This window comes from Metopolophium dirhodum, chromosome 1 (genome assembly GCF_019925205.1).
Source record: "Metopolophium dirhodum isolate CAU chromosome 1, ASM1992520v1, whole genome shotgun sequence".
NCBI classification, from domain to species: Eukaryota; Metazoa; Arthropoda; class Insecta; order Hemiptera; family Aphididae; genus Metopolophium; species Metopolophium dirhodum.
Genome location: NC_083560.1, coordinates 125,646,309 through 125,718,397, shown reverse-complemented (window position 1 = coordinate 125,718,397; position 72,089 = coordinate 125,646,309). Strand labels below are relative to the sequence as shown.

Here is a 72,089-nt window from a genome sequence, read left to right as displayed (position 1 = left end):
TCACAGACAGAACTTTTTGGACTTGTTTAATCTAAAAAATTAATTATTTCTTTTTCTATAGGTTTATATCATATATTTATTTACCTGACTACCAGGGGCGGAGTGGCCGGTCTGGAAATGGGAATTTTCCAGATGGCCTGGACCATACTATGGCCTGGTGGCCTGGCCATTTTGTTAGATTTTTTTTTTTTAATTTAATTTAATTTACAAAATATTAGTTAATGCTAAATGCTAAATGTGTCAAAAATATGTGTCTATTAAACTATTGTATTACAAATATTATTAATGTAATAATAGAACATTGTAATAGCCTCGTACAATCGTATACTCGTATGAGAAAGCTTTGGATATAAAATTACAAAATATTTGGTACATAAATATAGACATTAAATAAAATTAAAGCAATATTATATTGATATAGGCTGGTTATTTTTATAACATGACACCCAGATTCGACGTATTTCCACCTGTTGAACCGACAAGTTGTTTATCTGTATCCTTTATCTATAGACTGTAGTAGGACTGCAGAGTGGCGACGAATATAGCAATGCGCCAATGCCTAATGGCTAATAATAACTAATAATACTAATAATGTCTAAAATATTAGTATTTATAATAATATAATCAATATTAATGATAATACATATTAATTTTGTATTATTGGTCCCTTTACTTTGGTCATTGTTATTTTTTTAAATAATATCTATAATAAGCCCAAACAAATTAGTCATTAGTGTTTGATATTTGTACACTGTTCACTTGTTGTTGAGCGTGTCGACAGTGTCGTTTATCCACGTTTTTCCTTTTATTAATCCAGCTGTTGTTAACATGTTGATTTGTTTGCTCTCTAATGAAAATTTAAGTTTTATATTATTGATCGTACGATATTATATTGTAATTATGAATAAAAAAAGGAAAGGGGTGGCAGGAAGAGATCGCGAAAAAAACAAAAAATTACTTGCAAAATGTGCTGAAAAATGTAATCAATTAGATTCATTTTTTCTAAAAGGTACACCTACCTAAGAACTGTGTAATATGTTGTTATAATGTTTTAATTAAATATAATTTATTTGCAAATGCTTACCCGACATTAACTATAGCATATCAATATATTTTAACCCTCCCTGTTACGCAAGTTTCTGGTCATTCTCAACATTGAAATATTTAAAAAACCGGCTGAGAAATTCAATGACCAATGAACATCTTGAGTCTTTTATGCTAATGGCCATTGAAAATAAAATTCTCATGGAAATTGATAATAATATTATCATAAATGCAGTTGGTGAGAAATCTAAACTATTATTTAAATTATTATTATAAATGTATAAACCATTTTTAATTTTTATTATATTGTTTATAATTTATATATTTATTTATTACTTATTACCTTATACCTACTATACCTAAACCATGAAAACACAATATATAATTATTAATTATTAATATTTCGTTGGTTTCAACTATTAAACTATGCCTACAAATTTTATTTTTCAGACATTCAGGTATTAGTAGTATATTAATAAAAGGTGGGCAATTTAATGAAAATAATTAAGTCTGGCTAGTTAAGTTAATTAAATTAAATTGCTTTCAGGTTCAGTTAAATTTAAAAGTTAACAAAAAAAAAAAAAATTAACTTAACTCATTGAAAAAAATTAATTTTTTTTTCAAGTTATAAATTGCACTAGAATTAAATCTACTTATATAATAGTTATGAAATAGGTGAATAGAAAAACAAAATTCGAGCGTAGCGAGAAAAAAATTTTTGGTGGGTGGCCTGGATAAATTTTAAACTCCCGGCCTGGATTTGGTTCCCACTCCGCCCCTGCTGACTACATAGATATAGTTTGTTAAATTTATATTAAAACAACATGTAAAAGCATATACAAATTTTAAATTAAATTTAAAAAAAAATCCCTAAATACAAAAAAAAACCTTAAAATTAGGCGCAAGTGCAGTAATGCAGTGTAACCAAGTATTTACTTATTTGATAAAACAATTAAATGTTCTTAGATGGCATACAATAGTTTCAAGTTTTCAAGTTTGTGGTATCAATGATTGATTAAGCTAGAAACATTTAATTTTATGAATTTATAAAAAAAGATACATTTGTTAATTTAAAATTACATAACAATTGATTAAAATGAATGCTGTAAGATTAAGTTTATCGAACTATCTACGTATAATTCATAAATAATTTTTACATTTCTTACTTATCTGAAAGAAAACATGCCACAAACTATACTTTGTCACATATCTGATAGTAAAACAAAAATTTAAATGGGAAAATTTTTCGCCCTTACCTTGACAAATTCCTGAAGATGCCTTGCCTTTGATTTAACGGTGTACGTAATATTACTTTATAGCAACATGTACGTGATTTGAATACTTTCAATTTGTATACGCAAGATAGATAAAATGAAAAACAGTCGGATTGGGAAGAGATTACCTACCTGGCTGTCCACCTATAACGCTTAGACCTGCAAAAGTGTTATTTTTCCAAAACTGTGTGGTAACCCTAGAAGATGTGACATATATTTGACAGTTAGAAAATTAAGGTTTTTCCAAATAAATCCCTGTCAACTTACTTATACTCAAGTTTCCATGAAAGTTATAATATAATATTAATGATATTTTTACTTTCATTGGCTATAAAATGCTTTTTGTAATATACATTATGCATAATATTATTTTAGATTCTGAGCGGAGCGAGGAAGCTAGTAGTGGTGTAACAATGGTGTTTATTTATTTATTTATTTTTTTTTATATCCCGTTTACAAAATTTCTACCTGATGGAGTGCTTCGATTTCAACATATAGTACCTTATCTTTTAGAAAATTGGATCAAGATGATACTTTAGACATTTCATTTTTCGATTTTATCAATAGTTATTCAATGCCACGGGAAAAACAACCGAAAAATTACGAAAAACCGCTAAAAATGGGATTTTAATTTCTAACGCTTTGTTTATTCACTATAGAAACGAATAAAAAATTATAATATTATAATATTAATTCAACTTACATGATATAATAAATAATAACAGTATAAAATATCCATACTGATAAACCGTCTCCGCTCAAAATCGTTTTTCTTATACAATGATATTATAGCATTGAATTCAAGTTTAATACAATCCATTATACATTGACCCACTTGTAACCTACTGTACAGCAGAACGATATCCACTTACCCGCTTTTCATTTATTGTTAATTCAGGTCAGCGCATTTCGGTGGTGGATGTTTGTCCTTCGGGCCTCGGACAGGTTAGGTTAGGGTAGTGTAATTTTACTGTATTCGATTTGAATGCAATGATTGCATTCGATAAAAAACGATTCTGAGCGGACGAGGGAATCTTTTTTATTTAATTCGTTTCTATGGTGATAAACAAAGCGTTTTAAGAACAGCTTAAGAACGATTTATATAAATAGGTAATTTATATAATTATAATTATAATTTATAATTAGGAAATATCATAAAAATGAAAAAATATATAAAATAAAAGAAAAAGCTCATAAGTCACTCTAATGTTTTGAAAATTTGTCCAAAGAACTATGTCTAGGTAATATAAGTAAACAACCCAAATTTCAAGTTTATACGAATGTTTTTAACCGAATTACAACAAAAATACTCCCAATATTAAAATGTCAATAAATAGCTCAAAAATGGCTAAAATGTTCGGAACTGTAAACCGTAAGGAACATAATTCAAAATATAACAAAAAATATCTATTGTCATTTTTTATTTGAAGCAATATTTCTGGTAGAAAACGTCCGTAATTATTTAATATTATAAAATCGTGAAATGGTACGTTTTTTCTCCTTTAACCGCTTTTATTTCGAGTAGCGTTTCGAAAATCGAAAAATGACCTCTCTAAAGTTCCAGTTCAAGAACATCGCCTTTCAGAAAAGATGCTATACTTGATACTTTTGAGCAAGTTTAGAGGGAGAAAAAGTGTTTACAGAATAAAAAAGAAAAAGAAATAAACATGATTTTAAAACCATTACCTCAGAATCTAAAAAAAGGTAGGAAAATGGATGTTGCTCTGCTGTTCAGTAGGTTACAAGTGGGTCACTGTAATGGATGGTGTTAAATTTGAATTCAATGATATAATATCATTGTATAAGAAAAACGATTCTGAGCGAAGACGGTCAGTCAACCTATGATATTACAAATTATATTTGATGATATTATTGTGAATAAAGTAATTTATATGTAACCTATTTACGCGGAACCTTGTTTTAAATTTTCAATCCTTAGATATAAAAGTGAAACATTTTATACATTTTTAACTACAAAATAATTATTAAATTTTGTCAAAATTTTAACTTAAAATACTAATAAAAAAAAATGGTGCCTATGTATTTTTTAATATTTTTACACAGCTATTGTAACAATACATCAGGAGTCTTCTATTAAATTGTCACGCTTTTTACCCAACAAATAATTTTATTGATAATTGTAGAAAAAAAAACCATACAAATTGAAAACTTACTATGCCCATTGCCCATAACAGCTCAAAAATGTTATGGTATATAAAAAATTAAAAATATCTAAACATTCAGTCAAATTTTTATGCATCTACAGTGGATCGTTTTTGATTTACAACAAAATAAGAAAATCGCTACCTACATGAGAAATCGGGTAAATATCAAATGTTGTAAAAATATGAATTTCAAACTCTCATAAAAATTTTAATTAGACATTTTTTTTTTATAAAGTTAGACAAACTTATGAGTAATATTGTATTTCATTTCCAAATCTTAGATTTAAAAAAAAAAATTTTATGAATTTCTAACTCAAAATGATTTGCTAATTTTCGTGTTTTTTCCGTATTTTGTCAAGATTTGAACTTTAAATGCTTATAAAAAAAAACTGTGACTAAGGATTTTTAATATATTTTTAATGTGATTGTAACAATATAGTAGGAGCTTTGTATTTAATTTCAAGCTTTTTTACCCAACAAATAAAGTAGGTATTATTGACAGTCATAGAAAAAAACCTAACAAAGTTGGAAACTGAGTACCTATATCCGTAATCAGCTCAAAACAAGTAAAAATATTTTGAAAATTATGTATAGGAAAGTCTAATATAAACATTCAGTGAAAATGTTATGTACTTACGATCATTTGTTTTAGAGTTTGATACACCAAAAGCCAAAATCGATTTCGAAACTGATTTTGCGTAAAAATGTCCGTTTTTCCTTAATTTGTATTTTGTTTTTCGGGTGCTTTTGAAAACTATTGGGAATTTTGACCTCCCAAAAGTACCAACTAGATTCACTTTCGTCTTGGGTATAACATATATGCACATGCTATTATTATAGGTACCTACATCCATTGATCCATTAACCTAGCTTTGTTGTTTTCTACACTTATGATTATTTCATATTAATTTTATTGTAATATCTACATAGTAAATGGCTTAGTCACGACATACAATACGCAATAGGTAATACTACATTAGATTAATTCTAAGCCATAATTCAGGGTAATTCACCAAGCATGCACTACTCCATTTTCCTCTTTAATAATGAATTTATTGAAATTCTGATTTTTGAAACTTTTAAATAATATATTCAAAGATAATATTTTCAAATTCTTGAATTTTTTCTGCTTCTTAAGGAGTGTTTAAACTTCTGTTTTTTCAAACGAGAACCCATTTTTTACTGTAAATTATTTAGTCGATATATTTTTTTAAATTTTGATGTATTTAATTCAAAATTTGAATGAGTAGTTTCTTAGTTATTAAAATATTTGTACTAGTATTTATTATTTTTGGGCCATTTTTACAAATTATTCATGTTGAATATTAATGACTAAAATTTTAAAATCACCATTATTATCATTATTTTTACATGAAGTATAAAACATAATATTTTATATCATAAAATAGCATTAACATAAATGTAAACATAAGCCTTTTACATTTTGTTATTATTAAAATAAACAATTTACAAATATTTAGCCGATTGATAGTCGATAGCTGGCGGAATCAATATGTTAAAAAGTTCGGCGGCGGCGCCATCGATAGATTTTTTACAGGTAAAAAGATAATTTATATACGTCGTTGTATCTACCTATATTGGTTTCGTACATTTATTTTATTCCCTTTGTACCGAAATTTCTTGAAACGTTGTTTTAAGTATCTATATAATTAAATCTTGAACATATTTCTTATTCTGTTAGTTTGCCCTTACATTGGTTAGTCATCGTGTTAATTTCTTCATATAATTGATCGTGTCTTTTGTCGTAGTTTTGTAATGGGACATAGGTAACCATTTGCCTGTTTGTTTATCTATTTAGTTGAAGGTTTTATTGCTTGTGACTATTAGGTATAGGTACGTGTTTTTTTTTTTTTATCCTGACTCGTCTAGTTCCTGTATTTTGTTGGCACATTGCCATAAACATATTTTTGTGACGCCTGTACTGAAAGTTTAGTTTTTGATGACGATTGAAGCGTTGGAAAGCTATCTTTTTCCGTCCTGCATATTATGCATTTATAATTATTATAATTTATAAATTATAACAATTTGGTGACTTTAACATCAATTTTAATGATAAGAAATAAGAAACTTTTAAAACGTTCGTTATGGACACATCCAATTTACATATGATAAACAATCTAGCAGAATGTACGACGATAGATGACACCACTATCGATGCAGTATTTTCAAAATATTTGGAAAAAGTTACATCACAACGTACCTATCATATTTTAGTTATCACAGGCCTGTAATTTCGATTATTGAATATGATTATTGATTAATATAATAGTAATTAAATAGTAATAATAATAATTTTCATTTATATTTCACATTTACTTATTGATATTTACTTTTATTTTGAATGGTTCCACTAAAATGTATTTGTAATCTATAATATTTGTTGGAAAAGAAACTTCGTTTCTACCGGGTTTCCCATGACAGCACTCACTTTTTTTTTTACTTCTAAAATGTTCAACAATTTTTTTTACCTACTTAATATTTTTGTTGCATATTTTAGTATTTTTAATGCTTGTTTAAGCGTTTATAATATGAATGTTTATAAGAGAATATTATTCCGCGTATAATAACCATTTTTATAGCTATAAGTTATGAGCCCTGCTAATAATCACACTCATAAGCTCAGCTTATTCCCAATAATTTAACCAAAATTCAGCTTATGGCCCATACCAACATGCATCTAGCCACGTAGATAACACTTCGCGTATAGGGTTTAGTTATAGTATCAAATATAATATTATAATTTTGAAGTTCTTTTTTATGAAGTACTTACCTGGTACCTTATTGATTATATTGATCGATTGGATGATTTTATTGCATTCACTACGAACGCATATAACTACATGTCCGTTTTAAGGGGTTAGGTATAGGCAACTTTAATGATATTTTCGTGTAAAATTTTAATTTAAGGGGACTTCGTAGGTCTTATAAGGGGCAATATTTAGGCAATATGTAATTACATTTCGACCGCTCATATTGTGTTAGTCATAAATAATAATTAGTGTGATTGTGGTTGCATACCTACGTGTGGTACAACTGGGCTATCTACGTAAATATAAGTAAATATGTCTGAGGACAAAATGTCTAAAATAAAAAAATGTTTCTCGTAAAATTGTCCAAAATAAACTGTCTTTGGCAAAATTGTTTAGTATCAAAAATAGAATAAACAAACAGATGAAATAGATTATTTTATAAATATTAATAACTAAAAGTGTATTTAAAACATTGATTTATGTTTTAAAAAATAAACAATAAATACTTATTTTTTTAGAAATTGTCTTTATTATTGGGTACATTTAGAATAAAATCTATGGTTTTTATAAAAAAGGGGGAGTAAGCGGATATCATTCTGATGTACAGTAGGTTACAAGTGGGTCACTGTAAAGAATGGTGTTTAATTTGTATTCAATGATATAAAATCATTGTACCTATACGAAAAACGATTCTGAGCGAAGACGGTCTGTCAGCCTATACCTAATATTACTAAGTAGGAATATTTTATGATATAATTGTGATTAAATTAATTAATTTTAGTATTCATCATTAGAAGGCATTAGTATCTACTACAGTAGGTTAAATTCATTTTTGCCAAAAAATTACATCTGAAAATGTCATTGTGTGTATAAAATATGATAATATACTCACAAAGTTTCATATATTATCCATGAACCCATGAATAATATTATTTAAATTACAACAAAATAACTAAAATCATTATTTTTGGTTTGAATATGAAATTTGGTCCAAATTTGTATTTTAAATGTCTGTAAAAAATAACAGTGCTTATATTATATTATTTATCTTTTTTGGTGACACTATGAACTCTTTACGAGAATCTTTGTTTTAAATTTTCAATCGTTGGCATAAAAATTGAACATTTTATAATTTTTAATTACAATAATTGATCATTTTTGAGATTTTGTCATAATTAGAACTTTAAATTCTTATAAAGAAAAATTAGTCCTATACATTTTTAATATTTTTTAACTACCATTGTAACAATATGTTAGGAGCCTTGTATACATTTTAAAGCTTTTTGACCCAACAAATTCAATTTTAAATTTTGACCTCCCGAATGCACCAACTTGATTCACTTTCCCATCGAATAAGAGTACAAGACACTGACGTTGAAAATCGAAACATTATTTCGATCAAAACTTTTAAGCCCCCTCTAATTAGAAAATTTACTTTGTCTCTCCGTTAAACGTGATACCCTAAAATGTATATTTTTTCACTTATTGCACTTATGCTTCCCCTAGTTTATAGAACACTTTAATTTTAGCATTTATTACCTACTAATAAAAAAGTTGACTTTTATAAATAAATAATACTGTAATGATATGCTCACATACCATTATAATAAATAAAATAAAATCTTACAGAGTAATAAATAGCGACCAGACTGTCGCTTGTAGAAATCGGACTTCCCTAATAAACCGTTGTCATAGGCATGATATCTATTATGCGATCACGAATTAAGAAATCGGCACGTACCGGCGACCCGTGGGGCGCAGGACGTGCGGAATTCTTATAAGTCGCCAGAGAAAACTTATGGTAAAAAAAGGTCCTTGCCGCCGAAGAGAAATCTAGCTCGGGGAAGTACAAAAAACCTTTGATAAAAACCGCCTACCTCTCTCTGGTCGGCATATCCGTGCCGTCCCTTAAACCAGTGCATGAGCACCAACCACCAAAGTAACAACCTCTCAAGTACCAAAGAAACCGATTTCAACGAGCGACAACTGGACTTCTTATGCAAGCAATAATCAGTGCGTTCGTTAATTCAATTTGTGTATTTGAAGTAGTACTTTATTTTATCTAAAACCTAAAACTCCTACAATATTGTCTACGAACAACTGCGAATCAGGTAAGGCATTTAATATAATATTTTATATTTATTGCGTTGATACACTATATGTGCTTTTTACATAAAATTACATTGTACGGTGTATTTGATCTAATTCTCGAATACACGATCTCGAGAGCCCTCCGAACACCTGGAGGAAGGTAATAGCTTAATTTACTATTTTAACATCTATTTTAATATAACTATCGACAGGAGTCGTATTAATATTCGTATTTTTATTTTATCTAATTTTACGTTATTACAATACAAATTATAATTTTTAAAGTTTATCCTTTTTTTTCTAAATTGTACAAATGACAATATTGAATATAATAAAATACATTAAATACATTATATATATTATATATAATGTATTTTATTATATTCAATATTGTCATTTGTACAATTTAGATTTTTCTATACATATATTATATATTATATATATATGTATAGAAATGTAAAAGATATAATAATAAAAGATACAGGTTATCAATAATATAATTTCTCAATAAATTCAATGAAATAAAAAAGTCGCCCCTTAAATACACCACTGTACATACTAAGGAAAATATTATGATTTTTTAGTTATGGGCATATAGATAGTGTAGAACTGCAGACTGCAGTAGGTATTCTCATACTAGTGTTTGTGCTGATTCAATTTTGATCACGAAGTTAATATCTTATTATTATAATTATAATTGATTAAACTGGATAGTACCTACTATAAAAATAAAATAAAAATAGAAAATAATATAACTTTGACGGATTTACAATTTGGTCGGTCAACCATAAAAAATTTTAATAATAAAAAATGAAAAAATAAACATTTGGCGAACATTTTAAGTATCTATACTGTAACTATTATAATTTATTTGTTTTTGAATTACAACAAAATAAGAAAATCGTTCGATGAGAATTCTTTAAAATTCGGCTGAAAAACCAATGTCAAAAGAATTAAAATTCAAACACTTAAAAAGTTGATTTGACTTTCGGGTAAACTTTTTTTTTAATGTTAGGAAAAATTCTGAGTTAAATTTACAATTTTTAGATATAAATAGAAAATGTTGTATGAATTTCTAACACAAAATAGTTTGCGTATTTTTATGATTTTGTTCTAATTCTTCAGACGCTTATAAAAAATTATTGTGGAATAACGCTCAACTTTTTTTTTTAAATTTCCATTAACAACAACTTATGAGGAATCCATTACATTTTTAAGTATTTTGACCAAGCAAAAAATGTTAATTAGAGTAAATAAGTAAAAAAAAAACTAAAAAAATTCAAACATTTTTCATATCTATAAATAGCTCAAATAGAATGAAAATACCTATTTTGAAAATTTTATCATTTAAATTTTAAGGAAAATTATCATATAGAATTTTTATACAATCATCTTTTCTGGTGGGAAAGTGAATCTAGTTGGAATTTGGGCGAAGTGCGGTCAAAAGTAAAAAATTCCTAGTTTTTTTTTAACTTTTAACAAAAGAATAGTTTACCAAAAAGTCAAATTAATTTTTATGAGCGTTTGAAGTTCAAATTTGTTAGACGATTTCTCGTGGGTCGATTTTAATTTTTTGTTGTAATTCAAAAATGAATAACCAAAGGTACTTGCAATTTTCACCAAATGTTTATCTATAAACTGTTATTTTTTTTATACCTACAATTTTTTTCTATAAATATTGATTTAAAAAATGCTGTGTCAGCTAGCTTAAAAATGTATTACAAGGTTCCTCATAACTTGATATAATAGTAGTTAAAAAATATTAAAGATACGTGGACACAATTTTTTTTTATAAGCATTCTAAAGTTCAAATGTTGACAAATTTTATCAAACCACGAATATCTACAAATTATTTTGTAGTTAAAAATGTATAAAATGTTAATTTTGTATAGCTAAGGATTGAAAATGTAAAAGAAGATTTATCATCCTGTACATCCAATACAGTGACCCCTCTACCGGGCTCTACAGGCGCCCACTAGCCCACCTTTTTAAAATTATTAATTATACCTATATTTGTGATAAATCATCTTATAACAACAAAAAACGTGTTTGATTATTTTCTTTTAAATGGGAGCTCAGATTTTTTTTTTTAGTTCTTATACCGGAGTAGATAAATGTTTGTTAGGATTGTTAGGGGGGAGGGGAGGGAATCTGATTAGAGCAGGATATACTATATTTTATGTGTTTAATATCGTCGGGCCTATATACCCGACGTCCTTACTTAGAGGAGAAAACTGCTAGCTTGACATGATAAAATCCGGTCGATCGGTAGTTGTAATATTTCGAAAAATTTACATAAAAAGAAAAAGTAACCGATTCCCATAACAACGGCGATATGGCCTATCCAATACCCGTTCAACTAATGTGATATATATGAAGTTCAAGGACGAATTAATAAATTAGTTTGACTAGACTCAGATAATACCTACACGATAAGTTTATAATTATTTGGATGTATTGCGCCTACAGTCTAACGGTATCTATGTATAATACTATGATGTATACATATATGTTATACGTACCTATGCGCTGTCGTTTCGGAATTTCAAACAATTTTCTTCCTGTTATACGGTTGGTTCGTATTATAAAAGAAAGTTGAATACATTATATACACATTACGTTTATTATATATGTATAATTACATTCAAAACGTGCTATCTATTCGTAATTTTTTGTTGGCGTAGGTTTTAACTTTTAAGCTAGATACCTAGATTTTTTAGATACCTATATACCAGTTCTTTATACGGCTCGTTCCAGCGGAAAACCCGACGCATGTGTGGTGCGTATGATGAAACGATTCAAAATTATGTGTATGGCTATTACTTACAATATATATATTATACACCTATGATACAAATATTACACACTATGATAATTAATATAATAATATTATAAATAAACAATAAATAATAAATAATTATAATTTAAAGTCACGATATAAGATTCAAAACTGTCAAGAATAGTTTTTATTTATCTTTATTGTTCAATTTTTAATAAAAAAGTTTTAGATTTTGTTTTAAATTCTGTTCGATAGATCAGGATGTCTGTGGAAATTTTTTTTTTTTGAGGGGGGGCAATACGAAGACCATATAATATTATATTATGTTATCGTGATGAGTGATTTATTCTACTTTAGGTCGACATTAATTCAAGAATAATTCGGCAGGTACAACATTTCACCAAGAAATAGAAAATAAATAGCTAATAATCTATCTACTTTACAGTACCTACCTACATAATATTACTATTATTATTACCGTATAATTGCATTTTACGATAGACGATATATTAATTTATCATGGTTATAGTAATAATAGCTAGTAATATATTACTAATAAGAAATAGATTAAGATAAGTACCTATATAATTTTAACATGTATTATATCCATAGGACTATGGACAAATTTGAAGTGACGGATAAGTGAAATGTGGACACTCTAATTATCTGTGCATAGGTGTGTCTACGGTGGTAGCCTAGGGTGCCTGGGCTGCCCCTGCAATTTTTGAAAAGTGCCGGTCAACCGAGTTTTAAGTCTTGAAGGGTTACAACATTTATTTTTTTTAAAACCTTATTTTTTTGTGGGTATCGTTATAATTACCATTTACTTACAAATATTGATTTCCTGACTTCCGAAATCGGAAAAACCTACTATAAAGACCTTAGACAGACGACGACGGTACGGTATACGCATCTAAGTATTAATGATATTATTGTTGTATTATTTTTGATTTGTAGCTAGGTGCTTAGGTGGTATAATCCAAGGCGTAATCCAAGGCTGTAGATGAATAATATTTCTGAAGTTACTGTAGATTATTATTGTAAATAGATAATTTAGATATTTTTTTAAATTGTATAAATATTTCATTGTCGAAGGGGGGCTTAAAAAATACAGCTTTGGGTGTATAGGGCTTTTTTTAGTTTACTAATAAGGTAGCGCCGGTTATTAACTAAGCTGCCCCTGCCGATGAAGTCTATAGTCACGCCTATGTATCTGTGGTGTCTATACACACACATGTGATCACTGATCAATATACCTTATAACTTATACGAATTAAGAATATATTATAAAATTCCTTGTATGATGTTGGACCCAGAAGTTCATGCATTTGCATGTTTTTTTCACTGAATGGACCAACAAATTGCTAGATTAGTTACAAATTTGATGTATCTACAAATGCAATGGCGTCCTCAGGGGTGAGGGGCTAACGGGCTGAAGCCCCCCCCCCCCAATTGCCCGTATTAATATTACTTTAAAAAAAATATATTTACCAAGTTTGAACTGTCAACTACAGTAAGCAAGACGTACATTTCATATACGTCTTACCAGAATGAATTCATTTTTCAAAAAACATTGTATATTTGCATACCAATTTTCCTAAAATTATCTGTAATTTTTCGGTAAAAGTATAAACTACTTCTATGACAGACCTTGTATTAAATTGTCTAGTCTTAGCTATACACATTTAATATTTTATAAGTTTTAAATTACAAATTAACTGTGGTTTTGACGAAATTTGAACTTTCAATGCCTTTTCAATTAACCTTGATGCCTATGTATCGTTAATATGTAAGCTATAATAAAAACTTACGTATTACATTTTTAAGCTTTTTGACCGGATAAATAATTTTTTATTGACATTTATAGAAAAACAAATTTATTTGATCAAATATAATCCAAGTGAGGACGGAATAACCAAGCTGGTTACCAAACAATTTTAATAAATTTTCATTTTTGTTTCTGCAATTATTTTAAAAAGCACTGACCATTTTCAATTTTGACCTCCTAAAAGTACAAACTAGATACAATTTGCTTCCAAAAACATACATCGGGCATTGAAGTTTATGATCAGAGCATTTTTTCTACCAGAAAAGTTGAGAACTTACAAACATTTTAAAACACCTAAATAAACATCTGAAATTATTAGACTGGACAAAATAAAAATAAAATTGTAACTAATTTTCAATATATATATATATATACAATATATTTGAAAAATTATCAAAACCTTTGAATGCAAATTGTAATGTCTGAGAATCAAATGTATGCCTTTATATTAGTTTATAATTTTTTATTTAACATTTAAATTTAATTTTTAAATGTACAAAAAAATAATATTTTTAATTACAAGTCAACTAAATTGAAAAAATAATTGTAGTATTAAAATGCTTTTTGTACTCATATAGATATGAGTATGATATATATAATATGTATAAACATATTTTGACAAAATTTGATACTTATTAGATATTAAAATGATATTTAACCGAATACTATTTTTAAAACTTATTATAGTTGTGTACCATTTACTAAAATATTTCATCGAATAGATAATTCTAATACTTAATACATTTTTCAACTTCGAAACTTTTGTTTATCGGTAAACTAATATACATTTTAATGTTTTTAACAGGAAGTAAACTTCCTTGTTCATAATCTTGTCAGGCAATTTCACTGAAAAAATATTTGTTTCACATTAAGTACATAAATTAATTGATAAATGTTTTTAAAATTATTTGTTGGTATACCTAATAAATTAATACAGTTAGGTATCAAATAAACAATCTAATGACTAATTGAATACATTTTTGTTTACAATTTTTATTTCATATCATAACTATGGCATATTTTGATACTATTTTGCATGAAAATCTGTAATCTATATTGTATAATATAACACATAATTTATATAAATATAATATAGCTTTGGCCGCGGACAGTCTGACGACTGACTTCCGATAGAGTGAAATTGCGTTATATCGTAACGATTCGTAATTTGGATTTTAAAATCTTTATTGCTATAAATATAAAATATAATATATTAAACATAACATATTTTCACGTCAGTCAAACATTGAACAAGTCAGCTGCACACCACGGATACTTTACTGTGAAATGTATTAATTCAATGGATATACATTATGATATTGTTGTCAAGTTGTATATTATGCGTATGATTAAAACCTACACGGCTATACACGTGCGCCAGCTGTAATAATGATAATAATATATTATATTATAATGACATGCTGAGAGATGCGATCGGCAATTATTGGCAGGACACTAAAAAGTAAAAGCCACCGATATCGTGTAATACGAACAAATTTCATTTTTACGCTCTGATGATGAATATAATATTATCTTAATAACATAATATAGTAGATACGGTCTACCTATATGATATTATGGTAATAGTATATCAGAACCTATAATTTCATATTGCTTTGATATTTTGATTTAGTAGTTATACCTACTTATAGGTAACTGAAAAGTTGTTTATGTTATTTTGTTACTATAATATATATATACAAGGCATTTAATTAAACGATGTTTCTATATATTTTTTATACATTTCGTCAAATTTAGTACCGATTTATTAGTGTCGTATTATTGTACTTCACACCACAAAAAAAAAAAAAACAAATCATATACACAATAATTTAAACTATAAATTATAATATTCAGTAGACTCAATAGCAACGTGTAGTAGAACTTAAAATTTTTACTTTCTTGATTTTTAATCAAGTAAGTATCGTATAGTTCAAATGAAAAAAGTCTAAATTTTGAAAACTTCAAGAATTTGTGTTAAATAGGATAATAATAAAAAATATGTAACTCAGTAATGATAAGTAGGTGAGTAATTTAGCTAGCTTTAATATAAAATATTAATGAGAGAGATTTGATATCCCATCCAAGCGGTACAACGACTTGAAACCAAAAAAATGTCGTTATTAAGAGGACGTCGTGCCTGCATGCGTTGTCTCCGTCTTACTAACGCATAGTTTGCCAAAATCTACGTGATAATATTAAACTTAAAAATAAAAATATCGTAAAAAACCAACGAGAAAATACAGATACTTAATATAATATGTTCTTACATTTAAGTTTGATATTAGGTCAATTCACTCTAATATTTAAAACAAAAATACAAAATTGGAACTGCTGGATTTTAATATATTATGCGTTAGTAAGACGGAGGCAACACACGCGGGTACGCGTCCTCCTAAAAGTCATTAAGTTAATTGAATTATTAGGACTTATTAAATATATTCAAACATAAAAAAAAGTCAAGTAATATAATAAATAATACTGCTTAAAATAACTTCTTTACTAAAAATATTATTTTTTTTATCATCTTTTCTTAAGTATAACTTTAATTTTATAAGTACTTAAATAGTTACCTACTTACCTATATAATATATTATATATTAGGTAATATATGAATACTCAGAAGTCAGAATATATTTATTTTAGTACAATATATCGATTTTATTTGAAAAGCGATTGAATGTATCCTTATTATTTACTTTTTGGCGATTTGGCCAAATATTTCTGAATATTTAACAGCAAGATAATTAAATATATTTTGAAGCCTATAATAGGCTATAATAATAGTAGTCGCATCCTTGTTTTTATTCTGTGCATAGCAGAAAAATAGTACTCAAAAGTTGGCATGTTCAAGTGTTTGGTAAGTTCCTTATAAAAAGGAATTATTTCCGTTTCTAGTTTTTTTTAAAAAAAAAAGGAATTTGTTCCGTTCCTTGTTCTTTGTTCCTCAAAAAAAGAATTTATTCCTTTGTCGTTCCTTTTTTAATTACAAATAAAATAAAAATTCTTGTTTAATCATTAATGTTTTTTTTTCATACGCATACTTCTTTAATTTGTAATTATAATAGTATATACCTAGGTACATATTTTATAATTTTATTTTGAGATTTTCTTCAAAATTAAGTTGTTGGCTGATTGTCTTATCGTTTATATTGATATAAATATATATATTTTATATAAGTACCTACTCATTTCTATATAAATTATAACTTATAACTTATGAGAAATATTAATAAAGTAACTAATGACTAATAAGTAACGATTAAACGTTGATACTCGATAACGATCACTAATTGCCAATATACATTATATATATTGAAAAAAATATATCTTAATTTAAATTATTTACATATCTCATATCTGAGTGTATAGTAACAGAATTAGAAAGAGACAAAACATTTTGTTATTTTTTCTTAAAAAAAAAATTTGTTCATTTTCTCGTTTTTTTTTTCATAAAAAAGAATTCGCTCAAACGTTTTCTCTAATAAGGAATTCGTTCCAGGAATATGTTTCTTTTGGAACTTGTTCCTTCCAAACACTGGCCGCCATGCTCTGTAGCCGAACTTTTCGGTAATTTTCATTTTTAAACCGTTAAGAACTTAAGGAATAAGGATACCTGTAGAAGTTTATAAATATTTGTATAAACCGTAAACATGCATTCACGGAAATCTGAGTTTTAAAATCCTCCAAGAAAATATATTTTTTCTAGTTGTTCATGTTTTATAGCTTTTAACAAGTAATTTCAGATTTTAAATTATTACAATTACTACAATAATAAACTCTAAAAAAAGGATCTACTATTATAAAGTCATAAATCATAATGTACCTATTATTATTAATACTACCTGTAAATCATAATTAATCATTAAAAGGTGATTTCGGAATTTTCAAAAATATAATATCATTACATTTATAATATACCTAGTAGCACAGAATAAAACTATGCTAGTAGTATATACATTTTATGACTTGCTTTTTTCAAAGTTCAGTTGAAAAAAATTATCTTTAATTAATTTAAAATAGTTAATTATTACGTATTTTCATTGAAACCGGAACAGCGTGATGTGGAGGACAGCAATGCTGCAAGCAAACGCATGACCGACTGACCAAAGTTATCTGATGACAAGTAGGTAGGTTTACGAATTTAATTTTAAGCACAAAATATCTTGTTGTAATGCATTTTAATAAATTTAAAAGTTATTAAAAAAATACAATTATGACAATTATTAGGCATTTAGGCACCTTATATTTGCGAGGGCCAGATGGCTTTGATATCTACTCCAAACTTTTGAGGGGGGGGGCTAAATCCCCCCTGGTTTTTTATTGATTATTTCAACAGGGGGGTCCTTGTTATAATGTCATCAGCTCACGTCCGCATATTGTTAAACGTAGTTGCTGCGTGACAATGATTATTACCTAGTATATTATTATCTATCAATTCTAAAACGATTATCGAGCTGTAATATAATTAATATATCATACGAATCCACAGTATTATAATATACCTATATATACGTAAAAACCAAAAGGTAGTTTGGGTGCATCCGAAAGGAATCGGTTTTATAGGCCACAGTGTCACGGAACCGGTTCCGAATCGAACGTCCGGCATCATGCTTGACCCAGATAAATGTGCTCGTGTGTGTATATAATATTACATTATATACCTAAAATATCCGTAAAATAATAATAATCATAATAGTAATATAGTAGGTAGGTGCCTACAATATTATAATATTATGTGTATCTATACTCACACGTAATTTTGTCGCGGCGGCGTCATATAGCGTAGTACCAACACGCGCCGGTTTCGTTTGAATGGTTTTAATGCGCGCACACACACACACACACACACACACACATATAATATTTGTTTGTATATATATATATATGTATTATGATAATATACGATGTAGTCGATCTACCAGACGAGCGTCTTCAGTCGACCGGTGAACGTTCGAAAGAGAGTTAGATAGGTAGCTGTATCGTCGTGCACCCACACTTGTAATAATCACACTTCGCTCGCGTACATAGTACCTTCCTGCGATGCTTTTGGCGTCTGGACACATCACACGGCACAAGTCTTGAAGGATTCCTTGGTTTGGCATCGCGAACATTATCAGCGGCGGTCGTGTTTCGTGTATTTACTACAAAAAAATTATATTTTTAAATTCGGTTTTTTATCTTCCGAGACAAAACAAACTTTTTTCCTCAAGGGATTTTTCATTATTTTTTTTTTTTTTATTCATGCGATTGCGAACAAAATGACAAAAATGTGAGTATATAACATCTTCAATATTATGATAATATATATTAATATGCAAAAATATATGATATAAATACATCGGTGCTTATTTACTCATAATTTGATATCTTTAATAATATAAGCAGTAGCTAGGTCAGCATTTTGTTTTAATGGTACAGGAGGGATGAATTTTTGAAAATGTTCCTCATTAGTATTCAGTTTTAAATTATCGAAAATACATATCCACAACTTTTTTTATACGCTTTTGTATTTCAAAATTTGAAAAATCTTGAAAATTTGTAAATAGTGTTGTAGTTAAAAATTCATAAAATTTTCAATTTTCATACATAATAATAAGACTTAAATATTTAATACAAACTTCTCAGTGAATGGTTATTAGTTATTACAAACATTTAATATTGTAATTAGATTTTTTACCTTGGTCGTGAACAAGTTTAAAATTTCCAAAATCCCAATCATTAAAGTATATAAAAACAAAAATACAGAAAAAACGTATACACATTATTTTTTTAAAGTAAGTCAATATATAAAATATACAATATACATTTTAAGTACAACTGTGCCGTCCATGTTTTTAAATGTAAAAATGAGTATAACAAGTATACATTGTTTTCATGCTTTTAACTGCTTAATAAAATGCTTGAGTTCGTATCAATAGTTATTTTGGACTTTTGTTTTAAATGCTAAATTAAAAATAATAATTTTTTGATTTTTTAACTGTAGGCACTATTTACAATAATAATTATTTATTAATTTAACTCAAAGTCTCAAACGATCGTTTGCTTGTTATAGGTACAATTTTGACAATATTATCATATTACGCGTCTGCGCGTCTCTCGTATATAATGAGAATATAATTTAATTTTTATCACATATTATTTTAATTGAAAATTTATAAACTATAAACACCTCCACAACATGGATTACTTGTAAAAAATTTTCATTTTCACGAGAGTATATTATCAGCTATAAATGAGTAGGTAGTATAATTTTAAATTAGATATTAAAGAGAAATGATCGAAAAACAATTATTTTTATAAGATTTTTACGATCCGAATAATTTTTATAGGGTGGTATAATAAAAGTCGTATTTATATAGCCAAATGATTGGAAATTGGATGTATATCGATTATAGACCATGCTTGGCTTAAAACCATTTATTTTTAAATGTATTTATTTGTTTTATTATTACTGTCGATGAGAATTAATATTTAATAATCTAAATAATTACTTATATCTTTTAGATATTTTTTCAAAGTACATATAAAATGCATGTATAATAATTAAATTATATTAAACATTTATACTTATATGACTGCAAATTATGTATATACCTAATAGTTCTGTATCAAAGAACACTCATTATTTCAAAGTTATATAAGACTTAAAGGTTTAAATGATCTGAGTAATGAACCAAGATCTTGCGGTATACTTACCCCTGTGCCACTCATTTTGCTCATCAAAACTTTCAACACTTAGGTATAAGGTAAAACACAAAAAATACTCTTCCAAAATTTAATTTTTATATATCACAGTAAGTCCAAAAAACATTCTGATTTGGTATACACCTAATAGGAATTAAAAAATATAATTTATTATAAAAATCTTCTTTTGTAATGACTACTGACTTACAATAATGTTATGTAAAAGTTTATATTTAAATTAAATCTTTAATAGTTTTGAAATAAGTAACTACTAACTAATTAGTGTTCTTTGATAAAGGAATCACCTGGTATATTTAGGTACCATTGTTAAGTATTTAACCATAATTTTGTTATATTCAAACAATGACTAAAATTATAATATGTACCTATGTTATAATATATAAAAGGTTATTACAATATTACATTATCACAAAGTTAAACTTTTTAAGTTCTTAATTGTATGGTGACACAGTGTGCACCCACTGCACCCACACACGTTCAGCATTCTTCTGTTTATGGATTTATCGTTTTTATTGAAACGGTTCATCATTAGTTTATATGTTTAAGTGATTATTATAGTAGTTCATTAATTCGACATAATAATGTCATCACGTTTTTATATTATACATAATACATAAAAAGTACATCTAATATATTATATTATTATTTATTATTATTATTGATATCTACTTTTCGATGTATTGATAAGTTATCATCATTATATTATTTAAGTAAGCTATAATCTAAATTCACATGTTCCAAAAAATGGTAAAATGTGTTATCAACATTGTCTTATAGAACTTTTGACGAGGAATTAGAACTTATATTAGTTGGTCTCAATATTCACATGACCCCATGTAAATATCACTAGAAAACTAATAGTATCAAAAGTAACACGTTCTATTGAACCATGTGAATTTTGAAACTAATAATAACATTTAAAAAAACAATTATTGTCGTAACTTACATATTAAATTTGCCATTATAGTTATAACCAAAATTCACAAGTAGGATGTTCCATATTATATTGATATCCAAGCCTGGGTATACACGAATTAAAAAGTGAAAGTTAAGTTAATTTTAACTTTTTTAAATTTAATTCCCATTAACTTAATTTTTAACTTAACTTATTTTAATTGATATAAACGTAATAAATAACGAGTTTCTTTTAATCAAATTCAAGTTAAGTTAATTTATAAATAATTAAATAATAAATATAATAAAAATAAAAATTATTACTGATGATACATACTACATAACCATTTACTAGAATAGGAAATTAGAAATATAGTTAAATTTATTTATTGTTCCATTAATCAGAATGCTTCAAAAAAAATAACTTAATTATACATATAGAAATAGTTATTAAAAATAACTAGTTCTTCTAACTAGAGTCAGGTGAATTCTCCAAACCCTTGAACTCCTAGAAATGTCAAGAGTTTGAAGTGTTTGAAGTTCGAGATAATTGAGCCATTGAGGTACAAAATCTAACTTGATCTTCAAGAAGTAAGAACAGTATCTACTATCTACGAATAGTTCAAACATACTGTTTAAGCATAACAGCATTAACATTAATTTAATTATATTATTTGTTAATTGTAAGTACAAAAGTACCCTGTTGTACCTTTTTGTTCATTATAGATTCTGAGCGGAGCAATGCAAGCATTGATTTTACAATGATATGTTTTGTTTTTTACTAATTTTTGTGTCTGTCGTCACTTTTTGAAGTAATAAAAATGTTCAACTTGGACTTCAATATCTTTTCTGATAGTAAAGTGAATATAGTTGGTACTTTGGATGGGAGGAGGAGGGAGGTTTGGTTTAACATAACCAGTGTTTAACAAAATCAATTTTCTTATTTTGTTGTAATTCAAAAACAAATAACCATAGATACTGGAAAATTTCATAATTCAAATTTTGATTTTTTGAGCTATTTATAAAGACATTAAATTTACAATTTTTTTAGATTTTTTCCTTTAAATTTTTATAAAACAAATTACGCTCGATCAATGTGATTGAAAATTGAATAAGAATAAGTTGCTTATACTGGAAAAAAGCTTAATTTCATATCAGCGTAAATCATCAAAAATATTAGTTTTTTTTGAAATATAACTTTAAGATTATTAATTTTAGCAAATTTAAAAATAATTTTTTAAATATTTGTACTAATTTTAAGCTATTTGTAGACATTTGAATGTTCGATTTTTTTTTTTTGAAGTTTGGATTAAAATGTTCAGGCTTGGTTAAAAAGTTTGTATGGATTTTATACAAGATCCCACTTAAGTTGTTCTTTTGGCAACTTTAAAATATTAAAAATACACAGGCATAATTTTTTTATGCGCGTGTTAAGTTCAAATTTTTACAAAATTCGTCAAAATCACGAAAAATTGTAAATTATTTTAAAGTTAAAAATGTATTAAAATATATTCAATTTTTATATCTAAGGCTTGAGAATTTAATACATAGATCCTTATAATAATATTTCATACTGAAACCCATAAATCTAAAAAACCTATTGCCTATTTTTTTTTTATAGATATTTTAATGTTAAACATTTGGTATAATGGTATTAAATCAATGAATAACGATTTTAGTTATTTTGTTTTTGTAATTTAAATTATTTGAGGGGACTTGATATTTTTACGTACCTATATGTAATTTTAAACTAATTCCTATTTACAAAGTTTATAGTGTGTTATATTACCTACTTATAGTAAAGTAAATTTATCTAGTAGGTAGCAATTAAAATAAAATAAATAAATAAAATATACTTAGAGTAATATAATAAGTTTCCGTTCAGAATATAGTTGGTTCGTATGATTTATCATTAATTCAAATTTAACTTATTCATTACAGCTAGTGACCTACTCAATGACGAGGTACACTCGACTCCTACTGAACAACGCAAAGTGGATATCTACTTGCCCACTTTTTACTAGTATGTTTATTTTAAAATTTGTCATGGATACATTTTTAAAAGTTCGAAAAAGTTAAAAGGCGTAGTTAGAGTTTAAGTTTGAAAAGTTCGTAAAAAAAATTAAGTTCGAGTAGGTACATGAAAATTGAAGTACAACTCATCCCTAAAATAAGCCATGCGTTTATACGGGGTAGTGATAACATTTATAGAATAGACACACTAATAATGTTAATATTTTTTTTTTATATCTTATCCCACTGTCAACTTAAGTCACCAAAATATCGTCATATTATTCTAATGATTACTTATATAACACGGCTGTATGCAAATACACCTATGGAACACATTATTATTATGTAGAACGTATCCGGGTAGCCAAGCTGGCTCAAATAATAGGCTAGCTGGTTAACAAAGTTTATTTTAAATTGAATTACGAATTACTTACTAACTTCGTCATGTTTGAATTGTAAAGATGATTATAGAATCTAAATCGGGAATTAAAACAATTATAGAAAAAAGTGGAAGTCACTCTGTTGTACAGTAGGTTACAAGTGGGTGACTGTAATGGATGGTGTTAAATTTGAATTCAATGATATAATATCAATTAACGATTTTGAAAAGAGACGGTTTGTCAGCCTAGGATATTTTAGATTATATTTATATTGTTACTTTTATTAAGGTAGCCGGTTAAGTTGAATTATTATTATTTGTTTATCATCATATTTGTATATAATAATATACTTTAAAAGGTCCAAGTACCCACGAATAATATATTTTAAATATAACACAAAACTAAAATCGTTTTTCGTTTAAATAACTAATTTCGTCTAAATTTGAACATAAAATAACTATACAAAAACTGGGTTTTTTATATTTTTTATATTCTTTGGTTACAGAATAACCTACTTACTTGGAGCTTTGTTTTAAGTTTTTAAAGAAGTTGAACATTTTATAAGTTTTTAAATTTTTAAATTTTTTCAAAATTCGAACATTAAATTAAATGCTTCTAAAAAAATTGTATCTAGGTACCTATGTGTTTTTAATATTTTTAAACAGCTATTGTAACAATATATCAGGAGCGTCGTATCAATTTCACGCATTTTGACTCAACAAATAAAATTGTATTGATTGTATTTAATGTATGGATGAAAACTAACTTTTATACTTCAAGTATTTTTTGCAAATAATTATCTTTCAAAGTTGACAGTTCAGTCTTTCTGAAACAGCGATACACTTATGTTAAAAATAAACATTCATCCGATTACTGTGACCATCGCACAAAATACGCACGTACAGGATAGTCAAATTTTAATTACTGTTGAGATAAGCGTTTTACGTTTAAAATTTAAATAACACGTCGTCATCAGCAAGAATTGTATACGCTATATTTATATTATATTAAACTTGTTATAAGTAGTTTGGCTGATCATGACAATATAAACGACGATTAGTTAGATTTCTATTGATTTCTATTGTGCATGCGTGTGACGTATTTTGTTCAAGGCAAATCATGTGTTATATTATTATATTATATACCTACCGACTGCAGCGCCGGTTAAACGATTTATGTATATATATTATATATATTATTTTATAATATGTGCATTATTTATACATACGCGAATAATTAGGTACTTCCGTTTCAGATAGGTCATCTCGAAACATTATATAAAACTGCTGCAAGCTGCACAGCCAAACCACGACTGTGTATTAATTATTTAATAACAATTATTCGGACAGCACAATATATATATTATTATTCTATCGATGTTATAAAAAAAAAATGTGAAATTTAAATTATGAATGACTATTATTATCAAAAGAAATTTATTTAAAATATCACTTTATTTGCGATTGATTATATAGGTACCTAGTTATGAGTAGAACTAATTTTAAAATGATTATCTAATGAATAATATTTAAATAATTTTAATTTAATATTATTATTGTTGTTATATTATATACACACACAGGTACGCTCACCTACAGAAAAATAGATAAATACCTACTGCAAATTGATCGACTAAATCGTCAGTGGACAGTATAATAATTTACGCGTTAATCCTAGTGTCATAAAATCTAGTTTCTGGGACTGCATCAGTTTGAATTCAATATTTAAATATCGTTAATGCAAAACATTCGGACATTCATCTGAAACAATGTAAAGTTGTGCACCCGTATACACGTTTTGTCATTACCATATGGTATTTGGTACGTTCTCTTAGCTAGTACGTGTACGAGATTAGTGGGCCACAATAATAGTAATAATAGTACATATAATATTATAGTAAAATAATGATCGCAGCTGGGTGATAAACTGATATTGTAGGTTGAAATTGGAGTTCGAATGTTAGATATAAGTAGGTTTTTCGGTTGAAACGTAATAATTATAATTTATAATGTTTGATTTATAATTAACATCAAAGTGAATTGTATACCTACGCTATACCTAATAATGCGATATCATCGATACCACGGTGAGTGCGTATGAAATACATCGATGGAATAACGACTTATTGAGAACTGTTTTGTTTTTAAATTAAAATCGAAATTGGTGCTTAATCACATCCTCCACATTACAGAAATCGGCTAATGTAAATACACGCAAAACCGCGCTTAACCGGACAGAAAACTTTTGTGGTAATATCAGTTTTCGAGTTTCGAGTTCGATCGATTCGTATAGTAGTCTGTTTTCCTTTCTATTCGTGTTGGATTGATGCCAAAACGAAAAAATTTGTTGGATTTAGAACAAACAGAATCAAACGGGTTTTGGCGTGCATTTCCTGTGCACGTCATCCAATAAAAGATTTCACTCGCCGGTTGGCCTAATAACATTACGTGCAAAAATAACATAAATATATAGTCACCGAGTCAGATCTAAAATCGAATGGTATAGAAAGAGTAAAAATGAAAACGAAAATATTCGCAGAATTTGCAGCGCGAATACAACACTCTAGAATAACAAAGATGTATTTTTTTCTTCACGTACTTATAACCAATACACCATATCAAACCTAACCTACTCATTGAGAATACATTTTGTTTATTGAATAGGTATTAAAGATACCTATAGTTATGCATCCTAAACTCACATATGATAATATATAAGTATTGCACATTTACACGTCGATCGAAAATGTAAATAATATATACAAATACAATTCTTAAGTACACGACAATTATTTTTTTCCGAATCGTTCGCAAATACTGTAATACAATTTAATTTAAGTACACACGATTCGAAAAATCAATGATTTAAAAATATTTACAATCAATTATGAACGATTGAAAACGCCATATTATCTTTTTATATTTGGTCAATCAAGGTATTGAGGTAACACTTAAAAAGACAAATAACAAAAAAACTATAACTATTAACGCTTAGGTACCTATAAAACGAAAATAATTGAGACTGAATTTACGTGCGAAATTTCCATATCATTTAATTGGGTATCGGACGATTCAGCAGGTTGCATTATTTTAATTTAAACATTTAAGCATGTAATGACAAATAATAGTATATATAATATATAAAATAATGTACCTACATATATAAATAAAATCTGTAGTAAAAATGTTCACAGTTATACCTAGTCATAAATTATAATAATTATAGTCTTATAAAAATTTGGCTATAGTAAAAATATTGCGTTAGGTAATAAATAATAATAGTTAGGTACATGGGTAATATGTCAATTCCTGGATATCGTAGTTCGTAAGGAAACATATTATTCTAAATATTTTAATAAATTAATTAGTAACACTTAGACATTTTGTATAATGTATTATATTATATTTTATTTTAAATGTCTACTATTTTGTATTTTTATTATTTCGGTTATTTTTTATTCCTTACCTTGTTCTATACCGTAGCTCATAGCCTCGTTAACTCTAAAAACGCATCTTTGACTCTTTGTGGCTTAAAAATTGTAGACCAAAAAACAACTTAAACGACTTTTCCTTGGTCATCAAACTTTTTAAATGAATTTCAAAGTTGTTTTTGTTATTTACCTGGACTTACAGTATATCAAATGCTCAATCGTTCGATAAAAAATATTATAAATGCGACAACGTTCGAAAAATATATTATAATTTGAGCGTTTTCGATCGTAAGTTTCTATAACCGTTCTCAGTCGTAATTTACCGGCAATTATTATATGCATAATACTATAGCCTATAATAGATTAACCTAAGTATTGTGAGTGGGTTTTTTGCCCTAATTTCTAAAAATGTCAACGTCTTTGACGATCACCCACGTCACCAACATCTGGCTTTGATACTGGTGGCTGCAGGTACCCTATCATCAGTTATATACCTAAACGGTTACGGGCTAAACACTAAAAAGTTTGTGGCGTTGATAAAAATAAAATATTAAAATATGAATAACAAGCGATGATTCCCTTAATATCCAGATCCGAAATAAAGATTTATATGGACGTTATAAATATTTAGGGACCGTAAAATGAGCGATACAAACAGGTGTTTGGCACTTCAATCCCATTAAAGTTTTTTACGATTTTCAAATATACCTAGTCATGACTCATTAGTCACTATGTATTAATTTATGCGTATATAAACCATCTGTGTGTGTGTGTGTGTTCGATTTATCAATGGCTTCACTTGTTAGCCGACGTACCTATATATATATTATATTGCGGTTCGGAGATGTTTTACGTCTCTGCGAATGATTTGATTGTTTTCCAATAATCAGAGAGGATAAAAATATATAAAATATATTATAGAATACTATCACGGCGATCGTATAGCACCCATTAGGATGAAAATCTATGTGAACCCGTCACGAATTATATAGTATTATTGTACCCGCGGTCTGTTTTGACGGGACTATGATATAACGGTGAAATTAAAATTACTGAAGCCGTGTTAACCGCCGGAACGGAGGATATTCTGTACAGAAATATGTGTATTATGTAGGTACCACATTTAACTGCGAACCTAAACGTTATTTTAGGCAAACGCGAATTCTTTATTTGCACATAGTTATAACGGCACAGCTGTTTAATGATAGGTATTCGAGTATTATATAGTACACATAATTCGTAGTATACCTACAACAATACTCACTCGCAGTATTCACCTATGTATCTATACTAGCCAAACGCTATATTTATGGCAATACCAATTACCTACCAATTTATATTTTATATTGCGCCTTTTATTTTTTGCAACTGCGGTTGAGGCATAACGGGATTCCGAATTTCCTGGGGACCGGCGGACTGCAATTTTTTTTTTACTATAAATTAAGTTGATACATAATCACTATTGGCTCTCAACTACGGTAGATTATAAATTATAATTTGGTTATAATTTAGTACATTCTGTATTGTTACCTTGGATGTACATTACGCACTCGGAACTGTTATAATTATACAAATAGCTAACACGTTATAATAATTAGTTTCGTAATTCATAAAGTACATGTTAATAAGTTCAACACGAGGGGCAAGAGCTAACGGGTTTCAAAGTTATTTATGTATTTGGTTATTCCAACTATAAATTATAGGTAGTACCTACCTATATGTATGTGTAAGTATATGTATTTGTATGCATATATATATTAATAAGTTCATCATGACAAATTAAATATGTACTTATACAATTTCCCGTACGCGTATGTGATACTTTCCGAATATAATTATACAATAGGTAGGTACATATTATAGATTATAGGTAGGTATGTGTGAGTACGAGATTAAATTGTTTAAACATTTTTAAACGGTTTTCTAACACAACAGCTGTAACTCACCAATTTATTTTAAAAGCAGTTTTGCTGAAACTCCGGGGCTGGATTTATCTGCGGCGTAGGAAGTAAATTTAAATCGCGATGGTGTTTGTACCGCGGAGTGTTAAAAAACTATCAATCATTTCGATTCAACATAATAATTATAATATTGATTTGCATTGTAGTGCGATCAAATTTGCGCCGCTTTCATTTATATAATAGACCTACGAGATTGACCAGTGACCACAGACCACTTGACCTCTCGCAGCTGTATAATAATATGCTAAATGCCTAAATCAATATTCGTTTCGGAATAACTCACGTGGCCTACCTATTATAAAAGAGAAAATAAATGATAGTAATAATAATGAACCGTTTCGGTACCACCTGGGATGTATTTATTCAGTGGATAATAATTATATACACATCTTCCGGCGTATTTATTTTCGCGGGTAATGAATTGAACGTCAATGCACACTGCACAACACAATCTATTTTTTATTCGTCATATCCATAGATGGTGTCATTAATTATTGTTTATTGGACGTAGACAATCGAATGCATTAAACTTATATTATTATAGTGTCGTATCACTTGTATTAGGTCATTAGGTGACACGCACTAAAACAGTAAAACCGCCTATCGTCTTACTTTCGTCCGTACTCTCTAAGTTAAAGACTATAAGTGTCATAGGATCTTGATTGAATTTTTAAGGGGGAGGGCTTAAATCTCTATTCCATAGCCAGCAATGTAAACTTAATATTTAATAATAATTTACTATTTACCCCGTCGCTGTTTGATTATATAGGTAAAACGTTTAATGATTGCAAGAAATGTTTTAACACACATTTTGGTCGGAAACAAATTTATTAATATGTAGCCATGTAGATATTTAAAAACAAACATAAAATAATGCTCTGGTCCGTGTTACAATCGTCGCCTATTTGCATCATACGAATGTCACACACATTCACTACACGTCCACACCAATCAAATATTTAAACTATTATGGGCATATTGCCCACGGCAGCAGCGAGACTCGTATCTCGTGTTCGTCGTCACGGTAACGTTTTATTAAAATATGGTCAAATAATTTAATTTTTTGGTCCAACTACATTCGCTCCATTAGCCTGGCCTATTTTTATAACTTACTTTACTTTTAATTCTTACTACCTACCCATGTCTTTTAAATATTTGTAAATAATAAATGTCTGTAGTACCTACCTATACCTACGATGATCGGAACCGGCTTAAGCAAAAATAGTGAACTAGGCAAAATCAAATTGTGCCGCCCCTAACAATATAATATTACCGGTATTTTGAAAATGCCACCCTCTTACTAAAGTGCTGCTTAAGTGCCACCCTAGGCGTGGGCCTATGTCACCTATAGCCGGGCCTGACAATGATACCTACAGGCTACAACTACTGTATACTATATTATCGCGTGTCGTGTCCTATGTGGAAATAACAGCGAAATGCGCGGCTCAGTGCAACAATATAATATGCACAATATTACAAAGCAAAATAATATTATTTATTGTTGTTCGTCAAATTTCTAGTGTACAAAGGCCAATTCGTCAAATGGCCAGGACGCCAGGCGTATAGAGAGTGTATTTATGACTGGAAGATATAGGTAACATAGGTATACAGCAAACGCGCATTCACACCTCTCTTTCTGCTGAAATATATTATATTGGTACATACAATATTAGATATTATATTATGATTTACAATAAGATGTTAACATGTGCTCGAGGAAATCGGAATCGAAAACTATTTCAGTTCACAATACGAATAATATACTTACACGCGGGAATTCAATAACTATGATGGCATGATACAGGTGTCTATTATTTCCGAAGAATAATTTCTTATACCTGTTAATAAAGGAGAAATCACGTTCCCGATTCGCAACGGCGACGAGCAAACAATATAATATTAATATATAATAGGCAATAGTCAATCCATCGTCGTATAGTATAGTATATATTATGTATTATGAAAATATATAGCTATACGAACACGTGTCACGATGTGCACTGCAGCCTCACAGTCATCTTAACTTTTTAGGTACCTATACGTGTATTGTTAGCTATACCTATGGCTGTGTAACAATGTCTACTGACAGAAAATTAGTGTAGTAATAATATCAATAATCCACATCTAGGAGCGCTCTTGAGTACCGGTATATTTGATATTATACAGTTTAACGAATAAAAATTATTCATGGTTAGGTTAATCGCCTACCTACTAATAATTACGTGCTTCAGCGATGTACGATAATAATATTATATAATCGTAATTTGTGTATTATATTGTCGTATAATATTTATTTATTCTGGAGTCGAGCGCATATCTATAAATGTGTAGGTAGTATACGTCTTGTACAGTACTATAGAGTCGTATATTATAAAAATAAGAGTAAGTACCTACAAGCATTTATTTGTTTTTACATTTTTTGAATTTCAACCCAGGCTTTTAAATCGACAAAAACATGTACGATTAAATTCTTCGATTTTTTTTCGGTAACTATTTTAAAATATAACGCATACATTTTATAATATAAGCCCATGATTTTCAAATTGACGTCCAAAAATAAGAGTTTTTGACAAAACAGAAGAAGTGGAGGAAAAACACTCATAATTATTGTAAGACTATATAATATGGCTCTCATATAACTGGAAGTCTGAAAGTTATACCCAAAGTTCTAATTGATAAACGAAGTTCATATTAAGTTCATTGAATTCAAAAACCTCATTTTTTAGGGAGGCAGTATTATTTTCCAATGGTCATTAGCTATTATATTTCAATATTACAATCGTTATACTTTTTTTAAATTATTTTTATATAAAGGACTACATTTTTTCATACAATAATATATGGAACAAGAGAATATCGCTCTGCTGTACAGTAGGTTACAAGTGGGCCGCTGTAATGGATGGTGTTAAATTTGAATTAAAAGACATAATATCAATGTACACAGTGACGTATTCAAGGGGCCACAGGGGCCATGCCCCTGTCATTAGACGGTTATGCTAATTTTTTTTTTGATAAAAGTAGACGACTTTTAATGAATCTTAAATTACATTTTAAAATTTTAGATTTAAAAAAATTTTTTTAGGAATTTCTAACTCAAAATAATTTGCACATTTTTGAAATTTTTACGCTTTTTGTCAAAATTCAAACATTAAATAAAACATAAATGCTTATAAAAAAATTGTGACTATGTATTTTTAATATTTTTTAACCGTTATTGTAACAATATATTAAGGGCTTTGTATGAAGTTTTAAAGTTTTTTTGACCCAACGAATAAAATTTTATTGATATATATAGAGAAAAAAACTAAAAAAATTGGGAACCATGTTTTTTGCTGTGCTATTGAAAACTTCTGGGAATTTTAAATTCTGATCTCCCGAATGCACCAACTTTATTTACTTTCCCGTCAAACAAGATTCAACAGAAAATCGAAGCATTATTTCGATTATACTTATCGTGTACACAGACACTAAATAAAATAAATTAAAAAACACACATCATTAAATTATAATCAATACATTTATCGCTCCGCTCAGAATCTAAAATATAAATTATAGTAGGTAACTACTATTAAAAATGCATTATACCTACCTATTATTATTACCTTCTACGTAAAAGTCACAGCTATTAATTGATATATTAATTAGTATGAGAGGCAATTCAAGTAGACCATGTGGGTGTTTTGAGTGAAAAAAGGTCACCTACAAAGATTTGGGAGACAATGTAAGAGTGCACATAATTTAAGTGAGGGTCAAGGACAAAAATTATTTATATAATGACATAAATGTAGGTACCTATACTCTTACAGAAAATTATAATATCATCCACATTAAGAAATGACGTACATGCATAAGATTAAGAAACCGTGATTTCATTTCATAAATAATAGTTCCATTAATGATGTATCATTGATAGTAATAATATTTGGTTATTGTTATTTCGAGTAAAAGTTCAAAGCTGATTAAATATAATAAATCTTTTCTATATTGGAGTCATAAATAATACCTGTACAAGCTACTGTCGGGTATAATTAATTAAAATAATAATAATAATAGCTCATCATAGCGTTCGTAATTTCATATATTCATGTAGGTATTTACTAGGTGTTAATTGATAAACGTGTTTAAAAGAATTTAATTTATGTACCTATGTGTTTGAATTTATTCGGGCCATTGTTATGAACAACTGGTAATTAGATACTCTTTGTAATCAACCGGTTATTAAGAATAATATGATGATGCGCGTTGTTATAATGTGAATCCAAAATGAATTTTTTATGATTTTAATTATATATTATATTAATTTTGAACATTTAAACACTTGTATCACACTTTTAACACCTATTATACAGTTGATAAATCATGCTATGATTATCAAATTATTGTATGTATTATCTGCAGTACTCTGGGTACATAGCCCGTTTTTAATTTAGGTACCTACCTATAAATTAAATATTTGGTACCCGCAATCAGTATACAACATGTAACTTACCACGTTTCCATAAAAAAATGTAAACCATACTGGCTTAACCTAATTATATACCTTTATAATTGATTTTTGGTATTCGATCGATAATCCGGGCCACTGTAAATTGCGTCCCATTTTTAATTACCTACCTATTTACATAAATTTCATCCTGGGTATATTTTGTATGTATGTAGATAAAATCGTGAACTATATATTGACCATAAATATATTAATATTTACTGGCCTAAAATATCACCGACTCCTTGAAAGTCGCTACTGTTAGTCGCTGTATATTATATAACCACGTATAATAACTTGAATTTAAAGTCGGGCTTACAGCTGCGTGTCGTGTGCATATTATCGTATTCCGATTAGCCTCTGTAATCATGGTATCATTCACCAGCCATGATCTATACAGGAAAACGACCATAGTTGGGTCGAACTCAACTTTTTCAGGACACGACACGCCGTAGCTCTGAACCCGGCTATAGCCTATAAGCATCCCTCTAGGTAACCACATAATTATTTCACTTACAGATTTTTCTTGTCACTAGGTTTTGCAAAACTGTTCGGACTACAGTTGTATATGTGTTTACGGTCGTGCAGCTGTTACCACTGCTTTCGACCGTGGTCGGTGGTGGTACCAGTCAGACCACCGCACCATCGGGCGCCGAATTCCTCCACAGCGTCATTGGCAACATGCAACGGCCAACCCGCAAAGTGTTTAACGAACGAATCGACGTCGAAGAATACATACCCGACGATGTCCCGTACACCCCACCGGCCAACGAAATAAACATGCTGTCGAAACAACCGTTCCATTTCAACGTACGAGAGCCAATTTAATTGCACTTGCATAGTTTATACTATTTATATAATAATGTTTTTTTAAAATATAATATTTTACGAAGAGCTGTCAAATGCCTCTAATTCGTGTGTATCTATTATCACAATATTTCTATATTTTTATCGATTGCTGTTCACAGAATCAGGCGAACCGCGTCCAAGCCGATGTCACCAAAAACCATATCGGGTCGTTACTTTCGCAAATAGCGCCTCAGTTTTTGAAAAACGAATTCGCCGAGTCACAAAACAGGATAGTTACCCAAGTAGCTCCGCAACAGTTTAACCCGGGACCCACCAGTCCTCAACAGTTCAACCAGGGACCCAACGGTCCGCAACTGTTTAACCCGGCACCCAACGGTCCGCAACAGTTTAACCCGGCACCCAACAGTCCACAAAATATAATTGATGCTATTACGAGTGAGTTGAAAATAAAAATACCAAAATTATATATAAGGTATATGTGTTAGGTATATGCACCCGGGGATTTGAGCCACTGTGATGACGAGAATAACAATAATAAATAGTTATAACATAAACCACGTCGTTTTGCAGGCGACACGGCGCAGAGACCGCCGGATGGCATGATTTCCGGATATAATTACTTCTTTTATCCGCTGGACAACAATGCGCTGCAGCAGGTGCAGAACGGAAACGGCAATCAGATGGCTCAGACGACGGCGATGTCGGAACCGGAAAAGCCCGACAACCAGGCCGTGGCCAAGCCCCGCGTGCAGCCGCTGTTCGTGGCCATGGCCGGATTCGTGGGCGTCGCGGTGGTGTTCCTCAGCGCCCTCATGTTTGTACCGATATTGCCGATACACGCGCTCACCTCCAAAGCGGCGCTGAAACGTGCTCCCGAGGAGCTGGCCTCGCTCACCAAGCTCGTCGCCGAGTCCATCGACGGCAAAGACTGCAGCGAGAGGATAGCGTGTGAGGTCGGCAGGGCCATGCGATCCATGCGGGTGGGCAACAAACCCATCAGGTACCCATATTTTTTTATTTACAATCCATGACGAATTGAGATATTTTAAATCATTTATAATAATGACAATATAATAGACAAAATAAATAGTTACTTATATTAAAAATATATAAAATAAATTTTATATTTAGTGATATTATAGTTAAACATGATGTAGGTATAAAAAAACAAATAAGAAAATATAATATAATATAAGACCTTCACTTTTAGAAGCATCGTAATTAGGGCTGTTCATTTTTAGATAAATGTACTATTATCTTACCTATCGTAAAACAACAGCCACATGCCCACATGTGTTGTCTACTATTGTCTCCATCTTACATACGTATAACATATGTACCAAATTTTACGTTCATAATAATCCATTTTACATTGTTATTTTTCAAAGTAGAGTGAATTTACCTATTATAAAATCTAAAGGCAATATATTATTATTATATCTAAGATATCTTGGAGAATTTTATTGATATTTTAATTTTGAAGCTGCAAGTTATGATCATTTTAAACTTTAGAAATATGTATAGTTTTAAAATGCTCATAACTTTACTTGCACCACTTGTGTGGCATCCTCTTTATACTAATTGTGTATAGGTACTTAATAATTTTGTAGCTCTTTGTTGAAATTTTTTTCATTTTTGACATTTTTGATTTATTAGTTCTGTTTTAGCCTTTTAGGTCGATTTTATCCGATATTTTAAATCATTTTCGTTAATTAAAAATGTTCAAACGCAATTTATAATTATTTAGGATTATAAGTATTATTTTCATATAAGTTCCTAAGTTAGACTTATTAAGTTAGTGATTGAAGTGCAAAGACCAATATTTAGTAACAACGGAAAAAGTGATAAATTATTATTGTTGATGTCTTAATGGCAGCTGGGTACAAGTTTCGATTAATTAGAATTCTTTAATAAATTAAATTAATGTAATACCTTTTATCAACAATAATTTTAATGAAAAATAAATTACGTGTGATTTTTAAAGATGAATGTGCTTACATTTCAAAGTGATCAAATAAAAATTATTTATTTATTCTTTGATAATATTATTGTCATTTATTGATATGCATTTAATGATATCTTCATTACTTTATTCTTTTCTGTGCAGTGGCTATGCATACATTTTTCACCAAAAAATTACATTCGAAACTGTCTTTTTTTTATATTTTATATGGTTAGGTAATAATAAATTAATTTAGTCCGTCGCTGGTTCGAAATAAAATATAAAATACGTTTGATAGAACCACTTTAACGCGCTACCAATTTATACCTACTTTTTGTCTACCCGTCAAATTATCCAACTACTCATCCATTAAATTACACATCATATAGGGTACCTACCTAACTATATGTGCCAAAGGTGTAACCGACTTTCGAATAAGTGTCTCTGGACGTAGGTCAAACTATACAATAAAAGAGACGGGTAGTGTTTTTACTCGACAAATATATTTTTATTTAATGTACGAATTATTCATTTTATGATCTTTTAAAATCATTTAATGTTTTGGTTATCTTAGTTATATATGTCTCTAGACAGTAGACACCTAATAAGTAACTGACCAGAATTATACGAGTTTATGTGAAAACGTAAAATGAATAATAGCGAATTCTTTTTTCAAAATAATATTTTTTTTCTTCTGAAGATTGAACTTCAGAACTGCAGACTCTAAACAATACCTAATAGTAATAAAAATAATACTCTTACAATATATGTATATAATATATACATTACCACAATACGTATATAGTATGTGATAAATTATAGACAGTACCTATCTCTTATGTGTTTTTTTCTAGTTTTTCCTATTTTCGAAGTAAATAAAAAATAAAAATATAATAGGTACACGTAAAAAATATTTAGAGGTACATAGGTAAGTACCTAAATAAGCACAAGTTCTTTCGACTTAGAATGAATTCTATGATAGTTACAAGTTTACAACAATTTATCACATAATATAATTATAACGTACTATATTGTATATTATATATTATAATATAACGACTTATATGACAGGCACAAACTACATAGATACCTAGATAAGGTAGTACCTACCTATCTTAATAAATTATTACTCGTGATTCGAGACACAAAAGTAGTTACCAAATGACATGAAATTGTGATTATTTTATTTATGTGTAGCCATTTAGATATGTATACCAATACATAGGTACGTAATTTTATTATAATAACTTTAAACCTTTCGCTAATATTGTTTTCACTGATAAAACATTTGGTAATTTATATATTCGATGTTTGTTTTTCGTGATTTTGAGTTTTGGAGCAATTATTTACAGAATTATACACAATAATCGTGTTGAAGCGGTAATTTATTTGTGTTATTTTCCAAATATTTAAACATTTTTTTTCCTTTTTTTGATTACAGAATGATGGAAATAATACTACCCCCAGCAGTGGCAAAACAGTTAGCTCAGATAAGAAGGTCTGCGACAAAGAAAGAACAGTGTCATTTCATCATGTGCAAAAAAACTGAGGGTACATTGCATTTGGTGGCGAAACTAAAGAAAACTCATCACAATAAAACTATTCACGATGTTAAAGAAATTTTTAACATTTGACGCGCACCGTTTTTGGAGATTAATTTATTCTAGATATTAAGTAAATTATTCTGTGTTTTAAATATAAGTAAGTGTTTCAGTTATGCCAAGGCTGGGCAAGTTACTTATTTCCCACCAGATTATTTTAAACAAGAAATTAACTCATTAAGTTTTTTTTTTTAAATATTCAAGTAGTTATCAAATAAGTACCAGTAAAATCTTTATTATTTTCTTCTTCTATAAAAAAAACATGCTAAAATGATTGTATAAGTGAATTTATTTCATGATTTAAACTAAAAACTCTTACAAAATTACGCCTACTTTGAATGATTGGATTTATTGTTTAAGGTTATTGTGAGAATCGATTTTTGACATTTTAATTAAAATTATGTAAATTAATAAATAACTATTTTGATTTCTCAAATGTTGAGTGTTTAACTAGAATTATTTGAGAAAATAAAACAGTTATTTAAAAATTGACTTTTACAATAACCTAGAAAAAATTACTAAAAAAGTGTTTAAATTTCTTTTGAAAGAATACCCACGTATATTATTAATTCTTATTATAGAATAAAACAAACATTGACAAATAATATCCATCGCGTATATTTTATACTCTAATTTCTAATGTTACTCAAATTCTACAGTATTATGGACAATATTTAATTTATAACCAAGTATGTGTGAATTATTTATCTTCTATACTTCAATGACATTATCTCAGTTCAAGATATTTATAGATATTTATATTTATATGTATTTTAAATTCAAAATTTATACAAATATTAAATAATAATATTAATTGAAATTGTTGTTATTTTATAATCTATTAAGTATGTCATGATTTATGAATAACTCATTTCAATGTGATGATAAGTAACATCCAATTTAACAAGTTGGTAAACCTTAAAATAAATTAATAAACTAAAAATCAAAAATCAAAAATTTAAAAAAAATTTAACATAAATTTAAACTTTGAATTTGTAAATGCCCAGCCTTGAATAATGTTGTTAGCCTAGAGGTGATTCTAATTGGTACTTTTCCAAGGAGTATTGTATAGGCAACTTATTATGTCATGACAACACTCTAAGTACAATATTGTACCAAATCTAGCATGAAAAAAATTACAAACAAATTAAAAACGTTTGTGTATTTGCGAGTGACATTCATATTATAATTAAAAATGAATAAATAAATTTCCCTATTTATTTTAATTTGTAAGATGCTAGAAAAAGTTATTTTAGCAGAACTGATAGGTAAATAGTACACCAAATACAATATAGGTATTATGTATACAAATAAAGATAAAAAAAATAAAAAACACATTTATTATATATTTTAACAGTTTGTATTAATTTTGATAAACTTCCACCTACCATAGTATAACAAGTGTTATTTTTTTAATGTAAATCAAGAATAACAAAAATAACAAAATGAAAAAAAGAACATTTTTCGTAACATGGACATATTTTATATTAATTTATTGACATTACAAGTTAACATTTTAATACCTAAGTAGTAGGTATATTGAATTTATTCATAAACACACATTTATTATTCTATATGAGCTTATGAATATTTATCGTATAACGGTGACGTGGTGAATTTTTTTTACCTTTAATACCAAAAACATTTAAAACACAATTTTTAAATTTATAAAAAAAATAATACATGTTTTTTTTTTCTACAGATTGATTTGTAATATTGTTCTTGAATTTGACAAATTTTGTACTTTAAATGTTCGTAAAATTGTAGTTTTCTATACGCTAAACTAATTTAAAGTTTCTAGAATTAATAATCGTTGAATAACAAGAAATAACATTAATTATTATAAATATTATCAATTTATAAAAATAATAATTTTTTGTGTTAACTTTAAAATTTTCAAACATTAATAAAAATTAATCCATTCATCTTATTTAAACATAACTTAACTATTATTTTTATTTCAATAAGAACTTCCGAATATGTTTTCATTACATTTTTAAGCCTTTTGTAATAACATTTTTATTAATTTTGATATAGATAATAATTTGCCACATTTTAAGTATTTGAATAGTCACACTTAAACAATAAAATTAAAAATTTTAGTTAATTCCTATTTTATGAAATTGTTACAAGGTTTACTGAGCAAAACAATTTTTATTTTTACCATATTTAGGTATTTTAAATTGTTAGCTATTCTAATAATTGCAGTTATCCGATTTGCGCCTATCAGAAAAGTTATGTTATTTTTCTGGGATTTTATTATTATTAACATAAGTACTAAATAGATCAAAACTGATACCAAACACTAATCTCAGTAGTCAGAGTTATAAATAGAACCAATATTGTGCTCTAATTTAACTATATTATATAATAATAATTCAAATCACATACTAAATAATATAGTGGTTCTCAACCAGTGTCGCAAAATACAATGATGTTGACAAAAAAAAATTGTTTATTATAAATATATGACATTATTAAGCAGTTAAGTTAGAAACCACAGATAAGAAATAAAATTGTGAAGAACTAAGATTCTCTCATTCTCAAATTCTATATAGGTTTATAATATTTGTTGCTATTTCAAATCTCAATTATTCAATAATAGATAGTAAATTAATATTATATCTACCTTTGACGATTTATAGATAAAAGTGCTTATTTTATCAGCTTAAACAATGGACTAAGACATACCTTAGTCAGTTGCTTAAAAATAATATAAAATACAAAAATTTTAGTAGAAAATTTATTGTAACTTTATTGTTGGTGTGTTTTAATAGGCATACCGCCATACTTCTATGTTTCTATCATAAGTATATCTTTTGCTTTTCCCCTAAAAGTGATATTGACAGACACCAATTCAGCCCAAATAATTTCTATACCACAAATTATAAATGTAATAAAGTGATTAATTTTTTAATATTATTACAGCGGTATTAAAGTTTTCCAGATATTTAATAACATTTCTTAATACTCAAGGCTTTGTTTATTTTCAACAATATTTTATATTACCTACAGATACACATATCAAAATATACAATGCAATAAATATAAAAATCACAGAAAGGTATAAATAATTTAAATTATCTTAGAAAGTAAAAAAATTTTTACATATTTCCAGTTGTTTTATGCATGTGTTGTCTTTTGTGACATTCCTGCCATAATTATATAATATAACATTACAAATTATAATATTTAGGATCAGTTGAATTGTCTAACAAGTAGCATAATTTGTTATGTTTAATAATCATTTAAAAACATTTTTATAAATTAATTTATTAAATTTAGAAGGTATTTGTTTTAATACATACTTTATAATATTACAATTCTTGGCAATAACCTCAAACGACAAATTGTACTTGTAAATAAATAGCAGTTTATTTAATGAAAAAAAAAATTGGTTTTATATGTTAAATACATTAATACAGGTAGGAAACTTTTTTTTTAGAATCAAAAGTTAAATTGTACAACAACATTTTATCGAGGGAAACACAAAAGTATAACATCTACGAGTGGAAAAATAATTTAAGAAATACTGGTTTCACATCGACAAAGATAATAAGAATAATAAGAATAATGTTCCCGTTATAGATTAAGTTTGTTTTTATATAAAAAAAAGTTTTTTGCAGTTACACCAAATTGTTTTGAGTGCTGCAGGTAGCTGACACCTTATTTTGGATTAGGTAAGATCTTATTACTCTTATTACAAATAAGGATAAAAAAAAATAATTTACAAAAAAAAAAATGGTCAAAGCTTAACTTATATAAGTAGTAAAAAAATAAATAAAATAAATAAAACTAACAACGGCTGTATGCTATTGGTCTATATTTTTTTTCCATTTCTCTATTCTTAACAATAGTATATGCAGCACTTCCTCCCAATACAACAAAATTTGAAAACCACCACACAGAAGATTTCCACTGATTATACCAGAATGAAGCTAATACGGTTTGGAAACAAGATTTTGCTGTACCAGATATATTATGAGTTAATGGTGATGTTACCTGAAATTAAATTAAAAATTAAGTTATATCAAGATATATACGTTTTATTATTATCATATAATAATAATAACAACAATATTGTTTATTACAATTTATTAAGTAATACGTTTATAACTCATTAGAGAGGTTATCCACACACACAAAATTTAAAATACTATAGGGACTATTACAGTGATTATTGTATTTTTTTTAATTACTCGGTTGTATTAAGGCATTAGTGCATAAGGTATAAAAAATATATTGAACAATAATTTAGGACAATCACTGTTATTGTAACTACTAAAATATTTTGTCAAAATACAATTTATTTTACTAACCATAGATTAAATAACACTATAGATAGGCAACGCCAATGCAATAATTTATAACTCATTGTTTTAGTTTGAATTCGACTCAAAAGTGGCGCATTGTGACAGGAGAAGGTGGGAAATAAGTATCTACTTGTCTTCTGCCACCATGCCCCACTAGTGATCCAAATTTGAATCAAAATAATTGCCGATAAATTATTGCATTGGTGTTAGTGTTAATCCATAACAATTAAATTTAATTACTAGTGTAATTTAATCTATGTACCAACTAACAAATTAATTTTACATTAACACATTCTTCTTCAACATTCAACATTAAATAAATATTACAACTTAACACATTCACTGCAAATGCCACCGATTGGAGTCATCTGCACCTCATTTTTTAATGCACTTTAGCTCAGACAGTGATACAATAAAATAAATAATAACTAATTTTCTCTCTGAGTTACCAATAAATATGATTAAATATTAACAAGTCATATTTTGTGTATACAAATATGATCCGTAACAAATGTATTAATATTTTTATTTATTTATTTTAAGTATGGGTAGATAGGCTAATCATTAAATGTATAATGAACTTACTTGTACTTGGAGTACTGTTATATAACCAATTGATAGTCCACACACACCACCAATTATCATAAGTAATAGAAACTTATATTCAGTCAGTTTACTGTAATTACTCAATTCCTTAGCTTCAAGCGCTAAAAGTGGAATGAATAATATAGTAGCGTATACATTATTGAAGTAAGAAAGTAGCCAAATTTGGTTATTGACATCTGGTAGAACTTTTTTAATTTGAATAGAGTAATATGCCAAAGAAAATGAACTTAAGACTCCGAATAATGTTCCAACCAACGAAAACGAACCTGTAAAAAATATATTAAGAATAAATCAGTCATAATAAATAAAATCATTTATTTTTTTAATATTACTAAATAAAAATAAGAAATCACTTCTTTTATTTCTTGAATTTTAAAAAATAATAATTATTGCTTCAACATATGCATGTTATTAATTATTATGATTAACTATGACAATATGTTGCCTTTTTAAGTTAGTATACAAATTACATTTTTTATTATTAAAGACAATAAATATGTTGTTCCATTATTTAAATATCATGACTATGGGCAGTTTATAAAAACTGTAATTTCAAATGATACAAAAAAAGATAAGGTGAAATATAAATCAGTATACTTAATTTGGTATTCTAGAGTTTTTTATGCTGAAGACAACAGCATATTAAACTAATGTTTATATAACATGTTAAATTATGTAATACAACAATTTTCATGAACAATTCCTAAGTTTGGTATGTACTTGTGTCAAGTACTATACTAAACTAGCACGGATCCTTTAAATAGCGCATTGTTGTTCAGCAGCAACAACACAGCGACTACAAGAAAATCTTCTCTTTTTTGTACAAGATAAATTAATTTGCAACAAAATAATATTTTAATTAATTGGTTGTGAAATTAGCATTTGGATTTTTATTGAACTAAGAAATAAATTCATGTAATGCATGTTGTATAAGGACACTTTCACAAATCATTCATAATATTTTAAAGACATAATCGATTATTTTAATTTATCAACCAATATAAAATTTGACAAATATAAATGGATTCAATGACATTACATTAGTTAGCAATAATTAATAAAATTTATAACAATACCTGAAAGATTTTCTTGATCTACTCCTAAAAAAAATCCACACACTACGGCAAAACAACAAAGGAGACAGCTAATTGAAGTAGTTTGACCTAAAAATCAAAAGAATATTTTTATAAAACAAAATAATGAATATTAACAAGCAAATAAATATTGCTAAAATTATTCTTAAACTATCATCATGGACTATTATAGTGATGAATGTATTAATACATTTATTTTATGTGATCAATATTAAATATTAAGAGTAATTATATGAATTATGAAACTTATTATGTTAACTTTTCCTAAATTAAAAAAAAGCTTATTTTTCCAAATGCTATTACAAATTGTATAAAGTATATTAAATTGTACTTCCATTTCATTGAAATCATAATTTATAGGCTTCAAATATATAATCTAATACAATGTGATCCAACTTGTGGCTGGCTGTCTTTTTTTGGCCGCCCTGAATGTATTCCATAATATTTAAAAATTGTTGTAAAAGACAGGAATATAGTATCACCAGATCGATAATACACAAAATACTTAAAAATGTATACACTATATCTGTACTAATACAATTACACATATTACAAAATAAAAAAAAATATTTACCTAATATTAAGTAGGAAAGTATGACGTTGAATACCGTTGTGAGTGATCGACCCACATAATAAAATGTAACATCCACAAATTTTAGACAATAGTTATTTGTAGATATCATTAAAATATATAATATTGATAATGGTAATACCTAAAATTAAAAATCAAAGAGATATTTTAATATTTATTGAGTAAAATAAAATTAATACAAGGTTATATTTAGAGAAATACCTTTAATTTAAGTCATGGAAAAATTATAAATATAGGTTGTTTTTTTTAAATTTTATATAAGTAACAATTAGTTTTTACAATTATTAATGAGAAACATAAGTGAACAATATTAAATATAAGTTGCTTACAAAAAAGAAATTTTATTTAAATTAAAAAACCTGTATGGTTAAAAATATATCAATAGTTATAATTAGGGCTTGGAAGTTGTCGCATTTGCATGTTTTTATTGGGCTATTCAAATTATTGCTAAGTAAGTTTGAAATGATTTTCACAACATGAAAAACATATTAAAAGCTTTACAGTGCATATTTATGCATATTTAGTGACTGTAATTTCAATCACATATTTATTAATTTTATCATTTTTTAGAGCATGATTAATGATAAATTGATAATACAAATTTGAAATAAAAAATGTTGCAATAAAAAAAAAAAATATAAATATTCATTTCGAGTTTTCATTAGGTATTATATTGCATAATAATTCTCAAATTTCAAGCCATTTATTTATTTTATTTTATCTTATATTTATACCTGGCAATTATGCTTAGTTTAGTAAAATATTTGTATTCATGAAAAAGTTGAGTTAAAAAAAAATAAGTGCATTTTTAAAGTATATTTGTACTTTTTTAAGCGCATAAGTGCAGGCTTATATTTTAGTACTTTTTAGGTGCATTAATAGTTCTAAGCCCTAGTTATAATACATTGACAGGTATTCAATGGTAAAATTAAATAATATAAGTAAATAATGAATTGAAATATAATATGTGGATGTTATGCAATTAAGGAATGGCTATAGTTAGAATTAAACATACATTTTCCAAGACTTTCGACAGTAAAGCTAATATTGAAGTAATAATAGATTTCAAATCTTTGAGTATTTAATTTAAATCTTCTGGTTGCTCAGTTGTCAATATACTATAGGTTATAAGTATTTTAAAATCAACCATACTTAGCACATTTTAGTAATTATTAAAACAATTAAAAAGGTACATAAAATTAACTTTTAACAAGTTCCAAATCAAGGGAGTAACTAAATTGTAGTAATTAAATTAAGTTACCTATAGTTACAAAGGAATCAAAGACCAAAGTACCTTTGAATTTAAAATAGAAATATATTTTATAGTACTATTGAGTAAAAATGTATAACAAGACCATCATATATTTTTAGCTACAGCCTTGCATTAATGGAAATAACTGATTACTATAATTTTCGGTCTGGAAATAAGGGTAATACACAACTAGTATGAGATTTAAGGACCTTGCAATATTAAAATTACTGGTCCAATCAGTATAAAGCAACATAGAAGCATTAGTTATATATTTACTTTAACACTTCATCAGTATTAAGTAACTTACCTTTCTAACAGTGGCTGTATTAAACGGATTTCCCTCGGGAAACTTTACAACTGTTGGAAACATCTTAGACAAACGACTTAAAGTGAAACAAATTATTGCTGAAACCAAACACTGGAACCATGCAATGAATATAGGAGCATCAACATCTAGTTTGTCAATACTCAATAAAGTCTTATTTACAAATACTGTCAGAATAGAAATCACCCTGTAAAATAACAATAAAACACTTAGACACAATATAGGTAGGTTAGTATTAGTGAGAAAATATTTAAAAATCGACAAAATTATGAATGAATTGTAACTGCTTACCAATAAATAACGACAACAAAAAATATTTGGATATATTTCAATGATAAAGTATCGAGCTTCATCTTAAAAATGTAATGTTAATTGAATGGTAACTGGTGAGGAGACTTTAGAGGGTATGCGTTCTGAATCTCGTAAAATTTTGGTAATGACAAACAACGAGTAAAATTGTTAAACTACATCGTTAACGTCACTATTTTTTATCCTCTTCTAATTACACAAAAAAAAGTCATACGTATTTGACCAAAAACCGATATCACGGTATTGAACGTGTACCAAAATTCAAACAGAAAATCATTTTACCAAAGACGAAAATCTATATCTGTCGAAATAATGACGGCATGGTCAATCGTCTGGGAACACGAACAATATTATGTTATTATGGTGATTACAATGCACACGTCTATAATCAATAAAAATAAAAATTGAATAGTAATTAAATCCTAATAATCATTACATTAAATATTTACAACTAAAAACGTCGATATTCCGGCAGAGATAAGAAACTTTTTGATACTCGTGATAAGCAAGGTATACCACGGATCACGATGTAGATAAAACAAATTTTATCCAATGATAGTGTTATCACCGGTTCGAGCACCCGTGGGCCGTGAGTCCAACTGTCTTGATAACATTGCAAAAAAGAAAAAATACGAAACAGAACTAATTCTGAAATTCCAAAGTGTTCTGAATCGTTTTCATTTTGGGGAACTTTTTTTGACAAAACGCTGGTGCGCCGTGCGGATTTTGTGCAAATGGTGTGAAAAAGTCCTCAATGATGTTGTCGTTGAAAACTGGTAGGGACTTGTTCAAATGCCTGGTGGCGGCTGGCCGCTGTTCTCTGTTGCATTCGAGTCTGCCGACGTGCGGGACTACTTTAATACGACGGAGTTATGGCGATCACGGCAGCACCATTGGTGGTGGTCGCGATGGAGGCAGAGGTGACGATGACGATGATGGGTTCGTAAAGCCCAGCAACTACAAGGTATTCAAAGATGACGACTCTTCGGTGATCTTGGACGTGGAAGAGGAACGCGCTTTGCTTGACTCGCAGTTGTCCGCTGACGATACTCCTTCAGATTTTGATGAAATCGATCAATTTGCTGGTTTCAATATATCACGTGAGTTAAAATTCCAAAAAAACCTCCAAATGTATCAACCTGACACTGTAACGGTTTTGGCCCTGGATGCTACACTCTAGGAGGCATTTGTCACACCGCTGACAGTTTTAAAACTGCTATATTAATGAATTATGTCTAAAATTGATTAGTTTATTTTTAACAGTTTTATGTGAGGTTTTATGAGTTAGGTAGGTACCAGGTACCTATGCCATAATGTTAAAATTAGGAACTAACTTTAAATTTAAAGTTAATATCTATTTATTTTAGGGTTTCCTCGAGAATAAAATCAAGAACCTTTTTTAATACATTTTTTAACTTTAAAAACAAAATTATATTACAGTATTACAACTAAATCTATCGTGGATATATATTAATGTTATCAGTAATATTAGTTGGCAATAATTTTAAACATAATAATATTTGTGGATAAAACAATAATCAATAGTTGAGGCAATAGTGTTTAATTAGAACACTACTATTTACTGATTATCACTAGAGAATAGAGATAATAATAATTAGTCACAATAACCTTTATCGATACTATTCAAGTTCCTAAGGTTAAGCAGTTATTCCGGTACCCACTAGACACTGACACTAGTACCTTAATATTTATTAAATTTACAAGTTAACATAATGTCATAATATAAGATCCATAGAGTCTTACATTTAGGAAGTTTAAAGCACATTGGATAAACATATAATACTGGATTCTGCTTAGACAGGTAAGAAATTTATCTCATTTCCACTTCATTATAATATCAACTATTGTACAATACAATAACTGATACAACGGAACAAAAAAAAATACAAATTATTGATATAATTGAATATTTTTCATAATACCTTTTACCATTTAATATTGGAAATTCCTAAATTAACCTCGCCACAATTTTAAAATTTTAAAAATCTATTAGGTGTCATTAATTGTATTAGGAAATTGGGCAATTTAAAATTTTGATGATTGATTAAAAAAAACTAAACCACAAATCATACTGGAAAAGAAAAGAAATTGCATTAAGAAGATACAATATACAGTGTATAACAGATAGAACTGACTTTTGTTCTAATCAATATTTAAAATTTTTTTTTATATATATAAATTATAGTCACTTGCGTTACACATATATTATACAAAAAATTATTTTTATTTTTCAATACTGAAAATAAAAAATTTTAAATTTGAATAATTTTTTTTGGATATATTCAAAATAAACAATTTGTGAATCTGATTATAAAAATAATTTTGATAGTAAAAACATTTATCGAAGTCAAGTAATTTATTTTTTAGAATTTTTTAAAATATCAATATTTTTTTGATTAAATGAATTTGGAACGTAATAACATTTTTTTGCTGACACGAGTATATTTCTTAAATTATTTACTCATTATATAATTTTAACAATTTTTTTCATACGTTTAAGTGGCATCATTTTTTTTTTTTGATCAGGTCTTTCTGTTACACCTTGTATATTGGGTCCATCCACGATGTAGAGAAGATAAGGTAACACCACTTGTAAATATTCCGGTCGCAAATTTCCTCTGCAGTTTGGTAATACAAAGTCTTGTGCACGTACAAGACCCCCGTTTTGGGGGTACTTAGGTGGTAAAGAAAATTATACAAATGTTTCCCTCAAATAAATCTCTATAGTAGGTATTTAAAAATTATGACTCACCTTTGGTGCACAAAATAAAATAGGTGGTTTTTTACTTTTTGTTATTATTGGCATAGCCAATTTTGCATCCTGGCACAAAACATTTGTTAGGCATTTTTTAACAAAATAAGAAAGTACATACAAAATATTATTTAACAATCTACAAATCATTAAGTGAGTCTTAAGATTTGTGGATATACAAACAATGAGGTAAATTAAAATTAAAATTTGAATATTATCATTTTATAAGTATTATTATTAGGTTTATATTATTATTTTAACTGATAATATATTCTATTCTCTATTGTAGATATTATATTTTCTCTACATCATGCTTAATATTTAATTTTTTCGTTATTATATCATATAGGTATATGATATATAAATATAATTATGATTTTTATTTGGGTGTACTTGGGTCTGTAGGTAGTAGTATATTTGAGCTTTTATTAACAGTTTAAATTCGTACCTTATTGTATGTAGATATTGCTAATTCCATTTTTGTACGTAATATATGTCAATGAATAAATAAACATATAAATATGCATTTTATTTAAGTCAATACATTTGTACGATATGGCTACATACCATATAATATTATTACAATTTTTACATAATAGTTTGTACATGATTCCAAAACATTAGTTTATTTTAATAATCTGTACAATATAACATATAATATCTTATGTTGGCATGCGGACTATTGACATTTGAACAACAATTAATACATTTAAATAAAATTTAAATGTAAATCTCCATTACAACTCGTATAAAAGTCAGCCTTCGAGCGAAGACTGGTGTACTCTGGTGTTAAATTCTGAACTGCCGCGATTTTTTGCGTCAGTATTGTACCATTGAAAGATACGGGAGTGGTGTCACCTTATCTTCTCTATATTGTGGGCCCATCTTATGTGTGCCATGAGCCATTGTTTGTTATACAGTGTGGACGGTATGACGAACACACATAAGCGTTTTTGACACACAGCAAAAGGGAGCCAAATAAATCGGTGTTTGTTATATTTGATAACATACTGAGCACATACGACGCACAAAATGATCACACATGTTCGGCCTGTGCGCGCTCTAGTGTGTACGCAGCTTTACAAATGTAAAATATAGCAAATTTAAGTTCAGTAGAACCAATTTAGTGTTTTTAATTTTAATATTAGAGTCGGTACTAATTATAATAAAATTTAAAAGTAAGAAAATTATCTAGGGTTCCTTATAGGTTTTTATTGCTATTTAAATTTAAAGCCAGTTACAAACATTTTAATATTGTAATATTTTTGGTACATAGTTACTAGTTAGTACTTAGTTATACCATATAACACAATTTAAAATTAAAATAATAATAAAAGCCTACAAGATACTTAAATTATTGATCAATTCACTTTAATATTAAAAACAAAATTGATTCTGCTAAATGCAAATTTGCAATGTCAAATGTTTGTAAGACCTCGACTACACTTGTGGATATGGTGATGACGTTCCTGTAACAAGATGATATAAATTTCATCAGTCAAAAGAATATAATATATATATCATAGATTGGTAATGAATGTACAGAATGTACATTTCCCACAGGCTCATGCCATGACTATATTAAGGGTATTAAGGGACCCTGAGCTCTTGACAACTATGATTATAATATTATATTGTTACTCAAAATATGTTTTATAGGGGACCTCTTTAATATGTTATACATTTTCTTAAAATATAGTTTGCTAAAAACTTCCAATTTTTTTAAATATATTTTTTTTCTTTTAATTGTCAGTATTTATTGGTTTAAATTGAATAATGTACTAACGTGGCTCAAAGAAAACTATGTTAATACATAGTTTAGGTGTTAAATAAATTCTCACTAAATCCAAGGCACGGCCCATTTATCTGTTTACTAGTCTTAGGCCATTAGCAGTGGCGCCAAACTAGTTCAGTCAAAATAGGTGGTCCAATTCTAACCAAATCCCATCAACTCACCTATTCAACCAATTCATCATTCAAAAACTGGAGAAAATATTTTAAACACCAAACCATAGGTACTTATAGGCGTGCACACAGGGGGGGGGGGGGCAAGTGAGCCGTGGCCCACCCTACGAGACGTACTGAAATTTGTATACATAGTTACACATTATCTAAATATCACAATTTTTGATTTTTTTAAATAACAAATCATTAAATAGGTAGGTGAAAAATAACATTGATACTGAATGATAATAAATTATAATAAAAAAATAAAATTGATACTTAACTTATTATCATTACAGATTGCGAAATTGAATTTATTTAAAATTTAAAACTGTGTTGACAATTAAAATATTTCTTATTTAATTTAAAACAAATATGTATCTGTTTTTATCATATAAATGATTTGTGACTTGAATAGTGGGTGATTATGAGTAGGTAAATTAAAGTATGTAACATATTAATTGTTTCTTCCATCAGAGTTCAGGTTTCTTAATCTTTATTGACTGAGCCCACCCCACCACAAATGTTTGCGCACGCCTTTGCTTATAATCTAGTGTTAGTTGTTGATTAGGTTGTCAGGTAATGATATTTTTAACTTATTCCACCTAGAGGCAAAATATAATAATTCTGAATGTAAGCTATACAATGTATTATCCTTAGTAAATGATAGGTATATATTTTATGGCAAACACACTCAAAGAATTTGGAAGCAACCCATTTTTAAAATCATCACAATGAATTGGCGACAAACATGTTAAATCTATGTATATTTTATTATTTTTTAAGAATCTTTTTTCCATGCTTTCTCCTACTTTATCCATCACATCATTATATATTATTTCTATGGTAATTTTTTTAATTTTCGTATTATTGATATTATTATCATTGTAAAAAGTATATTCAAAAGATGAAATAATGGTATTTTTTGGTTATCGTACTAACTCCGTCGGACGGTAATAGTACAAATATACCAATAAGAACCAAAATAATACCTTCATATTTGATTTTTTAATATGTGATGATTATTTAACAAAAATTAACGTTTTTTTTTTGTAACTATATAATAATATTGTCCATTGGGATGATTCCCGATAGGTCAATGCGCCTCTGCCTATATTTACTTTAGAATTCTCATCTATCGTATATTATAATTTAAAAGAATATAAAAATATCTTCTAAAAATAACTCAGACACCACCCCTCTTTCCCTACTTTTAGATAACTAAATTATAATTTGTAAAAGTAAACAGTTTTTTATGTATTATTTTCTAAATGTTATAATAGTTTTTTTAATACTCTTTCCTATATTCACTGTTAATTTTAATGTCTAACTTTAGAATACTATATTAGAATACTATTGCATAATTCTCGCTTGCAATTAAATAAATGAATAAGTTACACAAGTGATGGGTACCTAGCAAGAAAAGAAAATTAAAAAATCAAAAACATAAAAATATACAGACATACACAAAGTTTAAACATAAAACGTTAAAATAATAAAACTGGTATAGACATAACATATAAAATGTAAATCATATGATGCCGGTAAAATTCATATTTTTATTTCATGTCAGATTTTATTAGTTATTACTCTAAAATGATATAAGTACAACATAGCTACATAGGTATTTACATACTATAGAAACTGTAACTATATAAAATAAAATAGATAATTAGAATTAGAATTTTAATTATATTTTATATTTGTATGTATAATATATTAATATCTGTAGTTTATAAATTATAATTATAATATAGTTAATTTGTTGTTGGTTGATTCTGATTTTCTTGATAACTTTAATACCTAGAAAGATAAATGTATGTTAAAATTAAATTACATTCTGTTGTAACAGCACCTACCTAGTAAATAGTAATATTTATTTGAATTACTTTGTATTTATAAGTTTTTGTTCAAATAATTTTTGATTTTACTATATCATCCAGTCTGCAAGTCCATATTAAACTACTATAGTTGCTATTCAAATGTATATACAGGAGTACATATTAATTTATGTTGTTTGTGTTTATTAATAGAACTACTTACTTTATACTTTACAGTTATTCATAATTGTAAAAAATAAAAAATAATATAGTTTAATATATAATAAATTGTAACTTGTACCAATATAAACAAACCTTGAGTATAATAATAATGGTTAAAAAAGGCCTCAAACTTTAATTTTGCAAAAGTTTCTTAATTGGTTTAGTTACGGCACTGGATAGGTATTACAAACATTTTTGACAGGTATTCGATCATAATATTATACAAATACTATTATGTAGCGGGACAACAACAAATCAGTATTCAAATAATATTACGAATGTCTATGGAAATAAAACTGTTTAAACAACATGACAATGTAGATTGATCAATCAATCAATCCACCTTGCAACATACTATAAATATACAATTACTATTATTGATACAGGGGATTGTTATCAACTTATAATAAATATTATTTTGATAATGATATGGTACACAAACTGTTGCTTATAATATAATTTACCCGTTTCTTATTCGAACGGTACAATTTGTAAACTACAATGTATGTTTTCAACATAACTACCTAGGACAACCATAATTTAAGTGTAGTGTAACTTATGTAAATTTTGTATAATTAGTAGGTATTTAGTAATGAGTCATGACTAATGGATAATGAATAATGAATGATAACAATTTATTTTCATTAGATATACAAATTTCTTCAGCCTCCATCTACCTAAATTACCTAAGACGATGTCAGCACAATATTTGTTTTCTCACTCTATCCCATATATAACATATCAAATGTATCTAATTTTGTGCTCTTAGCTTTAATATTAGAGTGAATTGATTGAAATATTATTAAACTTATAGGTAAGAATATTAACTAGGGTGCCTAATTATAGGATTTTTGATAATTTAATTTAAAAATAAACTATAGTTTATATGAGATATTACAATTTTAAAAAGCCCATAACTTGCTTTAAAATTAAATATCAATAAAAGCCTATGGGGTATCCTAGATAATGTTCCTTAAAGTTTCATAATTTAGGTACCTATTAATGAATTATATATTATAATTAGGGCACGGATGTTGTAATAATAAATAATTACTATTAAAATTGATTGCAGTATTGCACTAAAAAATACCAAAAATTGTATTTAAAAGAACAATGTTTCGTTAATGAGTAAATTCAACCAAATTGTAATAAAATGAAAAAAATTTGAATAAATTTGAATTCAATGATATAAAATCATTGTATACGAAAAATAATTCTGAGCGAAAACGGTCTGTCAGCTTATAATATTACTATGTATATTTTATGATATTATTCTGATTAAAATAATTAATTTCATTATTAGGCATTAGTACTACATTAGGTTAAATAAAATTTTGCCGAAAAAATTGCATTTTAAAATTTCATTGTGTGTACAAAATACGTAAATATATTTCAAAAGTTTCAAGTACCAAAGGCCAGGAATAATATTTTTAAATTACAACAAAATCGTTATTCTTCATTTAAATATATAATTAAGTCCAAATGCTTATAAAAAAAAACCTTTTTTATATATGATTATACAACAATTTGGTTACAATATGAACTACTTATGGTGAATCTTGTTTTAAACTGTTAAACCTTAGCTACGAAAATTGAAAATTTTAAAAGTTTTTTACTACAAAATAATTTGCACATTTTTAATTTGACAAATATTGTCAAAATTTGAACTTAAAATGCTTATAAAAAAAATGGTGCTTATGTATTTTTAATATTTTTAAACTGCTATTGTAATGTGAGAGGAGCCTTGTTCTAATTTGTCAAGATTTTGAACCCAATAAAATATTATTGACATTTATAGAAAAAAAACCTAAAAAAATTGAAAGTTAAAATGTCTTTAAAGAGTTTAAATTTTAAAACGAGTAAAAATATTTTGAAAATGTTATCAAGTATTTCTTTATAATTTTTTTTCACAATAATTTGGTGTATATTTCAAATATCCATGGTTATTTGCTTTTGAATTACAACAAAATAAGATCGTTTTGTCAATCGATCGTTCCATAAAAAATCGAGTGAATATTCACAATTTCAATGTCATAAAAATTATAAATTTAAATATCTTCAAACGCTCATAAAAATTTAATTTGACTTTCTGGTTGATATTTATTTTTTTTGTTAAAGGTAGATAAACTTATGAGGATTATTGTAATAAATGTTCAAATCTTAGATATTAAAAGTAAATAATTTTCAAATTTTCGTGATTTTGACGAATTTTGTCAAAATTCTAACTTAAAACGTTCACAAAAAAAAATTGTGAATTTACGTTGAACTTTTTTTTAATTAAAAACTTATGAGGAATCTTTTATTAAATTTCCAAGTATTTTAACCAAATGAAATTTTTTGATCGACAAATCTAAAATTTCATATACCTATAAAATATAGTCTAACATGTGTCAACATATATTGAAAATCGTATGGTGTTTTTAAAATGCTATATAAATATTCAGTGCACATTTCATGCATCTATGGTCATTTTTTTTTAAAGTTTAAACCAATATCGATTTTGTTGAAAACCGATTTTGCGTAAAAATTCGAGTTTTCCTTCATTATTTTCCCTAACGCTTTTGAAAACGACTGTAAATTTTAAATTTTGACCTCATCAATTAGATTCAATTTTCCGCCAGAAAAGATAATAAAGTCGAAAATCAAATCATTTTTTCGAATACTTATTGTTTACACAGACACACATAATTGTAAATACTAAAATCAATAAACATTCATCGCTCCGCTCAGAATCTAAAATTACATTAAATTTTAAATTTGAATTATTCACGTGAAACGTATTTGACACTCACTTAGCAATATATTGGAACATTATATAGTCTATAAAAGAAAAGTAGCAAATGCAAAAACATCCGCGGTGTTCTACTTAATATAATTCATTTTGTATGATGTTGGCTACATTTTGTTAGGTGATAGGTTCCGTGTAACAACTTCGTGTAAATATGTAACTTTTCGCGTACTGCAGATTCTGTTTCGAACGAGCTATCGATTTATCGTTTTTCGTGTGATTTCATATATCATTAGCGCCACAGTGGCAAACTACCAAGTGAACTACACTCAACGTCAAGAACAGCCGATAGTTTGTCGCGCGTTTGGATTTGGATGTCCACTCGTAGACGTTCGCCATGATAACCGTCTCGAAGACCACCATTGGGGTGGTTTTGTCGGGTGTTGTGGGCCTGTGCTTCCTAAGCTACTTAATTTTCTTAGGCCCTGAACGTAGCAACGACGCGGTAATCAAATCGAACCGGCTCAAGAAACGACTGGCTGAAAATGATGGTGAAACTGGTAAACTGTTGACGCTCAAGTTGAAGTTACCAGTCTCCATAAAACATCTTGCCGATCTAGAGATCTTAGTTAAAGAGTTGAATATGGGTGAGTACTACTTGTCTCACGGGGACTCGGTCCTTGGTGTCAAGCACCTAGCCAACGCCATGGTTTCATGCCAGAATCCCGACGTGCTGTATAAAGTGTTGCGGAACAAACTGCCCAAACACGTGTTCGAAATGCTCACCGAGAAGCTCTTACCGGAGCAGGTAGAACTGTGGTCGTCTTCCAACATTCTTCAGGACTTGGCCTTTGACACCGAATAGTTTTTTTTATCGTCAAGCTGATTCTATAATTATATTTTGATGATACGTTTATATTAATAATTTATTTATTTGATGCTGTATTATGAGGTGTAAAATTTCTAACAAATACTAAATAGTATAGTGATACAGTATATAATGATTCAGTATATAATAGATAAATAAATTAAAAGCGTATAATTGCAAAAACATAAAATAGAAAACATTAAATTAGTAAAATAATAAACGATTAAAAAGTAGAATAGTAAGGTGGTTGGAAATCTAAAATAAACTATTAAGCTGGTGAAGCATTCTGTGTATGGGGTGGGATGAAACGTAAAAAAGTGAGTGGTTCCTAGTGGTATACGGGTAAGCAAGGAACGAAATGCGATTGATGCGAGATCATGAGTTGACCTTCAAGCCGCTAAGAAGTGGAGAAATAAAAAAAGTATTCGCAATATATTTATATATTATACTATATTATTATTCGTGTATAATACCTAACTTCTTTAGGGGATCACCATGTATTACATGGCATGTAATAATATGCAACGGCTCATCATTCGCACTATCACATCCCTAGTTTTTGTATTATTACTTGGGGTGTGCTTCCAAGTTCGCTCCATTAACAAGGCCTTGGAAATGAAGTCCAGAAATTTTTTTTCACAGTCAATTTTAAAAATATCTGCCTCATAACTTATAACCAGCATAATATACATTTATACATAGAATATTCAACTATACTTATTAATACATTATTATGTACCCGGTCATTCTTTTATCATTGAACACTCATTATTTTAAAAAGTGTAAGTACTTTAATACTATACAACAGAGCGATTTCTTGATTTTCATTTTATTTGTATAAGTTATAACACTGTTATCTTGACAAGACCTAGGAAATTGAAGTAAATATATATTTTTTAGTAATATATTAGTTGGTCTGTTTATTAAGAAGATTAAAGGAGAAAGTAAATATATTATTGGTATTTAATTTCTAAATAAAAGTGGCAATACTAATGTTTCCCTTTAAGTATAGGTACTGAATTTTATAATACAACCTACAGTAAATAGTTTACTATACAATTAAATAATCAAAAAATTTCGTTATTTATTATGAATGTATATGTAATATGTATATTATATCACTTAATATGTATTATTTATTAAATGAAATACTCATATCCATTTTATATGATCCAACATTTCTGGACGTGTATTATATGCATAGTATTATACGTATACATTATAATACCCACAGTACAGTATAAACATATTAAATAAATGTCGTTTAAGAATATTATATTGATTTTGTTTGACATTTCATGTTTATTAGATGACGAAAAAACAATAGCAAAATAAAAAGGTCACAAAAATCCCCGAATTAAATTATGTAAAAGGTAGACGTACTAAAATGTATTTAGGTTGTGAACTTTTCCATTTAGAGTATATTTTGTCGTTCTCCATCATTTACCATGAATAAAATGCGAATCGCACGCATTTTATATGGCATCCACTTTGGTGGAACAAATTAGTGACGTGTGACGTCTCATGCCAACGGAGGAAAATCGTAAAAATAAAATATGTAAAATGCGATGTTGCAGTTAAATGTTAAAACTTGAGATAACAATTTGTATGGTTCTCTCATAGAAATATTTTATTTCACTATATAAATTATAAACGTGTGTTGAACGCATTTATATAGGTGGCGTGTCCGGAGTGTTCGAAGTGGAGCATCTAGTGGAAGTGCTCCAAAAGAACAACGCATCGAACGTGTTCGTCGTGTCCATCCCTGCCAATGTGAGGTACGTTGATTACATAGTAATCGCAACAGGAAGATCGCAAAAACATTTGATGTCGATCGCCGATTTCGTTCACAAGCTTTTTAAGAAAAAGCGCCGGCCATCGGACAACATACCCAGAATAGTGAACAAGAAGCCTATAGACTGGATTGCATTAGACATAGGTGAGTTTTGTAATGTCGACTCAAGTTTGAAGTTATTATTACTATAATTCGCATGCCGCATGCGAAGTAGATTTCGATGGATGAAAAAAATGAAGACGTTTCGTCCATTTTTTTCTTAAAAATATATGAACTTAATTCAAATATAAAATAGTCAAGTAATACGTCTGTTACCTATGCTTGTTTAATGATCTTTTACTAAGTAATAAATTACATTTATACCATTTTCTGAACGAAACTCGATCAAAAAATTTAAATTTTTCGAATTCAGCTGATCGTTTTGTTTATTTTTTCCGTACCTCGCATTGTATCGAATCCGAATACAACGATAAATTTACATTGCTGGTGCTTTACCGCTTGTGTAAAATGTAGTGAATATATTTATATTTATACTCATTCGGCACTATTCTACTCGTACTGTGATTTCACACCTGTTCAGTACTGTAGAAAATTATACCTATAAGTTATAACTGGGGAATAGTAATTTCCTACACGAGAGTAGCAGGTAAACAATTACATACGTTAGTTCCTACACGGCGGAAAAGGTTAAATATGTATATACGAATTTAAAAAAATAAATATATGATGATTAAAAAATATAATAAAAATCGCATAATGCAAAATTTTATATTTTATAAGGTTTATTTCTATAACTTAAAAATTTAACATAATCGTATTGATTAATTTTGTTGGTTGTATAATCTGAATTTTTTTCATTTATGCTACAGCACCAACAGGCGTATCGTTTTAATAATACTCGGTACAGCCGTAGCTAACTAATATACACTCAAATATACTTCATTTAAAGCAAAACGTATAAATCAAATTTTTATCACCAACATCCACATATTTTTAAAATTATTGAAATTCTCAAACTTTTTTAAGTAAATACATATATTAAAATAAGAACCACAATTAGTAACGAAAAACCAAAAATCAGTAAAAAATACGCCGAAAAAGAAGATTTCATAAATAAACAAATTTCAGATTATACAACGAACAAAATTAATGAATACGATTATGTTAAGTTTTTAAGTTATAGAAATAAACCTCATAAAATATAAAATTTCGTATTATACGATTTTTTTATATTTTTTTAATCACCATATTATTATATTATATTTATTTGTGAAAATGCTCTATAACGATCTTCATTATATTTTCTAATCATCATATATTTATTTTTTTAAATTCATATATACATATTTAACCTTTTCCGCCGTGTAGGAACTAACATACGTACCTGGTTTTTACCGTGTAGGAACTTACATATGTGCCTTTTTCTATCGTATAGGAACTAACGTATGTATTTTGTGTACCTGCTACTCTCGTGTAGGAACTTACATCCGGCGTTATAACTTTACCAATATAATATAACTCATTTTTTTTCTTGTCTCCAAATTTGGTCTTTTCCCGCTCCCTTTAAAAAATGTGAAAATAACGCCGCCACTCCCCCCCTCCCATCCCACCGAATAAAACGCATTATATGAACATTTTTACTCCTCACTGTTTTATTATAATATACAATATACAAACACGCGCTTATTTTAAATTCACGTATATACAATGTAAGCGTCTAGAATATAATAATATTATAATACCGTCGTGACCCAAAAATTACTACTGCGGGACGGCGCGACTATTATTTTATAGACGGATTTCACGCCCGCGTCGTTGTTTAATGTGACGGCGCGCAGCGTCTGGTATATACGGTCTTCCATTGTTGGAGAAGAAATCAACGGACGCCGCGCCGCGCCACGAACAACGCGGCGTACAGCCGATCGGCGCGCTGTGATAAAAACGAAACAAAAACAAAAAAAAGCCATACAATTCTCGTGTGTGCCTGCCTACCTATATAATATGTATGCATATAAAATATGATATTGTATGAACTGCTGTCTGAGGGTCGTTATAACTGACAGCGCTACAATATACAGGGTGATTCACCAAGCATGCTCACCCCCGTTTTTTCCTTTAACATTGAATCAATTCAAATTCTGAACATCTTATTTAAAATGTTTAAATTTACTTGGACCGTATTTTCAAATTCTTGAGAATATTAATTGTACTACCTATTTAAGGACGATATACTGTGGTGAACAAACTTCTGTTTTTCAAATAGAACCTCTCTTTTTATTGTTGGTAAATTATTTAGTGGATCATTTTTTGAAAACTTTTATGTACCTAACGGCTAATATAATTTAAACTTTCAACGAATAGTTTCTTATCTTCTCATTAAAATATTTATACACATTAAAGATAAAAATCCTTAAAAAATACAAGATTTACAAAAATATAAAATAGTTAGGTAAAATATGTAATATTGGCTTATATTTATTATACTTGGACCATTTTTACAAATTATAAACTTAGATAGATTAATATTAATTACTAAAATGTTCAAATTACAATTGCCTCCATTTTCCAAACCCAATATCGTTGGTCTATAATTAGCCTTTATCCATATAATTATCCTTTGTACATAAAGTTAACTCAAAAAGTACTCGTTCGAATTTTGATTTTGATACTTCAAATAATTTGAAAAATTAGCAGTAGAAATGAGGGTTCTTATTTGAAAAACAGAGTTTGTATCTTCACTGGTTACTCCTTATAAATAGTAAACAAAAATCTCTAAAATTTGAACATATCGTCTCTAAGAATATTTAAAATTCCAAAAATCAGATTTTAAACAACTATATTATTGAAAAAAAAAAGGGATGAGCAATGAGCATGCTTGGTGAATCACCCTATATATGCGCTTTGGCCTGCTCGCATACACCTAATTATTTAGCCATGGTGCGGGCGATCATTATACGATGCTATACAGAACGTAGGTATATGTTAAAAAAATCCTAGGTGGCACCGAGATTTCTAGCCTGCAGGTTGATCAAATCGTTTCCTAATACTGACTACGAGGAGCGGCCGTGTCGCATTGTTGTGCGTTTTTCCTAATATTATTTTTGAGTGTGTCTGTCGATACTTATTTATCGGAATAAGTCCGAGGGAATCGTATGTTCGATTAATAATTCGAATTGTCGAATGCATACGTGATGCAGACAAAAACTCATTTACGTTTTGTTTTTTTTTGTATTTTTTGGTTCATTACATTGATATTGCTACGTAAGCTATAAATTAATTTCATATAATATATGACTGCGAATTAGATATCAAAAGTTTTTACTGCAAACTGTTGCATTTTTAAAGATTTTCTATTCATTTGAGGGCATATTTCTTGATTTTAAAATTTTTTTAGTACGTGTTTGATGATTTTAGGGCATATTTGATGGTTAATACAATTTTTGTAAACTGAAAATGTACACATTGATTTGAGATTTTAATCGTAATTTTAACAATATATTTATTCTTTATAATATTATACGGCAGTATTATAATACGTGTCTGTTGTTAATTGATTCCAGATTTGTAGAAAAGTTAATTGCGTAATTAATATTATACCCAATTTATATTTTTATTTGTAACTTAGTATTGATTTTCCCACGACAGTCACCAGCCAATTACCGTCGATTCGCGGTATTATTGACATCACTGCGTTACTAGTATTAATATAAGTAGATATTTTTTTTACATACTAACAAGTGTTGGCTTTCTTGACATACATTATTAAGCAGTGTGACGGACGACGGTATAACAAAAAGAAAAAATAGAATGAATATATTACTTTTTATTTAAATATATTGTATTTTATATTCTCAGAATATAATATTTTTCGGTTTACCTATATTATGGCTATGGCTATAATTAATATATATATATACGTAGGTAACAACCTTTCTTTAGTTTCTAATATTGTTCTATATGCTCTCGATGACTCAAACCAGGAAAAGTTGAAATCAATCATTGATCTATGATGTATTTTATAGCATTCAAAATGAAAAACAAATATAATTAAATGTTGTTTTTTTAGTATGGGAGTAACTTAACATTATTATGAAATGTATAAACCTTTATAAATTCCTTTGTATTAAGTTTTCTTAATAATGTTTATTGTCTAATTGCAGGTAATATAGCTGTCCACTTGTTAACGAAAGACACCAGGAAGAATTTTGACCTGGAGACAATTTGGAGCGTAGGAGAAAAGTTTGATTCCCACCTCAACAGGCCAGCTGATTCGTTGGTCACGTTATTGAACGAACATTCGTTTAGTTTAGACAATTTAGAACCGGTTGATTTCGAACATGTAAAAATCCATTAACTCGTTGACGTACGATTTTACTCGAGTCAACTGTAAATATCCTTTGAATATTCTGTTTTATTTTTTTATTGTATGTAATTTAAAAATTAAATCACTGTTTTTATTTCAAAAATTAAAAAAATTAAAATAATAATTGACTTGCGTGTGCTTCTATTTTTTTACGTAATCTGAACATATTTAATATTTTAAAACGAGTGTAAAATGTATAGGTATACATTCTCGGTAAATAATTATATATCTACTTAGTATACTTGCCTACTTCGTCTCTAACACACAGTGGCAATGTTTAAATTGTCAGTAAAATCAACTAAACCAACAATTCATCGTATAGTAGGTATTGTGTGATTAGTTGATTTATGCGAGGTAAATGAATAACGACGTTTACGATTTCTGTAAAGAGGACTGGTACTCAAAATTAAAATAAACGACATATCATTATAGTAAACAGTTCTGAAAAAATAATCTTTCATTTACATTCATATAATATAAATTATAGTTGTAGTGTTGTACACATCAGTACACGAAGATTTGTAATTTTCATTTTTTAGTATCTGTATCGGCAATAAAAAATACTGAGGTGTTATAAAGGTTTTAATTAAATTGTATTTATTGCTAGCGCCTAGCTATATTACCCGACTTCACCCGGATCTTTCTATCGTTTTCCGTTTTGTTTCAGTTGAAACATATAATACCTTCAAACACAATTACAATGATTTTCCACTTCTTAATTCTGGTCATGTTTTTGAAGTAAACACAAAAAAAAATTGTGACAAATTCAACGAATGCAATGTTTAAGACCCGACGTAAACCCAACATCGTTAAGATTGGTATTCATCTTTAATCTTGTGTCATAAAAATTTGTCCAGGATTAAGAAAGCAACTCATGAATCATAAATGTATAACCATTGTAATTATGTTCATATTATAAGTATTTAATTTTAAGATTTGATATTGTTTAAATATATTCGTTAATACATTTTTATATGTCATATTTCTATAATTATAATACCTAGTAGTTTAATCTATAACTAATGGCAATTGGCAACCATTTTTATAATCAACAAAATATTCGATTTTTGTAAGCCCCAACTAAATTCATGTGTGAGCCATCTTATAGTAACCAATAGGGGTAGACAAAATAAGCTATAAACACCCTCCGACTCTCGATAAGGAATCTATTGATATAACTTTTATTCAAAACTGACCAGTCACCAGTAGTTAGTTTTTGAGTATGAAAATGAGAAACAAACAAATATTAATTTTTATAATATATTTATTATTTATTATTGATAAAGCCTGATTCCGATTTAATATTTTGCATTTTATTTTATTATTATAATATTTTAGAAGGTATTTTACTTACATTAGTGACTTATGTATGAAAAGTGCCTCTAACTTTTTAATTGGTCGTTTGAAACTTAATTACTCATAATTATTGCTGTGTAAAGAAATATTTATGATTATGTAGCGTATCGATCCTATATTAGATAATAGGTAGTGTTTAATATTGTAAGTTCATAATTTATTCCCCAGCCCCACTTAACAATATTAATACTCTTGAGTCTGGATTCGTGCCTGACTTTAACGGTTTTCACGAGTGTGTCAATGTTACGGGCAAAAGTCAAAATCGGGAAAACCTCAGAAATGCCCGGTCAAAACGCGAACTGTCCATAATCCTTGGGAAAAATGTCATATTTCGGCTTTTGACCGGGCAAACCTAGTTATGACCAACCTCATTTGGGCAAAACCGTAGTGTCTTATAAACGTTCGATAATATTAAATACAAATAATCATAAAATAAATATTGTCGTACAAATATAATTGAATACACTTAATTAATAATAAAAATATAATGATATTAAGTACATATAATGTATTATTTTTTTAATTCTTTATTTTAACATTATAAGAGTACCTAATATCATTATATTTTTATTATTAATTAAGTGTATTCAATTATATTTGTACGACAATATTTATTTTATGATTATTTGTATTTAATATTATCGAACGTTTATAAGACACTACGGTTTCGTCCTTACGATAGAAGTCAGCTAGTATACGGTTTTGCCCAAATGAGGTTGGTCATAACTAGGTTTGCCCGGTTAGGTTAGGTTAGGATTAGGCCAAGGATTATGGGCAGTTCGCGTTTTGTCCGGGCATTTCTGAGGTTTTCCCGATTTCGACTTTTGCCCGTTACATCAATATTGCGTTTAAAATTACAGTAGAAATTGCCAATCGGTTATAACGAGTTTCAATGGTCGACTTGTTTTTTTGTTGTAACTATTGTAGCTCGTTATATACGTTATGAGTTATAACGATCGTTCGTTGTAACCGGTCGGCGGTCAATCATCACAGTAACCGGCTCGGGGGAATGGCTAAACGTTAATGAACCAATCAGAAAACAATTCAGTCTTAACTGCTGATGGTTCACCTGAGATTTTGCCAATATTTATGTTGGGCCTTAAAATTAAAGATAACATTTATATTATATCAACAAATAATAAATAAATAAAATATTACTAGCAAGTTGACCTGAATATGTATAACATGTACATAATAGGAAAAAGATAACGACCGTATCGTCATAGCTCAGTGGCGTGTAACATAGGGTCCAAGTGTTGCTCGGGCAACACCTTAAATATGGGTGGGTGGGTATTGATAGATGAAAAAATAGGTCATTTTATAGGTCGGTATGACAGTGTTATGAGGGTGTTGTCTCCTAAAACGATTTGAGCAACACCAATTTTTTTTTATGATACACGCCACTGTCATAGCCGAACATTTATTTTATGATTCGATGCATTTTACTCGTAATAGCCGATAACTCGTAATGGCTATACTCGTTGTAAACGTTTATTTTAACTTACAATCGTATGGACTCGTCCCGGGACAGGACCTAACGTTTTGCTTGTTGTAAGCAATATCTCGTTCTGAGCAGTGCTAACGAGCACTATCTATAGTGATGTCTACTGAATTATGTTTACATACAGTAGTTTTTATGTAAACATAAAAAAATATCGTTTATAATATAATCGAAAAAACGATTGATTTCGAGTGTGCAAAAAACGAGTTCTACTCGGCCAGCATTGTGTGTGGTTCATAACACCCGTGTCGTTATGATATATCGGAGTGATGTGTACAACATAACAATATTGTATTAATTATAACGTCCGATCCGCAATAGTTCTGCAGTACTTCTGTTTGTATTTTAAACGTTTGACGACTTCCTATAAAATGTATATAATATGTACGTGTAGTATATATATATATATATATATAGGTACGCGCGCTGTTGCGTTATTATCAAACGTTTCGATACGCTTTCACGAAACGTTCGTAATTGTTAAATTACTCAACGGTTTAACATTTTCTCACGTTTTATTGTTGTGTTGTCAATGTTATGAATAAACTAATCTCGTTATTGTTCAAACAACGAACTGCGGGCGTTTTGTTCATTTTTATTTTTTTTTTTTCTGCAATAAACGTCTTTTTTACACCAAAAACTTACCGCGCCTGCTGTGCGTACAACTTCATACACAGGTAGTGACCATATAATATACATATATGCTGTACATGGTGTATTTTACATGTATAAGTAGCCTACCTGTATTTTATAAATCGTTCGTAATAATATTGTTATGACTTGTGATGTATTTTGTAACATGACATTATAACAACATAATACGCCTTAGACGATATTCTGACCGTACCTACTGCCGTTTTTTAAGAGGATCAAACGAAAACACACAAATCCCATCCATATTAATATATTATTATAATATTATATGCAACGCCGCTCAATGATGATTATGTCTTGTACATCAGCTGCTATACATATTGTTATTATTATTATAACATACGCTTGCAGATGTCGGATCCAAGTGCACGTGGCAGTGGAGATTATTGGTTTTTTTTTGTGTGGGCGATGTTGGAGCGAGGGGGGGGATCCTATAAGTATAATACGAACAAATCGTTTTTCTGTTTAATTGTGTAATTGTATATATTATGTCCAATGTGTGAAGAAATATATATTGCTACAAGCTCTGTATTTACCAAAGCATAATATAAGAACTACCTGCAGTATACACACATATTGCGCATACGCGTATAGATTGTCTAAATCTAATAATTCTATAAAGAAAAATACTATAAATAAAACTCAGGTACCACAATAATGCGTTATTATATTATTTTATATTTTTACTAGCCGACCCGTCACAGCTTCGACCGTGATTGGTTGTTCATTTTGCCTTCGGACGATGATATGCATATAATTTTTTATTCAATTTTTATCGTTTAATGTGATCGGCAAGCATAAAAGACGGTTAATGAAAACATATTGAAATGTTTCTAGTGGCATAAACGATGAATATATTTTTATTACGACTAATACAGATATAAAAGAAATACTAATTAATCTGTTGTCGATAAAGAATTTTATAAAACTTCTGAGCATATAACGTTTTTTGTTCTATCTCCTGTTGAAATCAAAATCATTAGGTGATTCGCGGGTCCTCAGTTCCAGAAAATCCCACGTATATAATTGTGTATGTGAAAAGCACTCTGAACGAAGATCTACGCCAACGTGCCTAAATGTTTGACCTTGAGCTTTGTTAATCGTAAAAGAAACTTTAACAGGAAATTGAAGGAAAGTCAGTGGGAAATGGGAATCATGGGAATTCTTGGAATATATGCAACTTCTCCTTTTGCTGGCCCAGTAACAATTACGGCTTCTATAATATAGACTGATCCTTACGGATCGTAACACGTTCGAGTGCCGTTGGCATATCGATAAGAAGAGTACCTATTATTATTTTTCGATAACGGAATTTAAGTGATCGTTGTTTTCCATACAACAATTATAATATTAAATCTATTTGTAGTTTATAATTTCGGCAAGTGTTTATTTACGACAGAGTGCGTAACCTAGGTAACCTAACGATAATTAAATTGTGAATAATATAATATTACTCGTAGGAGTATTTGGTATGACCTTGTGAAAAAAAAATTGAAAAATGTTGAAAAAGTGGTACTAAAACCTTCAGTAGGCTGCCAGGAATAACAGTAAAAAATTTCAGCCAAATCGGTTCAGTAGTTTTCTTGGTTAGCGCGGTCATAGAAAACCCTTTAGAATTTTATATAACACTAGCTGATCCCGTGCACTTCGTTTCCCGTTAAATGTACCAACTCTATGACTCAAACTTCGTTCAATTCGTTATTTAATATTCGGTGTATGGTGTTCAAAAACTTAACTTAACTTTTCTGTTGCCTGGAATAAAAATTCTGATTCGCAGCAGTACATTATCAGGCAGGCAATCCAACTGCGGTAGATCGCGGACCCCGTGCTGTTTGTACGTAACTTTATAATTTAACTCTAAAGTATCAAAGTTATACCAAGTATGTCACTGAACTCCTCCTAAACGGCCGGGCTAATTGTGAATGCCGAGTCTGGCGACCAATATTTCCTCCTCGTCCACGAAGACGTGTCATTGTTTTATGTACGTAACTTATATGTTAGTAATGAGTATAATATGCTCAACCAATATTTACGTAATTGCGATACATATAATATCAAAACACAGCGTACAAAAAAATTAAATGCATTGAACGAATACACTGATTTCACGGAAACCAATAATTATTATTATTATAATAGTTTTAAAACTCATGGCAACCGTTTATAAACAAAAATTTCCACCGTAAATCTCTAAATCCCCGTTTGAGCACATCCCCTGGTTGGACCTAGGGGGATGATTTGTGAATCTAAACAATCTGGGGCGTTACCCAAACGCATACAAGAAAATTCATTCAAATCGGTCCAACCGTTTAGGAGGAGTTCAATCACAAACACACGTACAGTAGAATTATATATATAAAGATAGTATAGATAATAATACCTACTACAGTTATATTTTAAATGATATATAATAAATTAAATATATTGCCATATAAATTTACGGTGTTATCCGGTTAGTAAAAAATGCGTCGATTCCGACAATTTGTATTGGTACAGTATTTGAAAGGCTCGCTGTAAAAACCAGACCAGTCCATTTTTTTCGAAAATTCACATTTTCCGGAATAAATCCAGATTAGTCCGTCGTATAAGTACCTATAGGTTTTATGGTAAATTAACTTATCTGGGTTTTTCAGTAAATAATATTTTCATTTTTACGTAATGATAAGTAAATAAATAGCATACATCCTACAATAAACATTAAACAGTAAAATAATATCGTTTTGTTTTATTGTAACATAATTAAAAAAAAAAATTATAACTGGGGAAAAAACTAGATAAGACCATGTCGAATAAAGTTCATAACATTTTTATAAAATATGTACAGAACTAAAACAAACCAACAGTGCTCATACATGTTTAGTATTTTTCATAAAATGGAATTCAAAATTGTGAATTAAAATAATTTTCAAACAAAATTCAAGCCATATTAATTATTATTTAGTATTTTTTAATTACCCGGAAAAGTTTCAAAAATTGGACTTGTCTAGTTTACGCAGCAACAGTCCTTCAGTGGCGGATCTAGGATTTTCTCATGGGGGGGGGGGGGGGATATAAAATATTTTCGTACATAATATTAATATGTATAGGTATATAAGCTTTATTCTATATTAAATTTACAATACTAAATTAAATTTTCTTGACGACAGTGCCATTGCATCAATGACTTCATCGGGTTTTACTTGTATTGTCCTATGGACAGACAACATGGCAAGCCCATTCAGTCGCTTCTAGGTACATAAAAAAAATAAAAATAAAATAAAAATATGTTAAAATGTATTTATCATTAATATATACTATATACCTACCTGATCCATAGAATTTCTCAAGTAAGTTTTAAGTCTTTTTAATGTCGAGAACGTTCTTTCAGGGGTAGCCGTGAAAACGGGCTATGTGCAAAGAATTTTTAACAAGTAATGTACATTGGGAAATATTTTTTTGTCACATAATGCAAGTGCATCAATGCTAGTTTTAAGAACTGAATGAGTTCTTGAAAGTTTGGTTTTCCACAGCTTAAACTCGGCTGTAGCTGTGGAAACATCATAATTAACCAATGGTGAATAAAATTCTAATAATTTTTTCCGTTCTTCAGACGACATAGAGCTATTTGTTGTAAATAAACATTCAAAGCCTATAATTTAAAAATACATTTAAGTCACAAGGTATCTATTAACAAAAATCAAAATTTTAAATAATAATATTATAATTCATTAATACGTCTATGGCATAGATAATATGGCCATATTATGATACAGTCTGATATGAAGTTAGATACGACGTGTATCCTTTTTGGTTACGAGATAATGAAAACGAATTAATAAAAAAATAGTTTTTATTTGAATAATTGTGATTGCAAAAATTGCATTGCATTGGCTGCAAAAACATTTTTTTAACCCACAGCCCACCGGGGGGGGGGATCTATCCCCCATATCCCCCCCGTATATCCTCCACTTCAGTCCTTCATTTAACATAATACATTAGAGGGGACAATTTACGTAATTATCTGGACCACAAATAAGCCCTAATAGTAATATTTTCAAAAAAAAAAAGTTTATGTTCGTGTAAGACGTAGTTGGACCACGGGCCTCTTCCCCTTCCGCAGGAAACGTGCCTGGTCGGATCATGATTCATGATGGTGAAATGCTTATCGGTCGGTGATTTTATCAACACTGATTGTTCAATTTATACTGATTTCGGTTAATGCGGTCAGAAACAACTATAGTATAGAAATCGATTTCGGGTAGATACCCAGGTCACAGTCGATTTGATCGGAAGTCGATTATATTTCTCGACTTGTCGGTCAAAAACCAAACGTAATATTAACAATTATTATAAAAAAAAAAATGTTGGAACTTAAAAATTGTACATAAGAAATATATCTTGAAAATTTAAATGAACTGATTTTACTTCGATTTGAATTTTATATAAGCATGCTAGAAAGGAAACATTGATTATAAAAATCAGTTTTTAAAATGTAAATTTAATTATGACGAACAATTGATATCATGGAAAAATTGTAGGTGGTCGGTCCGGATTCATAAAATGTGAATAGATCAGAAATTGTATTATTTATTAATGATTTACCTTCCATTTCTGATAGCTCAGTTCACAGTTGTCATTCTTTCATTTGGCAATGCTGCTAAATTATTTTCAGTTATCAAATCTCTAAATTATGCATTAAAATTACAAACAAATTTGGATAAATTTGTTGATTGGAGTCATGTTAATCGCTATACCATTAAATATAAATAAGTGCATGCGTGCAGCTATAGGTACATAACGTTCTCTCGTATAAATAATATAATCACCTATACAATTATATGATTGATTGGTATATACAGCTACACGATTTACTTCAATCAGAGACTTATAGGGATTTTCTTTCATTTTAATATGGATATATCTATCCACATTAGCACCATTGTTAAAAACGCTTTTGAAAAAAATTTTAAATTTTAAAAATACTAACGCGTTGATAACATTATACTTTTCCCTGGTTAGGCCCCAATGCCCCATCTCGAGTTTGGGTCAATTGTCTGGTCACCACACTATTTTTCGTATACAAGTCAAATCAAAAATGTTCAGTATACATTTTTAAAACTATTATGTTTTAAATTAAATATACCCATTTCAAGATATTCATATAATGTGCAGATTATCTAATTGGGGGTCGCGTCTTGTGACTTGAAGAGAAATGTTGCGTGTAGGTATTATGTTTTTATATGTCTTATTTATTCTTCGGAATTATTACCTATCGCTGATTGGTTTTAATATACAAACTAGAAGATTAAGAAAATCCAATTTATTTAATGTTTTCTTTGTAAAAAAATTATACTACCACCTCGTTTTCCCACAGAGCCCTGTCTTTGTTGAACTGTACAACTGATCATGTTGATTTTTTTG

General features: G+C 28.3%; 4 protein-coding genes across 4 annotated transcripts; 3 read left to right on the top strand and 1 right to left on the bottom strand.

The window, feature by feature from the left end:
- Window positions 1–18,874: 18,874 nt before the first annotated feature.
- LOC132933839 (uncharacterized) lies at window positions 18,875–39,528 on the top strand. The gene is made up of 5 exons (XM_061000111.1): window positions 18,875–19,224; window positions 34,358–34,631; window positions 34,790–35,066; window positions 35,202–35,631; window positions 38,015–39,528. Exons 1-5 carry the CDS (start codon window positions 19,214–19,216, stop codon window positions 38,205–38,207), a joined length of 1,185 nt encoding a protein of 394 aa, XP_060856094.1. The 5' UTR covers window positions 18,875–19,213; the 3' UTR covers window positions 38,208–39,528.
- Window positions 39,529–41,524: 1,996 nt separating this feature from the next.
- Window positions 41,525–47,140, bottom strand: LOC132933840 (GDP-fucose transporter 1). The gene is made up of 6 exons (XM_061000112.1): window positions 46,648–47,140; window positions 46,339–46,543; window positions 44,762–44,900; window positions 44,170–44,256; window positions 43,073–43,359; window positions 41,525–42,176 (listed from the first exon to the last, which is right to left on the bottom strand). Exons 1-6 carry the CDS (start codon window positions 46,707–46,709, stop codon window positions 41,970–41,972), a joined length of 987 nt encoding a protein of 328 aa, XP_060856095.1. The 5' UTR covers window positions 46,710–47,140; the 3' UTR covers window positions 41,525–41,969.
- A 110-nt stretch (window positions 47,141–47,250) lies between these two features.
- On the top strand, window positions 47,251–63,306 carry LOC132933841 (mitochondrial assembly of ribosomal large subunit protein 1). The gene is made up of 3 exons (XM_061000113.1): window positions 47,251–47,765; window positions 58,699–58,959; window positions 62,976–63,306. The coding sequence occupies exons 1-3, from the start codon at window positions 47,420–47,422 to the stop codon at window positions 63,167–63,169; spliced, it is 801 nt and encodes a 266-aa protein (XP_060856096.1). The 5' UTR covers window positions 47,251–47,419; the 3' UTR covers window positions 63,170–63,306.
- LOC132933842 (TOMM20-like protein 1) lies at window positions 55,799–58,680 on the top strand. The gene has a single exon (XM_061000114.1). It carries the CDS (start codon window positions 56,550–56,552, stop codon window positions 57,015–57,017), a length of 468 nt encoding a protein of 155 aa, XP_060856097.1. The 5' UTR covers window positions 55,799–56,549; the 3' UTR covers window positions 57,018–58,680.
- Window positions 63,307–72,089: the final 8,783 nt, after the last annotated feature.

Excerpts from the sequence above, each read along its gene's own strand:
- LOC132933841 (XM_061000113.1), top strand. The coding sequence starts at position 47,420 with ATGATGTTGTCGTTGAAAACTGGTAGGGACTTGTTCAAATGCCTGGTG. Across the intron at positions 47,766-58,698 it reads TGCTGGTTTCAATATATCAC|GTGGCGTGTCCGGAGTGTTC; the intron begins GTGAGTTAAAAT and ends GCATTTATATAG. Across the intron at positions 58,960-62,975 it reads CTGGATTGCATTAGACATAG|GTAATATAGCTGTCCACTTG; the intron begins GTGAGTTTTGTA and ends GTCTAATTGCAG.
- LOC132933839 (XM_061000111.1), top strand. Across the intron at positions 35,067-35,201 it reads TATAATTGATGCTATTACGA|GCGACACGGCGCAGAGACCG; the intron begins GTGAGTTGAAAA and ends GTCGTTTTGCAG. Across the intron at positions 35,632-38,014 it reads GTGGGCAACAAACCCATCAG|AATGATGGAAATAATACTAC; the intron begins GTACCCATATTT and ends TTTTGATTACAG.
- LOC132933842 (XM_061000114.1), top strand. The coding sequence starts at position 56,550 with ATGATAACCGTCTCGAAGACCACCATTGGGGTGGTTTTGTCGGGTGTT.
- LOC132933840 (XM_061000112.1), bottom strand. The coding sequence starts at position 46,709 with ATGAAGCTCGATACTTTATCATTGAAATATATCCAAATATTTTTTGTT. Across the intron at positions 44,257-44,761 it reads ACTTTCCTACTTAATATTAG|GTCAAACTACTTCAATTAGC; the intron begins GTAAATATTTTT and ends TTTGATTTTTAG. Across the intron at positions 42,177-43,072 it reads TAACAGTACTCCAAGTACAA|GTAACATCACCATTAACTCA; the intron begins GTAAGTTCATTA and ends ATTTAATTTCAG.